This window comes from Crocodylus porosus, unplaced genomic scaffold, assembly GCF_001723895.1.
Source record: "Crocodylus porosus isolate Cpor-Errol unplaced genomic scaffold, CroPor_comp1, whole genome shotgun sequence".
Taxonomy (NCBI): Eukaryota; Metazoa; Chordata; order Crocodylia; family Crocodylidae; genus Crocodylus; species Crocodylus porosus.
The window spans coordinates 151533738-151595110 of record NW_017728886.1 but is presented as its reverse complement, the minus strand read 5'-3'; the positions used below and the strand labels follow the sequence as shown (position 1 = coordinate 151595110).

Here is a 61373-nt window from a genome sequence, read left to right as displayed (position 1 = left end):
CGCCTACATTGAACACCTTCAAGAGGAAATTGGATGCTTATCTTGCTGGGATCCTATGACCCCAGCTGACTTCCTGCCCTTTGGGCAAGGGGCTGGACTCGATGATCTCCCGAGGTCCCTTCCAGCCCTGATGCCTATGAAATCTATGAAATCTGCATATTGGATTTTGAGTATTTAAGTACATTGATGGGAGCTTAATGCTCCCAGACAACCTGGCCCTAATTCCAGGTGCTCAGCTGCTTTGAAAAGACTTGGGGCTAAGTGTTTTGTTTTATCTTCTTTCAAGTTGGTTTTGTTTTGTTTAAGAAATCTGGCCTCTCGTGTTAATGGATTCTTCATTAGATCCATGGAGCTTTTCATTCCTAAGCAGATGCTTACTATGTGGTATGTGACTATTCCGACTGAATTTAAGTATTTTTAGTGGACTGAACTCAAGTATGTCATTAAGTATTTTAGTTGACAAGTCTGTTAAGTCATCATTTTGAATTGGTCCCAATTCAGTTGTCAAAATGTGCAGTATTTCCAACAATAGATCACAAACTGAAACCACTCTGGAAGGATATTTTTGTGAATGATAGGCAAAAATTTAAAGCGTGAGTTGGCTGCAATGTTTATCTCAGCTCCTTCATCTTTCTGAAAAATAGGAAAGTCTTCAGAGTAGCTGTGCTTGAAAACTTCCTGGGGTTTCACTTCAGTTAGAAATAGCATGAGAAAATTTTCTCTGCACTGGCATAGAACAGGAAGTGCTGGGTGGTTCAATAATGACAAACAAAATTAAGCGTGTTTTTTTTTTCAAACCCACAGAAAAGATTTTTTTAATTTTGGGGGTGAACACACAAGTTGGAATTTCAGATTTCCTGAGATGAGATCAAAGAATCATTGCACTGCTGAACTGGAATGTCCCTCATGGTCATTTAGTTCAATCCCCTACAGAGATGCATAATTCATTAAACCATCTTAAACAGATAACTATCCAGTGGCTTTTGGAAACCTCCAGTGAAGAAGATCCCACAATTCTTCTGTGCAGCATACTTCACTGTTGTATTGCTTCCACAGTTCAGAAATTTTTCCTAACGAAGTTTTTTTCCTGGAAAAGGGAAGCTGGATACCTCACACTCCAAGGAAGGTAAGCGGTATACCAAACCTAGCCCAGTTGTGTTGAAGAAAATGTTAGGATGAATCAAGGAAGAGAGCATTAGGCAATAAGGAGACTGGTAATAGGGATACAGAAGGCAGGAGCACTGTTGAAGAAGTTGTAGTGGATTTAACCTGTAAAAATCACCAGCCAGGATAGCTCCATCTAACCTGACTATTTGGTCTTTATACAGGATTGCTCTCAGGGAACACATAGGCAGCCCTTTTTAATGTGCTGTATAATTGCTACTGATGTACAACAGAGAACTAGGTATAAGATATAAAATGAAGTGGTTATGTTACATTTTTATGTATTGGTCAGCAATTATCTTAAAAAATTAGGAATTAATGTCAAGTTTCAAGTTATAAAAATTGTATTGATTATATATTTATTTTGTGGATGTCAGCTGATATTGGTGATAGATCCAAACGAACAGTAGTTGGGAGCACTCTGACCTTTGAGAAAGTTCAGATTTGGATCCAGATATGGAGCACATCCTCTCTCTGCAATGAGATGATTTACAATAGTGAGTCCAAATGTGTCCGTAGTGTGGGAATCCAGATTCTTTTTTGTCTCCAAATTTTGCAAATTGGACCCTCTTCCTTCAAAACATATTTAAGTCAATGTACTGGACAAACTTTTTCTTGCTTGCTCACGATTTACAAACTGAAACTGAAACTGAAGTCAAATTGTCTTCTGTCCTACTATTCCCAAGCTGTCTCCTCCCAAAGATGGATCTACACCAAAATAATTTAGTCATACTTAAGAAAATTATTATTCAGGCACTGAAGCTTTTCCAGACAATTGTTCACATGAACACTAAAATGGGCAGCCTTCCTTGCCTTGGAAGTGTTGGTCAGAGCACTGAAGGGTAAAGTAGTATATCTTCCATTTCCTTTACAGGAATATATGTCTACTTTAGGTATCAATTCAGCTCATGAGAATAATGTAGTCATTCTTGTAAATGGCATGCCAACAAAAAGTCATCAGATCTGACAGCTCTTTGCTGACCTATGGAAAGCTACAGCAGACTTTGCTGGTGGTAAAAATGTTAAAACCTTTTTCCAGGAAAATTGAAGATGTTTGCACCAAGAAACTTCCACAGCTTACTGAAATGGAAAGTTTACATAAAAGGGGAAAGATACCAAAATGTTATTTCCCCTGACAGAACTTCAGGGTGAAAATGGAGTTGGATATTCCACCATCTCTATATGTACAAAACTCCCAAGAGGCGGGCTGTGCAACTCTCAGAGCATCATGCTGAAATGCCCTCAGTTTTAGTTGATTTCAGAATCCCTCGTTATTGTTTTCACATAGACTGAGGTCCAGATTAATTCAGAAGAACCACAGGCCAACAATGTTCATGGCTCCAGATCCTGAAACCACATGATGAATTCACCATGTATGTGTTAATTTAAAATAAATTATATTTCTAATAAAGAAAAACGGGATCAAATGAACCAAGTATAATTCATGTCTGCTTGAGTTGGCAAAGAACCTGAAAGAATAGCTCTGAGAAGTGAAAACTGCCTCATTTAGCTTTACTGTGCAACCTACTGCCACCTCATAGAGTAGTAGAACCATGGCTCAAGAGTACGGGCAGGACTTGCAGTTTCCTGCAGATTGTAAGACTCGCACATCCTTTAATTTAACACAGCACAGACCCCAGCCATGGTGCTCATAACTTTTTCAGAGAGTTCCTGTTTTTTGCCCATTCATTTATTAAAGTTCCAAGAACTGCTAGAGAGGACCCGTGCATACAGACAGTTTTGTGATGGAACAGTTCTGTGTATGCAATTGTTCAAATATTTTAACATGCTTCCATCTCAGTGGAAAACAGACCAGCGTAGAATCATTCCTTGCTTCTGTATCCTCCCCCCGCACCCCGGCTTTGTAAGGTGGGAAGTTTTTCCTACAAAAATAAGTTGCTGCGCATTCTGTAAATCTTGAACCTGTATCACCCAATGGAACAGGAGAAGTATAATGCTATCAAGCTGCCAGATCATGCAGCTATCACAAAAGCACTTCTTGGAACTCCACCAAGAAGAGATCCAGCAGAGAGCTTGTTCATTTCTGCTGAAGTTCTCTGCACTGAACCAGCACGGCAGGCTTCTGCCAGAACTTTTACTTATTTATTTATTTAGTAATTTATATCATGCCTATAGTCATAGCCAGTACAGATGCTATGCAAATTCAGACACTGTTGTTTTCAAACACATTGTTAATTATTAATGGCGTTGTCTGTCTTAGGTGCAGATGGAATGGTCTCAACAGAAAGCAAATGCAAAAAATTAACCCAGTGCAGTATTTAGTACTAATCACCCAAATCATAGAACATGTAAGCCACTGAGCAGGTACAGATAGAACTGTAGAACAACTGGGGGCAAAGGATCTTTTTCACTCTGTGCAGCATGAAGGGTGTGTCCAAGATGACTTTTAATGGGCAGCAAGGTAGAAACTGTATGGATGGTACAGAGAAGGGGGGCCATAAGTTGTACTTGTGTGTGAATCAAATAGGCCCAACTTCCTGTGCAGAGGGAGAAAAGGGGCAGAAGATAATGTTTGAGCTTATTCACTGAAATAGCACCCACTGCAGCACTGTATCTGTGGCCCAAGAGCTTGCCAAAAGATAGGAGAAAAGGCTCCAGACTTTCCTACTCTCCTTGCTTGCCCAAAGACCAGTTCATATATTCATAGATTTATAGACTGTACGGTCAGAAGGGACCTCAGAAGAACACTGGGTACAGCCCCTGCACCAAGCAGGAAAGACAACTGGGGTCAGGTGACCCCAGCAAGGTGACTGTCCAGTCTCCTCTTGAAGATTTCCAGGGTAGGAATCACCTCTGGAGGGAGCTTATTCCACAGTCTAGACACCCTGACTCTGAAGAAGTTTTTCCTAATGTTGAGTCTGAAATGTTCTTCTAGGAGTTTGTGACCATTATGCCAAGTTTTCCCCAAGGGTGCTCTGGTGAAGTTGTTCACGGAGCCCTTGATGTATGCCTGTGATGTAGCAGTAAGCTGCTACCAAGTCCCCTTCTCAGCTGTCTCTTTTTCAGGCTGAAGAGTCCCAGGTCCCTCAGCCTTTCTTCATATGGCTTGCTGTGCAAGTCTGTGATCATACAGGTGGCTCTTCTCTGGACCCTTGCAAGCTTTTCCATGTCCTTGTTGAAGTGCGGTGCCCAGAACTGGACACAGTACTCCAGCTGCAGTCTCACCAATGCCAAGTAGAGTGGGCAAATCACTTTCTTGGCTTTGCTGGAGATGCATCAATTGATGCATACCGGAGTATTGTTAGCCCTCCTGGCTACAGGATCGCACTGCCAGCTCATGTTCATACTGTGGTCCATTATTACTCTGAGGTCTCTTTCATTTGTAGTGTTGGTCAGATCAGTGTTGTGAAGCCTGTAGGTGTGTAGGGGATTGTTTATCCCCAGATGGAGCACTTTACATTTCTCAGTGCTGAATTTCATCTGGTTCCCATCTGCCCAAATTGCCAGCCTGTCTAGGTCCACCTGTATGTGCAGCCTATCTTTAAGCATGACCATGCTTCCCCATAACTTGGTGTTGTCCATGAACTTGGGCAGTGTGCTCTTCACCCCCACATCCAAATCTTTGATAAAGATGTTAAACAGTACTGGACCAAACACCGGCCCCTAAGGGACACCACTGGCCACTTCTTACCAAGGTGACAGATCCATTCAGTAGAACTCTCTGGGTCCTACCCCACAGCCAGGTTCCTACCACCTAACTGTCTTGCAGTTAAGTCCACAATCTTCCAATGTTCTCAAAAGAACATCGTGGGATATCAGATCAAAAAGTTTTTGGAAGTCAAGATATACAATGTCAACCTCTTCTCTCTAATCCAGGTGGCGAGTTACCTGATCATAAAAGGAGGTGAGGTTAGTAAGACAAGACCTGCCTGTGATGAAACTATGCTGGCTGTTGTTCAGAACCTTACCTTCTGCAAGCCTATTGCATATATACTTCTTGATGAATTTTTCCAGGATTTTTCCAGGGATAGAAGTTAGGCTAATTGGCTTATAGTTACCCAGGTCCTTCCTTCTCCCTTTCTTGAAGATGGGCACAACATTAGCCCTCTTCCAGTCCTCAGGGACCTCTCCAGAACACCACAGTTTTGGACAAGTTTCACCAGGGGTTCTACAATGACTTTAGCCAGCTTCTTTAGCACTCTCGGATGACGTTCATCCAGGCCTGCTGACCTATATGTGTCTAATTTTTTTAAATGATCACACACCAGTTCTATGACAATAGTAGGAATGCTGTCATTTCTACCTTGCTCCTTCTGTACCCTATCTGGCATGTTTTTCCCCTTGGCCCAGTGAAAGACTAAGCAAAGTAAGCATTCAGGAGTTCAGTTTTCTCCTGAGTGCCAGTAACCAGCACTCAGTTGAGTTGTTGAGCAATGGCTCCTACATTCCCATTTGTTTTCCTCCTGTTCCCTACATACCTACAAAAGGACTTCTTGTTGTCCTTGATCCCCATTGCTAATTTTAGTTCAGTTGCCACCTTAGCCCTTCTAATCTGTTCCCTACAAGTGTGGCTCATTGTTGAGTAGTCCTCCTTGCGGCTTGCCTCAAGCTTCTATTCTTTGTATGCCTCTTTCTTCTTTCGTAAGAGGACCATGATTTCCCTGTTTAGCCAAGAGGGCTTCCAGTCCTTTGCTACCTTTCCTCCATGTGGGAATAGATTTAGCTTGTGCATCAAGGATCATGTCCTTAAGGAACAACCACTCTTCATGCACACCTTTTGCCTTTGGTCCCTGGTCCCACAGCACTTTCCCTATTGGTGACCTGAGCTTGTTGAAATTTGCATTTTTGAAGTCCAAAACTTCAACCCTGCAGTCTAGTTTGTCTGCCTTGCAACAGACAGTAAATGTAATGGTTTCATGGTCGCTGTCACCCAGGCTACCCTCTATGTTTAAGTCAGTCACCAGGTTGTCTCCTTTGGCCTGGACCAACTCTAGAACAGCGTTATCTCTGGTTAGCCCTTGCACCTCATGAGTAAAAAAAAAGCTCTGTGATGCAAGTCAGGAAGGAACGTGACCAACCCAACTTGGCTGAGTGTTCCTCCCAAGAGATGTCTGGGTAATTGAAGTCACCCTTAACGACCATGTTCCAGTTACTACAGGTAGAGTAAATTGCAATCTCAGTGCTTGTACCAAATCAAAATTGCTGAATCTTCCTTTCTTGAAAATTCAAAACTTAAGGTTCCAATCCTGTAAAGACTCCCTGGGCCCATCTGCAACTCTTACTATGGAGCTCATAGGCACTGAGATTGTGGGGGCCCAAGGGCCCTGACCCCTCTTGGGAAGAATCTGACCACCTGTTGCTAATTGGGTGGGACAGTCCCAAAATGGAAACATCAAGTCCCAGTCCTGGGCTGCATGACTCTAGGGCATCACTAGTCCTGGCTTCCGAGTATCATACAGGAATCCAGCTTTTCTGTTCACCATGGAAAGACATGGGAAATGGCAGGTTTCCCCTTGCAGGCTGGGAGAGTTCCAGATTGCAAGGGGGTGCAGGGAGCAGGACACAGGGGTGCCATGTGCATGTATGCAAACACACACATCCATGTGGCTAGGAATACAGCCAGGCCATGGTGGAGAGCAGCTCCCCCAAATGCCTGCAGGAAAATTGTGTGTGCGTGGGGGTAGACTGAGGTCCCCATAGTGAGGGAGATAGTGGGACAGGGGCTTGGCCTGGGGGTGCTGCCCAGCTGGGGTGGTGCATGGGGCCTGGGGCCAAGCTAGGAAGTGGGACAGAGCCATGGGCAGCTTGTCCAGGGGATGGAGAGGGGAAAGCTCCTTGCCAGTATGCACACTCCTGAGGAGAGGGTCATGGGGCGCCACAGGTCCCCCAGATTTGCATGGGGCAGGGGCAGATGCAGGCTGCCCGCTGTGACCTCTGGGCTCATCACCCTGCTGCCTTCCCTCTGGGAGCCCTGAACTGCCATGTTGAGGTCCCCTCTGCTCAGCAGCAGTGGGGGCAGTGGCCTGGAGTTGCACCCCCCACCCGCTCCTTCCAAATGCACAGGAGGCACCTTGCCCTGGTGGCATGGGGCTCTTGCAGGGAGGGCAGCAGGGCAGGGATCCCCAAGTCTGCAGCAGGCAGCTCAGGGGGGCAGGGGTGACAATCCACCCCATCCCATCCCCGTCTCCCCCCACAGGCTCCACTGGGCTCTGCTCCAGCTGTGCTGCCAAGGGGACAGCAGCATCTTAGGCTCCAACCCGGCCAAAAATAAAAGCTGGTGCCTATGGTGGAGCTGACTAATTAGCTTTACAGTACATATCTCATGTACACCCACATTAGGGTGCAGGAAACTAATAAACTCCACAAAAGGATAGTATATGTAAATAGAAGTACTACCCTGGGGTGGAGTTTTTTCATATGCAGCAGCACCCATGTAGATGCTGACCTAGCTGGCTGGGGCACAAGGTTGCTTCAGTGTGGGGGCTGCCTACTAGCTAACCCCACACTGAAGCACCCTTGTGCCCCAGTCATCCCCTCTGCAGCATACTGAACCCAGTCAGAGCAGCCCCGGGCTAGCAGGCTGACTCCTCCAGGCCCTCTGCCAACTGGTGCTGCTCCAACTCAGTTCAGTGTGCTGCAGCCCAGGCGCAAATGTAAATGGTATGTCTGGGAGCTTCCCTGGAGCAATAAACTACACAGCAATAAGCTCTACGGTTTATGCATGCACCATAATGGCACATGTAGATGTGCCCCATGAATAATAGCTCTGGTCAACATTTTTCTAACTAAACACTTTCCATCAGAAAAAGGTGATCCAGTGAAATTGAAATATTCACAGAGATAATTATAACATAACATAACATAACATAACATAGCATAACATAACATATTCAGATCATGACACACGAGGACCTAATTGATGTGAAGTGTTTGCTTTAATAAAGTCATTGATGTTTTCTCAACAAAATAGCTCATTTTTCATGAAGTGTTGACACTTCAACTTTTCAATTTGGGATGAAAGGAAATTTGAAATCTCAGAATTCCCCTTGGAATGAAAATTCTGTGTGCAGACCAGCTCTGGTGAATACAAATCAGGTATGTAAGTACTTACTCACTTGCATAACTCCTTTCAGGATTGACATTGTGGTTTCAGTTTCATAAAGATATTTAGGAGAAAATATTTTAAATAATTTGGGTCCGATGGTTTAACTATCTTTGTGGTCCTGGCCTTAGGTTAAATTAGGTTCTCTACAGCTTTTTTTTTCCATGTACAAAGTGACAATGCTTTTTAAATGACTCTTGGAGTCTCTTTTGTGGTCATTCAATGCACTATCTAGCTATGTCTGCACAGTAAATCCCCTTCCCCTTCAGGCACATCACACTGCTCCATGCACGCTGACTCCTAAACTAAAAGCAAGGTAGTCATATATGCATGGCATTCTGGGCAGGCTAATCAGTCTCAGTGTGGGCTAACTGCCCCTATAGTAACTCAGCAGTATTAATTAGCCTGCATAAAGCATCACACAGAAGCAGCTACACTCTTTCTGGGTTAGAAGGCAGCCTGGAGCACCATAGCTCACCTGAAGGAACCACTGTTGGGGGCTATAAGTTTATTATGTAGACGTGACCTATAAATGTTCATTGAGTGGGTGCAAGTTATACACTTCCTAGCTATAGATGCCTGTCCTAAGCATCAGAGTTCCTTTCCCAACTCAGATCCCCATAATGGGATGGATTAACAGTTGTAAAAATGACAATTCTAGCTGTATCAACACTTCCATTAGAAACAAACATTTCAACTTAAAATTACTAATGTAAGGAACAGTATTTCTTACACTTCCCCCCTCCCCACTAAGGATGAAAACAAATGAACAAGATTTATCTCTTTGACAAGTCATGTGGGTATGAATCTTTAATTAGCATATAACAGGTTTAGACTCTAAGTCCCCATAGGGCGTGGGAATCACTTAAAGAAAAAAATCCCAGTTGGTAATCTCTTGCTCAAAAAGCCAAGAATGTTATTTTAAGAGATACCTGTAAAGATGCAGATAGCAATCTTCATGCATGTCAAGGTAAAAAGCAAGCTATTTCATCTCCCAGAAACTCGGTGACCATGCTTTGATGACAAGCCAGATGGCAGCTGTTCCCCAAGCCCTGTGCCAAGAAAGATGATTGGAGCTGCAATTTACCTTCCATGGTGAAGCTCGATGCTGGAGCATACCACAGCTGCGAATTTGGCTTCTGCCAGTAGGTGTGTGCACAGTTGGTTTCCTCCCAATTTGGATTCAGCAGGTAAGAGGCTGTATCAGTACCCAGCAATTATGAAATTGGCATGCACTGGATTGTTTACTCACAGTAATATTCCTACTGGACTTTATTAAAACACCATCTGTTGTCAGTGCAGACAAAGAATCAAACCAGAAATATCCACGGAGTGAGAAAGAGAGAGAGAAAGAGAGAGTGAGTGAGTGTATGTTCAACCATATTATAAGATTAGGTCACATTTCTGAGAGAATGTATTTTTTTCTTTAAAGGTAGATTTTAGTAATATGCTTATATTCCTAATTATTTTGCCCCCTAATCCAAAGGAGACAAAAATAAACTAAAGGAAGAATTGTGGCCAAAATGAAGTTGTCTTTCTCTGTGAGTCACTCTGAAATGGGAGCAAATGAGTACTTGCACATGGGTGGAACTCAACAATATTAGCTTTACTACAAATTAAAGCTGAAATGAGTGAAGGCAAAGTCATATGATGAAATGATGCTCAGTTAGAGCAAACTTCTGAGTTAATGTTTAGTATATAGGGTGAGTAATAAAGGATATCTGCCAATAATAATATCTTCGGGGCTTGAGAAAAAAGGGACTAGGTTTTATAATCAGCTGCTTTCTCTTCGTTTCTTTTTAATCCTTCTGATGGGGATCAGATATTCCTAATACACAGCTGGTCTCCAGAAATGGCCAAGTGTAATTTTTCATACACCAGCGTATAATACCAGGTGAAATTAATTAGCCAGACTTCTTCATCAGGTAACATACTAATAAAATGCAATGAAAGTAACTAAATATGCAAATACAGGGAAGAGAGCACTAAAACTCAGATATGTCATTTCAGTTCTACAAAAAGGCATCTGTCAATTTAGAACTTTAATGCACATACTCACACAAACAAAAAAGCTTTTAAAAAATAAAAATGTAAACAAGTCCCAGTTTGCATTGTAAGATTAAAGCTGTAATAAAGGGAGAGAACACAAGCCAAGAACACCCTCTGGAAGAAGAATCAAAGTGCATTAAAATGCCTGGGTTGTTTAAGAACCAAGTGTTTGGAGATCTCTCTTTGCTGAATGAGGAAGTGGTGGTATTTTAGTGGACCCAGAGGGAAGGTGTACACCTGGACAGAGAATCACTACAGTCTATTTTGAATGGTATTTCCAGACACCGGAAGGACAATATAACCCTGGTGTAAATGCCTAAAACTCCACTGACTTCAATGCATGTGCCCCTATTTCACGATTTAGCCCTTTCTTTTTGCCAAGCTTTGTTCTGCTATTTTATTGTATCTGTAAAATAGATATAGATCTCAATTCTGCTCTCAGTTAAAAAGCCATGGAGCTTTAGGATGCAAAAGTGCAACCCAGGGCACCACCATCAATAACTTAGCTCTAACTTCCTTTGTTCCCCTTTCTACCAAATGACTTAATCACAGGCTGTCCAACATGCAAGTGGATTCTTGTAATCAAATGTCTCAGTTGAGATTGATTCATGGTTTTAAAGAAATGGATATTCCAAGATGCGCTTTCACATACAGAATATCCTGCCAAAAGCCAACTACCAAACCCTTGCAAACCACTTGATAAAATCTAAAGTTAATATCTATGAGGCTTAAAGGAAAAGGTTATGTTCCTTTTAACCCTGATTTTCTTTATTATGGGAAGAAGATAACAGAACAAATTTCTGCCCTGATGTATATCCCCCACAAAACCACCATAGTCATTTTGTCCATTGTTTGCTTTGGCACAGCTAAGGTCCAGATTCATCTCCTGTGCTGTACAAAGTTCCACTGGTGCAAATAGGATGTGAGCCCTCAGGGGGATGGTAATCCTGGCAGAAATACAGGACCGCTAGCCACCTGCAAAAACCATTCTGCCATGTGGCCTGGAGCTGTGTAATGCAGCCGACAAAATGGGCAAGGCCAGCTCCACAGGAGACAGGACAGGGCTGGCCAGTGGATATGCAGATGCAATTTAACTCCTAGGCCCCTTCCACTGTAAAAATCAAACCACCCTCTCCTGGCAGAACCCCACTGAGAAGAGCAAACAAGATGAGTATGTGCTTGCACGCCTGCTAACAAAACCACAGACAGCAGCTCTAATTTAGGTCTCCCGGCCCCAAGAGTACTCCCTCCAGTAGCTTTTATCATACTTCCTTACATGCTTATACGGAGGATAAAGACCCATACTGATACTCTCCCAACTTCCCTCTGCTTTTTAGCCCTAAGATATACAAGACTTAATTAAATGACAACACCTATAGGAAATACTTATATCACAATTCTAATGAGCAGACTATTTGGCTTCTGACTGCCTCACCACAGCTCAAAATTTAAATATCTGGTTGTTTAACATATTGGATAATGTTGCTTTGGATGTAGTCCTCACAGATATATGCAAGTGACTTTCTAACCCTGATAATCACTCATTGTTGCCTAGCATTAACAGAACCTGAAGCAAATTTCAAAATGGTTTGGAGCCTCTATAATGCACCAAAGATCACAGTCTTCCTGGTAATGTCAGCCTCCTGGAAAGAGGTGAAACAAAGACCCCACTGAGAAATAAGCTTTTGTTCCCTATACCTATCAAGTCTCTCAGTCTCTGTTACAGAAGGAAAAAAAAAGCCAAAGCTGCCAACTGTTCCACAGTGGAATGGTTTTTATGATCCACAAGTCCATTAGAAATTCAGCAGAGGCAACTAATTGCAATCCCAAGCAATTCCCTCCCCAAAAGTACAGCATGCAGAAATGACCTGTTAAGAAGATGAATGCCAAATATTTTCACCATCAGCAGGGCCAGTGCCTGCCCTGTGTTGTATCTTTGTAGACACTGCTGGCACGTGTGCCACTTCACTCTCTACCTGTGCATCGACACATTCAGAATAGTCTCTCACGCTGTGCAATGCAAACATGCTGAGGCTGTATAACATCTGTGCCAGCACTTCTGCATCCTTATAAATCATTTCCCAGCTCTTGCTGGGGCAACAAGAAAGAAAATGCTTGCATATAAATGTAAATCATTGTATGTCCTCTGGAATAGAATAATAATTGAGTTGATTTACCAGCCATGCACTGTTCCCAGGGAAGGGTGAAAGTATTGGCAAAGAAAGGTCTTACTTTCAACAAAAGAAAGGATTTGCTGAACTACACAAAAGTGATTGGAATCATCAGCCAGGCTTCTGTCTGCAGTATTTGTTCCTATTACTCTGAGGATGGGGGCTTCACTTCACTGCAAGTTTCAGTGTAATTACTTTGCCTCTGATCATGTCTAAAATAAAAATGTACAGAAAGTATTGAATCAGATACATCACAAGCTTATAGGAGCAAAATATGCCCTCACATGGATATGCCAAGATTCCCCTGAGGTCGATGGCAGCCAGTCACATCTACCCAAGGACCAAAGTTATACACTCTGCAACATTTGGCAAAATAATATCTGCCAATTTAAAAACTGAGAGAATTTAACAGATTTGATTTAGAGTCACTGAATAGAAAAAGGAATTCACCAAATGGTGATTGGTTTAGTTAATGAATAGAAGCTTCCTTAAATTCTCTGATCTGTAACCAAAGGGTCAAATCTTTCAGCGTAGTTACATGTTACACTTAGATCATACTAAGAGCACTAAAAACATGATATCTGCATTTTAGAACTCATTAATTCATGCTAAATGCCTCTGAGCATCTCAGAGGTAAGCCACTTCAGGTAAAGTTAACTCTGAGTCATGTTGCCTAGTTCACGTTAGCGTAACTTCAGTCTGTTCCATGTAAATAAAATGAACAGTTTGCAGTCCTCCAGCATCCCAGGGTGCATTATTCTGAATCCCCTCCCTTCACCCAGGTGTCCTGGCTCCTAGCCATACCTCTGCTCAGCAGCCCTCTAATGGCAAGCCAGACCTATGCAGGCAAGAGATGGTATTAACCCTTAGTGTGTCAACACCCACAGCATGTTCTAACTTCAACACTGCTTAATATTCCACAGATTTAGTATGGTCTAGGTATAATATGTAACTTCACCCTTGCCTCTCTTGAGGTCAATGGCAAAATTACATTGAATTCAATGGGAACAGGATTTCATCTCAGATTTCACCATTAGGATGCATGGAAATTTCTAATTGTTTTAGCAAATTGCCCATCAAGAATGATGGGGGGGAGAGGGCGGTGGTGACAGAGCCGCACATCCAGCCCCACCCCCCACCCTTCCACTCTGGGACTGGGCCCACTCCCCCGTCTCCCACCGCTGCTCTGGGTCAGGCCCTGCTCCCTTGCCACCCTGGGCCTGGACCCACTCTCCCTGCTCCACTGGGCCCACCCCTCTCTCCCACCACACCAGTCCCAGCCCCACTACCACCACCACTCTGGGCCCAGGCTCACTCCCCCCTGGTGCTGCTCCCCCTCCTCCACTGCTCTGACCTCCACCTCACTACCCCCCTCTGCCACTTCAGGCTCCACCCCATGCCTCTTTTCCCCCCACAGCTGCCCCCTCTCCCCACCACTGCTACAGGTCCAGCCTCACTCCCCCCAGCCCCCTGCTGCACTGCGTCCCACACTGTGCACCCCTGCATCCCCTTCTGCTCCACCCTGTGCCACTGCCACTTCCTAAGAACGAGGCAGAAGGGAAGCTTGCACATGGTGGCTGCAGCTGCCGCCCAGTGCCCTATGCTGCCACTGCTCTGCATCCAGCCATATGCAACCCCCCACCCCTCCCTGTTTCCCATAGGTGGTGGAAGTGGGGGATAATGGGGATCAGCCCGCCACCCCCCACAAATACAGGGCAGCCTGGCCACTGGATGCCACAGCAGTGGGGAAGGGGCAGGAATAGTGAGATACCCTGAGCATACAGTACTGCAGCTGACCCAGCAGGCAGGTAAGTTTCTTTGAATATAGTTTCTTTTTGACCAGGCGGGGACAGATTGAGGCCAAAGCAGCAGCAGCAAAGCAGGCAGCAGAGGCTGAGCTCATCCCACAGCTGCAGCCTGCTCTTGCCCCATGCACAGACCAGGGAGCCATGCATCCCCCCCTTGGCTACCCAGCACCACACCTCTGGAGCAGCCGCCAGGTTCCAATTGTCCCATGACCTGGCTTGGCTGGGGCCCCATTCACAGTGAATGGGGCCCCGGCTGGGCTGGGCCAGGCCAGGTCGGGTCATGGGGCAATCAGAGCCCAGCAGGTCATCCAGAGGTGTGGCACAAGTGGGAGGAACATGCCCACCTTCTCCCAGCTCCCCCATGGTGCGTGCAGTGGTGGAAGCCACCCACCCAAGCCCCTGGAGGTGCTACTAGGCTCCGACTGACCCACAAGATGGCCTGGCCTGAGTGCAGCCTGCCCCCCCAACAGAAATAGCCTAACATAGCCCCAGCCCCACTACCCCGACGCCACGGCCCTTCCCCTGGTGGCAGTGGCAGCCTCTGCCTCCTCCCCTGAGCCCCAGTGCAAAGTTGTGCCTTCAGCCACCCGGGCCAGCCAATTGCTGCCTGCCCTATTGGTGGCACATGTGCTATTGGCCTAGAGTATTACAGACAGACACATGGACTAAGCCTTTTATTGTATTAGAATATGAATATATATGAGGTACTATAGATTCTTGTTCATTTTCTCTCCTTTGTGTTTGAATAAAATAAGTTTGCTATCTCACACAGCATGTAAAAGGTATGAATTCTTAATAAAAGAACACCATATTATAAAGCTTTCAGGAAAAGACATGAGCATGAACATAAAGCACACATGTGGAAAATAATATGTATCAATCTACTCAGGACTCCTAATTGTCTTTCACCATGCAATCCTCCAACTTAATTTCCCATGCAATATGGACACCAATAAAAGATGTAAAGGTAGAAATATCTTCTACAGATGTTTTGTGGTCTTATAAGGGATTCTCAGCCACTCTCTCACATATGCACAGCTATCACTTGTTATTGAAATAGCATATTTCAGAAACCAAGTAATATTCTCTTTATGTTTCCTGAGTCTTTCCACCATTATTCTTTATTTCCACATGTCTATAATGTATGTACATATAAACACACAAAATGCCATTTGAGAGTCTCACCATAGCTGAAGTTGAAAATGTTAGGTGACCATAGGCCTGTGGAGGAATTTAACTGCCAATGTACACAGAATACATACATCTACAGAACCATAAGAAGAATCAGAGGAAACTGGAATGTAATTCTGGAGTCTCTAGACACATCCATAATGCAGATAAATAACATAATGCATCTGGGAAAGGACAAATTTTGTTCTAAAATAATAGTATAGTAAGTGTCCTTCAGTGGTTTTGCACAATGCTTAGGAGTCAAGTTCAGAAACCTTTGCTCTACACACACACACTTTGATGAATTGCATTGGCCTGAGTAGTTAATCCACAAGCCATTGACAAAGGAAGGAAAATTAGGCCAATATACAAGTATTTTGTAACTCTAATGTTATGCACAAAAGTATACAGGTCCCTGATTTTGACTCATCTGAAAGATGCTACAGAACAGACTGTATTACCTACAGTTGATTGGCCTCAGTAGGAAATGCACTTAAAACAGTCTTTCTAGAAGTTAAACTTTTGGGTCCAAGAAATTTGATTATTCCATAACTGAGTTTCCCTTCCACAAACTCTTAAGAAGTGTTTACATTGTGTCGAAGTATGAGGAAGCACTGCTGTGAAAAACAGCTGCATTTTCCAAGCCCCGGGGCTGTGCTACAAGCATGTACAGGTATTCATTAATCCAGGTTAACCCAATTTAGATTAGGCTCAGACCAATCTAAAGTTAGTTCACCTCTGAGTTGTCAACCCAAAATCCATACCTGCGTGAAGTGTAACTCTTTAAAGCAATTCTCTCTCTCTCTCTCTCCTTCTCTCTCTCTCTTTCTCTCATACACACATGCATGCATGCACCCACATTCAGATATAAAACCCTATAAACTAATCATACAATTTTTGCAAAACTTTTGTAAAGAAACAATTAAAGAAAGAAAAGTTTATTTTATTGTAGTTTTGTTTCTGGTTTAAAACACTCCAGAGAAATACAAGACAATAGGATGATGGGGGACCAACTGAAAATAAAGATTGATAACGCTCTACCTTATTGGAGAATGAGAGCTACTTTATTGAAGAAATAAAAGATTTAGTGTATAAAGTTAAATTGTAATCACTGCAGTTTGTCCAAAAGATCTGCCCATAGAACCTGAATAATTTATGCCAATGTAACTTTGTATTTCTCTTGTTCTTTCTCTTGTTTCTTTGTTCACTTGTCCTTCCATTGTCAAGCACAAAAGAAAAAAGATTCTACAACCAGTTGTGAATAATAGGTAAGGAGTAAGGTTGTATTTTTTTAACAATTTAATTTTTTTTTTTTCTTGAGGAGCAAGGAATCTCACATCAGATCTAACCCTTTGACAAACTACCTACTAAACTGGTATAAAATAACTGAGTTCTATTGACTCATTAAAAATAGGCCAATTTGCATCAGTAGAAGAGCTGGTACAAAAGCCTTATATTCAGACCTGGTACATTTTCCACATTACATTCTGTTGCATCCATTGGATAAAGGTTCTGGTTGCCGTGCACTTTTAGTTCTAGGAACATAACGTGGTACATAGTAGTACCCAGCAGTAAGCAGAAAATCTGATTTAACAGTAAGCATATTCTTTTTGTTGTTGTTGTTTTTGCCTGTTTAAACCTTTGATTAATTCTAAGTGGCAAACCTGCAATAACATTACAGTTAAATGAAGACTTTTTTTCTGCAGAACTGTTCAGTTATCTCATCTTCCTACTGACCTTTGCCTATCAGTAGTATCCTACCACATACACATTCTCTCTGGGACTAGGAAAGTCTTATCCATTATATATCTGTAAAGTGCCTAGTGCAATAGGATTCTGCTCCTTGAATGGCATTTCTTGTACATAAATAATAACAGATGTAACAAGTATGGTTAAACAGTATAACTTAACAAATATTTCAGTTAAATAAGGAAGAAAATAGGATAAATGTAATTGGATTATATTATATATTCATTTATTGGTGATATATAGAATGTTTTTATGGAACTAAAATTAGACTGGAAGAAAAATGTGTTTAACTCCAGTGACGAGGGCCTTAAGTATTTCCATTATTTTAAAAAAAATCTTTTAACATGGGGGAAATCCTGGTCAGCAATCAAAAATTGCTGTTTTCCAGATGATTTATTCGACCTTCACCTCCCAGCCATCACTTTTAATTTTAAAATGCAATTGAGTTTAGCAGTACTACCAGGATTCTTTATTTTCTTCGAGGACAACAAACCACACTGAACAGAAACACAGCTACCCTACATTGCTCTTTCACATCAGGTACCCAGAATAGGCAACATAGGGTGTTTAAGTAACATTTACCTTTCCTGTTGATGCAGTGCATCAATACAGAAGTAGATTTTCACCAATCTCCAGTTAAGCGAAGACACAGGAATGAATCAAAATGGACACTGGCTGAGGTAATAGCAGGGCTGCCTGGATGCTGATGTTTAATGATATGTAGGCTGCTTTGAATAATTATCAGTCTTATATGGGTGACATCTCTTAATTCATTTGATCCTAGTGTATATAATTGGATAGAAGTGTGAACTTGATTACACTAGTGAACTTGCTTGCCAGGGGAAAAAAAGTGATAACAGGCTTCTTTGTTATCAAAGGGCAAAGAAATGTGACAATCTGGGAACCAGTTTTAGGACCCCATCTGCTAAACCAGAGAGAAATCAAGATTTTACAGTTCTATAAATATTTTAGTGTATGCCATCATTTATGAACTCTGGCAGCTATCATAAAATCTCTCTGACTTTTGTTACAACTGCATATAAGGCCAGAAAATTGCATCTCATGGTAAACCATAAAAACCTAAGTAAAAGCACCATTCCTTTCAGTATATTCTAAAAATATACAACCTCCCTGTCAGTACATGGCAGGGTAGTTACCATCCCAAGATGCCTGTTTCTCTCGCATTTTTTTTTATCTGATCTTACCCTGGTCTTTTCAAACCCTTTTGTATTTCAGTATCTTTTTATGTTCCATAAATAACAGCCATCACAATATAAGAGCTGAAATAGCTTTTACTTTGTCACAACATACTGTAAGCAAGAGACACTTGGGTGATGATAATGCTCTGGATACAGGAGGAATTTATGCTGACCTTTTGTCTAATTGCTCCTGATATGATTTTCATTCTATGGTGAGTTTCTTTAGAGCACTGAAAGATGGCTAGCCTCAGAGCAGATCCCGGGGCTTTAATCACCAATGGAAAACCCAAGACACCTGTGTAGAATAATATAAATAAAAAGTAAGTTATCCCAAGATTAACAATGCCCTGTTTAAACTTAAACCTTCTATCCAGTCCTACATTATACAGTATCTTGAAAACACCTGGGCTTTACACATCATTGGGGCCCGTAATATATTGATATTACCATTAGCATTTGCCTACAGCATGAATAATACTGATATGACACACCAGCATAAGTAATGTCTCATAATAATTAATAGTTTACATCACAAATGTTCCTCCACTGCCTGTCTGCTTTTGTGTTTTGCTTTGCTTAGTTTTTTTTGGGGGGGGGGTTGTTTTTTTAAACATAGGATGGGGCTAGAATAAAGTCAACTAAAGTAATTTTGTTTTGTGGCTCAAAGAAAATAACATTTTAGAGAACAAGTCAAAATCAAATATTTAGAAGAAGGGACACACCCATTCCACCTAATCTGCATAAAGGAAGTAGAATATTGTAGAGAAAAAAAAAGCATATATGCATCTAATTTCTACGCATATGCAAAAGACTGGCAGTCATGCAAATCAACCATTTCATTAACATACTGGATGCACAATAGACCTGAGCAAATACTTTAAAACATTCACTGTGCTAAAGAAAAAAAAAAAAAAGCATTTATTTTGGTTATATTCCCATCCCTTTTTTATCTGTTTTAAGATTTTCTGTAATGGCTGTATGCATTTTATAAATATCTTCATTATTGAGTTTCTTGACTAGAAATGATTATAGTAAGAGGTATGTTTAAAGCACAACAGATTATAGAAAGCAATTTTTTACCCAGCAAGTGTGAGCAATGGAAAGCTGGTTCTGCAGAGGTAGCCAGCAAACAGAAACAGTAATGTTTGGTTTCCTACCAAAACTAACCAAATACAGCTTTAGTTTTGAGTATTTGCAGTAAATTTTTTTCTGAACAATCTTAAGATAAAGAATTTATCACAAAATCAGTCATCAAGTAATTGCTGCAAGTTTGGATAATAATACATTTAAGGCAATCTTAAAATAGTTGGAGACAATTTATAAACAGAAAAAAAAATCACTGCAAACATTTTTAACATGTTCTTTCATTCTGTTCTAGTATACATAAAATATTGTGCCTCATATTCCCCCTTGAAAAAATATTAACTGGGAAAGAAATGAAAAACTGTACCTTGACAGACAAATTCATCTTTGATATAAGAGCTCCATTTATCACAACTAATTTACTCCAGAAATTAAATTAGCTCTTGTGTCTGGTACCCAAGTGCCTATAAGAATGACCCTTACATTCAAAGAAGAATTTCAATATTTTAAAAAAGGCATTTTGATTGACTCATATGGCACAGTTATTGCTTTACATGTTCAACATCTTGATGTTTTTTACCATGGCAGACTAGATCATCTTACTGAAATATACCTTTTAAACATATGAAATGCTGGTGCGAATTGAAAATTATACATGATAATTCTGGACTTTTAAGTGTCTATTATTTCCTCAAATTTGTTTATTTTTTACTTTAGGTTAGAAGAACTTAAGTGAAGAGATCAAATGAAATCCACATTTGCCAAACAGCACACAGTATTCAAGTGTTATCTAGTGTTGCCACATGCCATTCAACACTTTTGTCTCAGTTCACAGTCAACTACTTTGCTGTGACTGGCCTACTGGTTTCTATAAATTGTTTGCTGAATCAGGTCCTAAAGCTTTTTAAATGTGTTGGTGTTCAATCTGAATACAAGATTATTTTTCTTTTGTATGCTAGATTTGGCACATATGTTGGTCTAACATAGCAGCATATAAGCAATTGCACTAGTCCCTTGTCCTCCAGGACTTTATCCCAGAACTACCGCATCCCATTCATTCATGTATTTTCTAGAGCAACTGAATTGGATTAAAGGGGAATTGTCCTGAGCCACATTTTAAACCTCTAATCAAGTTTAGTCCTTTGGCTGTTTTTGATCAGTGCATTTAATTCTAAAACCATTTAAATAACCATCAGTTAATGCCTGTTTTCTTCAAAATTAATTATTTTCCATGGCAGTTAATAGTAATCCCAGGACATATTGCTCCATGCCAACCCTTGGTATGAATACTTTCAACATTTTAAAAACATCTTTGAAAAAATGCAGTATACATTTTTGCCAGAATCTTAATTCTCCTTGCACACCCCAACATACTGGCCCGATTAGCCAGCTGACCTCCTTTACAATAAAATAGTTGGCCCTTAAACATAGTCCATATGGGATAAGTAACTGAAGTCTTACTTATATTATGGTCTTCTAGATGTTGCATCTTCAAACAAGTATACTCTCTTTCTTCCACTTGTGGCTTCAAGGTTGTTTCTGTCTGAAAAACACCACTTTCTTAGATTCAGTCAAACTGGCTTTCCTATCAGTTTACCTCAGTGTTTATTTTTCTCATGGCTCCCCCTCAGAAAAAAAATCTACAACCCAATTCTCTTATTTCCCTAAATGCACCCCCACTGATGATAATGATCCAGTTCCTGATTTATAGAAAGAGGATAATCAAGACAAGATTATAAGAGGATAATCAAGATTCCTTATTAGTCCTCACAAAACATAATGAGTATTTAACTGATGATGGAGAACCAACAACAGCTAGCAAGATGAAGGAGAGGCTGGTCAGCAATGTGGAAGAAACAGCCTGGTGTATGGATGCCTTGGATTTGCTCAGATAAATGCAGTAGGCGAAAACATGGCTTTAGTGAATTCAACAGCGGAACTCTCCTTGAAGCCATCCACAAATAGACAGCCTAAAATTCACTTACTACAAACATTTGTATAAATAAAATTCAGTCACTCAAATGTACACATAAAACAAATATAAGAATGTCCAAAGTACAGTTATTTTAAAAATTCTAAGTAAATAAGTGTACTATTTGTTTTTAAATATCCTTCAACTATATGTGGTACTAAAAGGGAAAAATTTAACAAGGGATTATATGGAACAAACTAAAAGTAAAGAGATGAGCCTAGAGAACTGCTAGCATCTATGTTTTCTATATAAGCCAGAGCTATCTAACTGGCAGCTCTGAAGGGTTAAGATGCAACTCCTGGACTCCTGCCCGGGTATCACTCCTCCCACTGGACCAGCTGCAACATCAACCAGAGTCCCCAGGCTCCCCCCCACCTTTGGCTTTCTCTGCCTGCCCCTGCCCAACGGGGTGGGGAAGTGCAGTACGGCATGGCTGTAGAAGAAGAGGGTGATCCTGGGGCCTTGCTGGCATGCAGTGGGGTGACTGGGAAGGTGGCCATGCATGTGAGCACACAGTGCAGCAGCCAGGAGTGGGGCATAGGCATGTGGTGCAGGAGAGATCTGAATGCATGGTGCAAGGGTTAGGAGGGCTTCTGTGTAGTGCAGTGGTAGGAGACATCCACATGAGTGGAGCACTGGAAAGGTCATGGTTTGTTCTGGTGTGGCCTGCGGGTACTCCACTCCTGGCCACTTATGGGTTAGACAGCCCTGATTAAGTCATGTAGCTGTAAGGGGTACAGGTTATAGCCATATTGGTCTACAGGCAAAAGGAATCAGAACTCATAGTAGAGGTGCTATCTTTTATTAGACCAACTAGATAGTTGCAAAAAAAAATTCTCTATTTCCAAGCTGTCAGGTACATTCATCCTTCATTTAAATAGTAACATTTCTCCTAGGTGGAAATGAAAAATCATATTTCTCTCCTGTGAAATATAAATTTTCATTTCCACCTAGGAGAAATTTTACAATCTTTGCATTCTCCTATGCCTGAAGAAGGGTGAGTACACCCAAAAGCTTGCAAATAAAGATTTTTTTCTTTGGCAAATAACTAGTTGGTCTAATAAAGGATATCACCTCTATCACGAGTTCTGATTCCACGTAGCTATAAGGACTTCTATCCTGCAGGAGCCCCACTCACTCTCTCCATCAAAATGGAGTCCTCTCTACAGGGAAATGCCACAACCATAATGTACCAGTAACAGCAATGATGCCGAGAATGGTGATGATAATGATGATTTTTTTTTCCTTTTTATTTTCAAAACCTTTTAGTTATATGAATTAAGAAATATCAACATCATATGTTTAAATTGAATAATTTATAGAAAAAAACCCCCTGCAAGCCAGCAGATTTTTTTTTCTATTGGAAAACTTTAAATCAAAATTAGAAGTTTTTGGTAATATATATTCTAATTCAAACAAACATTAAAATAAGAAGTTCTCTAACCTACATTATACAAGAAACTAGATGAGATGGTTCATTTTAAGTTTATGGATTTTCTGATAGAATGGTTTCAGACTGTATGTCATGCTTGTTCTTAATCCTCTCAAAAGATTTTTTTTCCTGCTCCTCCAGAGATGCTCACAACAGTTTAAAATTTTAAAGTAAGGAAGCCATACATGGTTAGCCTACCCTGTATAACTTTGCCATGTACGCTCATTACTTCTTCAGTTTTGGTTACTGTTTTTTTTTGTCCTGCAGTTAGTGTATTGACTGCTTGGCCTATGGAACAGTGTATACATGAATTCCTTCAGCAGTCCATGTGGGATAGTGTCCTCAGCAGTTATATGAGACAGGAGGTCTAACTGCTAGTCAACAGTGAAATGCTTTGTACAAAAACTCTGTCAAATGCATAATAGAAAAGAGCAAGACAATAAAAAAGAGCAGGACAATACCAAACATATCTCTGATATTATTCAGTTGGAGAAGCCTTTGAACCTGCAACAAAAAAAGGCATGAAGCTTTCGGATGGAAATAGACTTCATAAGGTTGTGGTATCCCTGTAACTTAATACTTATACCTTTTAAAGCATGTTTAGAAGTTAAAATGAAAGAGTAGAATGTCTCATAACATGCTTCAAGGTGGATTTTATTTTTGCCTATTTGTTGATTTTTCAATGATTGGGAATGGTTAAAGAGTTGGTTGTATGAGTATTCTGGGGGAAAACAATCATGGGAGCTTCCTAATACTCTGAGGTATTTGTTCATCTCCAACTAAGAAGGAAGGACAATTACTAACACTATTTCCTACAGTATCTGAAGATCTATGATGTATACACAGCACACGTTCAATCTCAGTTTATAGCAACCAGTATGATTTCTAAGGCTCATATGTGTATTTAAATGTGTCAGAGCCTGTTTACAGGTTGGCAAGGTACTTTCTTTTGTCTCTGACCATTTCAGGAAAGCATCTTTATTCAGAACAGCGCTGAAACAGGCTTAACTTTCAGCATATGCTTAAGTCTTGATAGAGTCACTTAAACAAGGCTTTAACATTAAGCAAATGCTTTAGTGCTTTTCTGAATTCAGTACTTTTTTGTTGGCATAATGTTATATTATTTAAGTGTGGGAGCAACCTTGTCTATTATATTTTGAAAGTTGTTGGCAGTCAGGAGGGAATAGTATAATGGAAGGTGCCCCCTGTCTGCAGGTTTCAGACAGGTTCACTGTACCCATATTTATCAAACCATGGATTTCCCACTCTGTAACTTCTCATTTCAACAGGTAGCAATGTGAATAATAAAGGAAACAAGCACTATAGAAGTTAATCCCCAAGCAGGAACTGCAACTTGGAGGAATCATACCAAAGCTGAGGGATGTTATCATAAATACATGTACAACTGTATTTAATAAAAGGGTTCTTGTGAGTCATAAGCCATGAGAGCACAGCTCACAACACTGGTAATCAGCAGCAGAATCCCACATCAAAATGTAGCTTCAGCTTTTGACTTCCTGTGGTCTATTTTTACGTAGACATTCAGAAACAAATGGAGGACTCCACTGTATTACATATTTTATAAATTTACTACTCAACTAAAAGATATGAAAGTATATCTTACAAAAAGATATATGATAATATTATACACTATAATATATATGTAACACTTGTATATTATCAAGAGGATAAAATGATAAAAGAGACGACAGTCTTATTGTTCAGGCATGGGTCTGGAACTCAGATGATCATGCTCCTCTACCTGGTCTACCTGATTCTACTAGAAATTTCCTAAATCACTCTAGACATAAATCCAAATCCTAAAGGTGTATAGATTCTAACACCCACTGAAGCCATTGAAGATGTGAATCTTAGTCATGCTCCTTAGAGGATTGCCAGGATACATGTAACACTTACAAAAATGGTCAGAATCCCTCCCTGTGCTTGCTTTCCTCTAAAAGAAGGTCATGCTTGTGTAGACAAAATAGGGGCCCTAAATTAAATTGCGGGGGGGAGGATTAAAAAACACTGCTTCAATTTAGGGCTGATTAAACCCCCATGTCATGCACACACCCCACTGACTTACCTGCCTCTCCAGCGGGGAGGGGAGGGCGAGCTGCTGATGGGCGGAGCAGTCCCTGGGCTGTGGGGGTGGGGTTGGTGCTTCCCTCCATAGGAACAGCAGGTCCTCCCCAAGATGGCACCCAGCCACAGGCACCAGACTTGGGCAGTCCTGGGGGGCACCACAGCCATGGAGGGAAGCACCGGACCCCTGCACAGTTCAGGCAGGCAAGCAGGCTCCAGATGGGGGTGCAGAGATGAGGCTCACCACTTTTCTTGGGCGGAGCCTGCTCCATGGCTGTAGGGCAGCAAACTAAAACTCCTCGAAGGAGTTTTAGTTTGCTGCACCCCAAGTCATTTAAGGTGCATTACGCTACTGTATTTCCTACACCAGCTGGAATTACTGTGTAATATACTGCTGATGCATGCAAACACCGACACGATTAAAGCAGTGCAAAAGCATTCAGCCTGCTTTAAAATGTTGTGCACACACGCCTCTTGTTTCATCTACACATGGCCGAAGAAAACAGTATATTGCACTTAACCAGATATTGGGATCAGGTTTCCTTGAGAAGTTGACTGTGCATACCTGCAGGACCCAGAACTGATAAGTGTAGTAATATATAGCTTATTACTGATACCAGTGCCATGCTGAGAGTGGGTATCTCAGAATACCATGTGCACTGTGCCATTTCGCACAGCCCTAGTAGATTTGCATCTTATAGATGAACCAAAGTGCATGCACACATGTGCACATGCGTGCATGCACACACACACATACAGCTGTCATAGTACCTGATGAAATGAGCGTCAGCTTACAAAAGCTTGGGCTATATATATATGTGTGTGTGTATATATCTATATATATATATAGCACAAAAATGTTATATATACACACACACATATATATATAGCCCAAGCTTTTGTAAGCTGACGCTCATTTCATCAGGTACTATGACAGCTGTATGTGTGTGTGTGCATATATATATATATAGCACAAAAATGTTATATATACACACACACACTTTGGTTAGTCTATAAGGTGCAAATCTACCCTGCCTTCTACTAGACTTCAGACTAAAACATCCAAATACATCTTTCAATCCAATGAAGAAAAATTCAACCCAAATACTTCTTTCAATCCAATCACATTCCCATTGATTTCAGTGGGCATTTGATCAGTCTCTTACTTAATCCAGTTTATTCCCTGATCTGCATTTGCAAAGTTTCTTAGCAGTTAATCAATGGCAGAGATATTATTATTAATGTCACTGAGAACTCTGCTTTATTTCTGGAATATATGCCTACATACATATCCCTCCAACTGTATTTAAATATGTGTACATTTGTGTTTCTATACATAAAGTAGGGAAAATCATAGAAAAATAAAGGTAATCAAAATAAAGTCTTTGTTTATATTGGAAGACTGTAAATACCATTGACCAATAAAAAACCAAGATACATGATAAAAACTGAACATGTTCAGTAATTAGATAACTGTCCCCACCCTCATCAGTTTAACTGCTTTGACATAGCAGTTATTAACATACTAAACATAGCTAGAAAACATCATTCAAAGCAATATCCAGGAGTAGGGGATATGACACAGTTTTGGATTCTAAATAGGCAGATATCATCCAATCAAGGACAGAGATCCAGCTGAGTCAAGAAGGAGCACATTTTATTATCTACAGAACCTACTTCTAATGTAACATCCTGTTTTTCAGAAGGGAAAAACGTGACACACAATACAGTACCAGTGAAATATTCACTTGTATTTTTCCAAACAATCTCTTTTTTAATTTTCTTTTTTGCATTTCTAACCGTTCTTGATTCTGTGTGACTTTGCAATCTGAATGCCAGTACCTCCCCATTTAGTAACATCAGCTTATTGAATTAACATACTGTTTAGTCATTCTTGAAGACCACTAGTAAATAATGTTAAGTAAAACTAGGACTGATGCTGATCTTTCCTCACTTCTGAAACACACTGTCATTTATTATTCTTCCCTTACAAACGTTTAGTCACCTTTAATCCAGGTAATAGGATTTACATCGAAGCCAATTTGAAGTAAGTTTTTTAAATCCCAGTTGTAAAGCAGTATATCAAATGTTTCTAATGTCCAGAAATATTACATTCACTGCACATTCTCACTGACTCATTTTGTAATTATGCTCCCCCCCCCACAGTAAAAGCTGTAGTATCAAGGACACCTGGAACGGCTTGTTATAAAGCCATACTGCTTCATGGGTGGGAAACCAATCTTCTCAATAAATTTACAGATTTTTCATCTTCCTTATATTACCATTATTTTACTAGAAAATTTGTTTACATTTACTGGAGAGCAATCAACAGGGTTTTTCTTTCTTGCATTTTCCACCCTTTCCCTCTACTTAACTTTTAGATGTTGTATTCCAATACTCAGTGCCCAGAGCTCTGACTTTTCAAAAATAATAGCCTATGATGCAGTAAGTTCAGAAGCTAATTCCCTTAAGGCAGTGGAATTTATATCACTACATGCTGCTGCTTTGGGTATCTAATTTTTTCAAGTACTTACTTATTTGTATTTCATCAACAATCATATGGACTAAGATCTCTACTGCTTCCTAATTGTCCATACCCTTTTATTTTCTTTGTAAATGACAGACTGAAAAAAGCAGCTTAGTAGTTCATATTAAAATCATAATTGATTTTGCCTCACTCCTCATTTATTAATGGACCTACAGTACCTTGTCACTAATAAACCTCCCTATAATGAGTTTAGTCCACAGAGGATAAGTTTCCACCTCAGCAAACCACCAAGCAATTTAGGACAGTTGGTAGTCTCTGCTTAAGGGAGTCCAGGAACTGGAATAGAAATTTATGCAGGCCATAATTAAAGTACTTTTACAGAGCTGTGTGGGGAGTTCATACAGACACTCTTTGCCCTGTGCCCATCTGTGGTCAGTGTAATTAATCTTTCACTCTCAAACTAGTGAAACCTAATTTTCATTGATAGTTTTGGAAAAGAAGCTGCTGCAAAAGATGGTGCTGTAATCAGATATTTTATTTTACATATTTTATTCTGTTTAGATCTACTCTGTGCTGGAGAAAGTGGGTGACTATAGACAAGCCATTTGAGCCTGAAACTATTAAACCAGGTGTGCAGAAACATCAGCACATGGCCAGAAAAATTGGCAGGAAGAAGTTATTGTACACTACGTAAAAAGAAAGATCAAGTTGTTGAGATCATATATAACCCAATGTATTTTTTTTCAGTTGGAATGATTCAATTGGAGGATTGGTTATGTTTTGGCAAGGCAGGAAGCAGGGTTATCACAACCTATAAAATGTTTAGATTCCTTGCTCCTTGGGGCAGATTTTGTCATTTTGCTCTGTTTGTACAGAGCCTAGCACAGCAGGACCTTGGTACAGGACTAGACTCCTAAGGTAACATCACAGTATTAAAACAATATAATCTGTTTCTTAAAATAAAGCAAAACCCAAAAGTGAGAACATGAGGGAGTCTTCTCAGTGGGTGTGTTTACACAAGATGCTTTACTGCATACTAGACTAATCTGCTGCACAGTAAAGCGTAACTGTCTAGATGTGTGCACATTTACTGCACAGTAAATTAATCTATGAGGCAGTTAGTTACTACCCATAAATACAGGTAGTAAACTAACTACACAGTAGATACTGCGCAGTAGTATCTTTGGTTAGGGGCTCAGTATTTTCACTGAGATCTAGGATGGGTAAACTGTATTTCTCTTCATTCCCCTACTTGAAAGTAACCTACAAGGTTTTCTATCGTGCTGATTTGCCATTAATAAGTAATTAACCGAAATACAGTTCCCCTCCTGTGGGTTTTCATTTATTACATTAATGCCGCATGGCCATAAGAAGTACCCAAACCTACAACAGTAACAATCTATATGCACTTTGCCCAGGTGTAAATCCTTTCATAAGACACAGGACAACAACAAATCTAGAACTGCAATGCTGTTAAATGCAGAGGAAACAAAGAAAATCTCAAAAAGATTTGCTTTCCTAATAGCATTTTTAGTTGTCATTACACACAGCTAGGGTTTTGAATGATAAAATACATGTTAACACATTCCAAAACACTTCTATTAAAATATTTTTTCAGTCTTTCAGTACGGTAAATGATGCAAAGCCTAAATTCCCCAGACAATGTACAGAACATTAGAGAATTAGTTTAACATTGTGACAACCCTGCAATTGTATTTAAACAAGTTCTTCCCTACCAGTTCCCCACAGAGAAGTATTGTGCCCTTTTGTTGATTATAGTGGACATATTGCAGAGCTCCAATTACCTTCCCAATGGACCACCCACTACAAGAAGTTTTTGTGTTGCTGGTGCTACTTAGCTCTTTCCTTTCTGCTGCCTCCTTTTTTCTTTCTCTTCTTTTTTTCCTGGTGTTCTCAGATGCTGCAGATGAGCTGACACACTAGCCAACCATCTGTTCTTTCACGACACGGCACAACCTAATCAATTATCCCCAAACCACTTCGGAGTAAATAAAATGTCTACAATAATAATAATTAGGCCGTTAAAAAGAAAACAACATAATGCAACTCCTGATGGGAATAAGACAGATTTCAGAATGAAGCAGAGGTAGAACATTTATTAACTGGAAGATTATTTGCCTTCAGAAAGCCAAATGGATGAATTATTGAGAAAACACAGGATGCCTTTGGCTATTTATTCTGGGAAGGGAGGAAGGAAGAAAGAAAGGAAGGAAGGAAGGAAGGAATGCAGGCAGACAGGCAGGCCCAAATTTCAGACTTTGTGACCAATTGCCTCAAAGGATTTTATTGATAAGAATGCCAATATTTTTGAGAATTTATAATTTCAGTGCTTATGATTACAACTGTTGAGCTATTGAGCAGCTATTGAGTTGCTAGTAAGCACAAAATTTAGGGGTACAACCTCTAAGCATGGGAGTTAGAACTGTAGCTGCAAGTGAGAGAGGAACAGCGGAAAAAATCATGGTCATACCATGTTCCCTTTCCCTTTCTGCATCCACCTTCTGCCACTGTGTGACACAGGATACTGGGCAAGATGGATGTATGGTCTGACCCAGTAAATGGCAGTTCTTATGTTTTTATGTGTATTATATAATAATAAGTATTACTGTTATAAAAAAGCTGTGGTTAACTCCACTTACAAATCCTGTACCAAGGTACAATCCCTTCACTGCACATATATGAGGCCCAGTACTTCTTTACAACAACACCTGTACTCTGGCATTGTAAAGGGGCCTGAAAATAGACTACGTTAAACTACAAAACCAAGTTATGCTTCCAGAGTAGTGTGAAGAAGTCTTAATGTAAACAGAAATCAGACTTGCCATTTCTATTAATATTGACGTGGTACCCAAAGTTACATGCTCCATTTGATTATGATGTCCACTGTATGCAAGACCAAAAATCATATGTTTACAGTCCAAATTTTCAATTAGAGTGGTTCCCTGACAGTCGCTCTAATTAAAACAGCTCACTATCCCATGTATTAAGCCCCCCTGCATTTTAAAATGGGCGTGGGGATGCTTTAACTAAAACTCATTTGACAAGCTTTAGTTCAAGTGCCCGCCCCCATGGACATTTTGAAATGTGGGGGGTAGGGCTCAGTACACGTGACAGTGAGGCAATGCTGGATTCATTGAGTCTGCTCTGACACATTCAAATTAGAACATGAATCAGTACATCTATAGGCATCCATAGATCCCAGCATATTGTAAATCAGGGCTGTCCAACGTCTAAGTGGACAAGGGCCACGCCACACCACCAGAGGCTACACACCACAAGGGCCATAACAGTGAAAGCTGCATGGGCCAGCCCTCCCTGGCTACACCTTGCATGCAGGCGATTTCCTGCCACAACTGTACCACATGCACAGGTGGCTTCCCCCTGGCTCCTCCCCATTGCTGCACCACACATGTGGGTTCCCTACTAGCTCCTTACCTGCAGTTTCCTCTGGTGCACCGTGCAGTGGGCTCCCCCAGCACTGCAGGCTGCACTATGCTATGCTGGCCCCTGGGGCAGGTGCAGGAACTGGAAACTGAAGGGGAAGCATGGAGACCCTGGCTGCTGGGATAGCAACTGGGTGAGAGCCTCAGGATCACAGATTAGTCCTTTGTGGGGGCCACGAGGCCTGTGGACCACCGGTAGGATGGCCTTGCTTTAAATCATACCTGCGCATTTGCATGACATTTTTGACTATTGGTAAAAGGCAGGGTAGAGATGCACCTTATAGATTAACTGAAACCAGAGATGCATAAGCTTTCTGAAGCAAGAATACTACATCAGATGCTATGAGAAGACATGCACAGAGCAGGCAATCAGTGATTTTTAACTGTTTTTACCCCTTTTGAGTCAGTGAAGCAAAGAATAAATCAAGTAGGTTCTCTGCTCTGGTTAGATCATCTGCTGAATTGCTTAATAAAATTCCAGTCAGTGACACTTGGACAACCTCACAGCATAGATTACAGAGATCGAACAGAGGGCAGAATTTTTACTTTGATAACTTTTGTTACTACTATATAAAAAGGAATATCCTGTACACCCGGTAGATGATACCTTTAAAGAGAAGGAAATCGCTTATAGCTTTGCAATAAGGTGCTATATTTTAAGATATTCCCAGTAGTCATATTTTAAAAAAACCCCAAACCTTCCTTTCTGCATATTTCTAAATATATAGACCATTTTAATAAATACTGTAAATTGATGTGGCTGCCAACTTATCTGATATGGCTGCCATTCTTATCTCCCAGCCCTGGCTCTGCAATTGCGGAACAGGGACTGGGAGCTCCTTGCTGCCAGGCCAGGGGAACATTGTCCTGCCCAGGCTCCGGTGGCGGAGCCCACCCCAGCAACAGGCAGCTCCTGGAGGCAGGGAGCAACCTCCCGCCCCCTGCTGTCTGTCTGACACATTTGCTCCTAATCAGCCATCTACATGTGCCATATTGCACAGTAATTACTCCCGAGTAAATTTGCTACTTATATTTACAGGTAGCAAATTGTCTCAGGATTACAGCAAATTACTGTGCAGAAAGCATCTTTATGTCTAGACAATGATGTTTTCTGTGCAGTAATTTGCTCTAATCTTGAGTAAAGATCTCATGTAGATGCACCCTCTGTGTATACAGGTTCCCTCTGTTTCCCCCTCTCTCTGAAAAGAGGAGGCTCAAATCCCTGTATTGGATTGATAAAATGTATCTGTCCCTATATTCGTATGTAACTTCTTTGTGCATTTTTGTATGGTTTTAACACTTCAGTATAGCATGATCAGAAAGAGGAAACCTGAATTCTTAATGCAGGGTTTCCCACAGCCCTGAACAATTCAGTTGGCTTTGTCTGTTTCATTACTGCAAGGAGAACAAAACAATTATCTTTGAAGTGTTTTGTGCACTTTGAGTTGCCATTTTAATGAAAAGTGCCATAAATACATTGCAGGAATAAATGAGGTATTTTGTGATGCTGCTAATTTAGGGCCAGACTGTGCCTGTTCCTAATGCATCCATGACAAGTCATTAGACAAACTAAAACTTATTCCCCAGTGGCCTCGCATCAAATTTTCTGAAGAATACAAGAAAGCCATTTATGCACATGCTACACTTTTCTGGATATGTAAAGACTGAACAAAGACAAATTACTCCTCCCAACATGCTGGTCAGTGAAGATATGCTAGGACAGGATAGGTTCATAACCTACCCCTACATGCTCTTATTGCCCACCTACACAAGGATTTCCACTATATGTCTATTTTTTCTATCATACCCATCAGTATAATACTGACATGCTGATAATATGCTTGCATAACAATTATCCAGGTGCTTCAGAGGAAACAGTCACCTTCCCATTTCAGTCCTTCACCTCTAGCTTTTCCATTTATTAGAACCCCAGTCAAGAAAAGGCTAGCCAATTATTTTCTTGTATACTTCCATAATTTTGACCACCTTGAAATCTGATTTTGTGATTTTTGTTGAAAAGTAGGACATGGATCCCTTGCAGGCTTTTACAAACAAGAGAGTTCCCATGTGCCAATGACACTGATGAATTACTAGAACACTGCAGAAGTACTTGGAAATGGCAACACTGTTGGCTCCACTGGAGTTAACTTGTGCTCCTGAGAGGGACCAGAGGGGCTTTAGCTGCTTTTTCTTACATGATATCAATTAAGCATTTAATAAGTTACAATGGAAGGCAACTTTCCAATGGAATTTTTAACACAGTGGAAACAAATTACCTTTGAGATGCTTATCATTTGGAATCTGGACTATAATGAAAACAAAGCAAAACCCAACATGTATTTATTCAGAGCACTGACCACCACTAGAAACACATTGCTAGGCATCCCTGTTTTGAATCAAATGAGTCTGTGTGGCTTTTTCTTTGACAGCAACACGAAACCTCATATGAAAAGCATTGTGAGACAGAACTGAAGTAAAATGCAAGCAGAAGACATCACATCAAGCAGCTGTTGTTTGAACTGGGTACCTCTGTTCTGTGATTATTTCAAAGAAATAAACACACAGCAGATACGAACTCAGAAAATAGTACCAGATTTATGCATAACATTTTCACAACAGTTTTTTTTTTTTTACAGTTCTGGCATGGCACAGGTACTGTATTTGCATCATCAAGTTGATGTGAAAGTCTAGATAGGGCGTGATCGATGGAGCAGTTGTGTCTACCAAAAGAGAAATAGTTGAACATGTTGAACGGTCAGTAGAGCAAATATATATTATTTGCTATTTGCTTGTTATGTAACTATAGTGAATAAATATAAATACCGATATAATGCTCTGTGTACTGCCTAGCTAAAGGTATTTCATACAGTTACATCATTTAAGGTTATGGGTCAGATCATCAGTGCATTGACCCTGTTATATTAAAGTCAGTACATCAGTTTGCACTTGGCTGAGGATCTGGCCTATATTGTCTTCCATATGACCAAGGGGGAAGAACTGATGTTGCACAGATGACCTTGGTGCCAGCATTTCCTGACTTCTGAGCACTTCATTTTGTAATAAAGACCTAAAATTGTGACTACCTTTTGTACAGTTGCTATGAGGGAAGAATGGTAGCCCTCTCTCATGTAGCCGCTTCCTTGAGTGTGTCATGCAAAAGCCAGTTAAAAACATAATCCCAGAATTTTGAGGTGTATCAGGTCTGTTTTTTCCCCATGTACATGAGGCATGTGGTAGACAAAAGATAGACATAATCACCCCAAGGAACAGCGCATGTTTAACAGGCCACCTGCACAGAGGGGAGCTATTAGGGCTGTGCAAAGCTTCAGTCCATGATTCAATTCAGCAAACATTTGGCCCAATTCGGTGACCGAATCTCCAAATATGAATCAAATCAGGAGACCCTTTAATCTCTCTGAATTGAATCAGAACCCTCTGAATTGATTCATAGAGTTTCGGAAAGATTCGGCAATTTGGATGTAGACGCAGCTTAAATGTTTTTTCTGCATACCTCAAGGTACCATGTGGTTCGTGAATGCTGTGATGGTGGGGCAAATGGAGCATCCCACAGGAGCATGGGGGGGCTCCCCATGCCTCCCTGGCTCAGTGACTGGTGCTTCCTGGGTCTCAGTGGAGCACCCAGTGTCCCCCCAAGGTCAACCGCCAAGCCGGCGGAGCAAAGTAGGGGGGGTCCCTGCACGCTGCCTGGCAGACCCAGAGGTGGGCCAGAAGTACTTCCAGTCCACTTCCAGGTTCCCCACCAAGCATACGACCCCCCCCGCCCCCCCCCCCACCTGTGGGATGCTCTATCTGCCCCACCATAGCAGCATTCACGAGCTGCACCTGGTACCTCAAGGTATGTAAAGAAAACATTTAAAGCTGTGTCAATGGCCAAATCACTGATTCTCTGTATCAGCATCAAGTCTTCAGATTCGGCCAAATGAATCAGGGACAGTGATCTCAATCAACGAATTGAATCACTGTCCCTGATTCGGGCTGAATCCAAATCCGAATCAAATACAGTCTGTTTCACTCACTCCTAGGAGCTAGTGTTTTTCTGCAAGCCCCTGCATAAATAGAGGCATCTTCCCTTGCTCAACTCGTTTTGAGTGATGTAACTTTTTTTTCTCTGTCTGGCATGCATTTTCTTATCAAGGCATAGACCAGCTGCTCAGCAATGATAGTAACATTTTTATCCAAACAGAAGTAAGGGAGTCAATTGATTTTATAGCTCATTATAATCTACGTGATTCCTTTGAAACTCTTCATACCATGAGTATTAACAACCCTCTCTATCCTTAATATTGGCCTTGATATTGTACTAATTGATCTGTATTTGCTACTGCAATTCTGATGTAAGTTAGCTGCTCCTGGTAATATAGCTCCTATTTCACAGCCCTGTAGACTGTTTTTAACTCTAGCTAAAAACATTGGCTCAGATATGGTAAAGTTAAGTCAGGTGAACATTAACTCAGGCACAGAAATCTCTTTTATTTGTTTCCTATTTGTTGTGGGTTTTTTATACATGATATATGATATAGGAAATTAATGCAGATTCCAATAAAGATATATTTGTTTTTGCTTTGATCGTAAACTGAATAATACAGGCCTAGACCCCTACCATATTAAAAAAGCTTCTACTTTCTTTCTAACTGGAGAAAAATATGTGTTGTGTTTATATGTGATGATGGAGCATGTCATCTCCTCCCCTTCTCACAATCCTAGATCTGCCTATGGGCATAGATATGGGGTGGGGAGCAAAACATAATTCTTCTAGGCCACCGTTTGCTCAGAAGCCCCTAACACAACTACAAGAGGCATTCCACAGGACACATCACAACCTGTAAGAGCCCACCAAAGGGCACACATACCTCCATGGCATGATGCTCCTGCACTCTCCTAGAAAGTCCCTCAAAAGGGCAAGAGCTCCTCAGGATTTTGCCCCATCTTTATAAGGGCCTATCTCTACCCTATCTCTGACATTCCCTAAGCCATGATGGCTATGACGCTTCAACCATACTATCTATACCCTGGCAATTCATCCTCCAAAACTTTTACTATATTTTAAAAATATTATGGTATTCCCATCCCACCCCCACAAGATTAGCCTCTGAATTCACTAAGGCATGTGTTATAGTCATGTGCTGAGTCACTTATTCCTCACCTGATTTTCAATCAGCATGTGGGTTTTGGCATGTTTTTTGCAATAGAATCTTGGGAACAGCAACTTTAGCAATCTAGTGGCAAGAGCCATCTAAATATTGGGAACTTTGTCATTTACCCAGTACCTAACTTGCTCCCCTGTTTCTTTAGTTTTATCCTACAAACTGAAAGCAGACTTGAATGCTTAGTTTACAACTTTCAAATTAAAAAAGAAAAACTAAACTGCAATTTTCCCCAAACTATAGCCTATAGCAGTTCAAACATTCCCCTGATATTTTAATGTTACAAACTATTTTGGAATCTCCACAAAAGATACAAAAATCTCATGATGATGCACAGTGGTTTCTCTCTCTCTCTCTCTCTCTCTATATATATATGTATGTGTGTGTGTATAGATAGATATCAATATCTACATCTACATCTATATAGATATAGATTATATATAGATATGGATATATAGCTATATATATCCATGAACTTTCCTTTGAATCTTAACCAACTTCAGTTTTATTCTCTTAAGCCTTCGATCCTCTATAATAAGAAGAAGGAAGTCAGCTGGGGAAGGAGGATATAAGCTTCCTTTCATGCTTATTCCATTTGTTGGCTCCAATAACTAGGACAGCACACAGATATTTGAGGAATTACTTGTATAATAATCAAAGAAATGGCTGTAGGGTCTAAACCCTGCAGGCTTTTTTGAGCTTTACTAGTAATGTATGCTTCTAAGTCTTAAAGGAGGTGGGTTTGTCTGTTAACTTGGTTTAAAGTCTTCCCTCTCCCCCCCTCCCCAACACCAATTCATTCATATCCTTTTTAGCTTTTTCACCCTACAGAGTAAGCTCATCGATTACAAGAGCTAACACAAAGCAACCTAATGATGGGTCAGTCTTAATGAGAAATGCGGCTGCTCTTGAAGTGGTGTTGCTCAGGCCTGCACTGCATGGAGCCCTGGCATGTACTGCTTAGCCTCCTTTTAGAGAGCAGAGCCATGGAAAATCAACAGTGAGCAGCCTGGTGCCTCTGAATAGAATGGACCATGTGCATGGCTATTTAGTGCTGTAAAAGAGAGAGCATTTGCACAAATGGGAGTGAACATAAGGAGTCCTTCAGAGAAGAATGGGGCCTTGGCAAATTTATAGACTCCCCTGAAAGAAAGTGATTACAGATCATTATCCAATTGAAGCAGATTGATGGGTTAGGGTCAAAGTAATATTGCAGAGCTCGCTAAAGGGACAATGCCTGCTTGTCAGTTTTGTCCAAGAAAAAAAAGAGAAGGGAAACTACCACAGATAGAGGAAAAAAGACTTAAACTTTTCCAGCCTCTACCAGAAAGATTGCTCCTTATCTTTAGCTCTCATGTTTCAAAACATGAATTCAAAAGTAAAATTATAGAAACAGTAATTCACACTGGGCAAACATTCTAAAGCAACTCCATATTGTACAAATAATACATGCAAGCAGCCATGGCCATTATTATAAAAAATTCAAATGAGTTATATTATTGGTAATTAATTTATGTATTACATTTATCTTTCAGAAAAAAAAAACCCTCAGAAAATCAAAGCCCTCTTGTAAATAATATAAGCTTCTTTGTCTTTGTTTTTGGTGAAAGAAGAAAGGTTTTGCTAACAGAGATGGCTGAACAGATTTGAAATTCTGCAACATCTGGTCAAGCAAAGCTCAGCAACACTGACATTGAATAATACAAGAATAAATGTGCTTCCATTGTTTCTTCTGTATTGATTTTTGGAATGTTTAAAAGTGCTTTGTATTTATGTACTTTTCAAGCAGTGATAGAAACCATAACAGCATGGCCTGAAAAGTAGCCCACAGTATTACTGTGCATTTGCTTTCCATGCTACAATATCATTTTGGAATTTAAAGAGTTTGAGGCAATAGAGAAGATGTTTTATTTAGTCATGAGACAGAAATTGTTTTTAAATGTAATTTATTAATTGCCTTTTGTGCATCGTCCATCACCTTATTATAGCAGCATTGTATCTACGTGACAGTGCATACAATCGAGAGCAACATTGTATGCCTTGTGGGTAGGAGATTAGCATGATCTCTTTACTATAGAGAAAGTATTGAAAGGTGGAGGGATAAGTAGCTGGATCCAAAACCCATTAAAATCAATAATGCAAATGAGTCTAATAGACTTTGTATATGATCTAAGTGTCTAGCCTAAAGTCACATTGGAAGTCTATGGAAGATGGTCCATTGGCCTGATGCCATAGTGAAAAAAACTTTTCTGCACTGCCTTGATCACCAACATTAAGGTCTCAGTCCTGCAAATAATTATGCATCATCTTCACACTACTTTTGTGTGTATTTCTGTTAAATACACTTTGTTATTTAATAGATGGAATCTTTTCAAATAGCAGTATTAGCAAAGGAAGTATAAATGTCCTAGTTTCTCAGAACCATACTTATCTCCAATTTCAGAAGACATTTAGAGTATGAGTAGAGAATCCAGAATACTCTTTGCCAGATACCTGTTCTGCTCAGCACATAAATTCTACTACTTTTCATTTTGTAACCTCCAGGCAACAGAATTATGATATGCACTATGCAGCATAGTTCAGAGACAACTATAAAATATGTATCTGATAAACTCTGCTGGAGGGAGAGAAATGGATTTTTGGGGACCTATACTCTCTTCAGCCACCACAGTCTTAAAATTCTTTTTTTAATTATATATATTTTTTCCAATTCTCAGTACCTTTTAGAATCTTAATAGACAGACTGTCAGTCTAACCTATCATTTTAATGCAACTCAGTTTTGGGTATTGCTGATAAAGTCTCTTTCCTCTTTTTACTGCTGTAGGGTTATCACATTGGTCCCCCTGCGCTTCATGGAAAGGACCAAAACTACATGAATCCCTTGGAAATGATTTGAGTGAACTGTGCTTAAAGGCTGGAATCTGATACTCATTCCACACAATGCATCTATCAACCTCACAGGAGCTGATGAAATGAAGGGCATATATCTTGGCAAAGGGAGGGGAGTCGCTGACAGTCTATTTACATGTTTCTCTTTGCAGAATAGGGGTTTTAATTTATACATATCTTAATTTCACTCTACCCACCTGGCACTCTTCATCTTTCCATCAGTGAATGTGGCATGGATTCTTTATATGCCTCAGCCTTTCCTGGATCTTGTAGCAAATACAATTGTCTACCCTGACTGAGAGAGGACACAGAGTTTGCACAAATGTACTACAATGGGATTCTTACTTTTTGCCTGTTCCTTGCCTTGACCTAATTCCATTCTTTTGTATTATTCTGAAATGACTAGAATTAGACCTTACTCTTATGGGCCCTCTACACATGCAGGTGAAGGTGCAATTGGATCTAATGCATGATCTATACAATCTCTCCTCCTGCTATGCCACAGGTGCATGGCAAGAGGCACGACTGTGGGATCATGCATTAGATCCAAATTCACCTTACCGGTAGTGTATGGGCAGCCCAATCCTGAGCTCCCCCTGCATCACCAAGAAGCCAATTTCCACTTTGCTGAGAGGGCTCTCAGCCATGGGGACCACATGCCATGGGGATCACTGAGGACTCTCAGTCCTGTTGTGCTTATAGGCCTGGGGGCTTCATGTACCCTTGAGCCTTGGGAATCATGGCAGGTATGATCCCCAGGGCTCAGGGGTTTCAGACACCCCTGAGCTTTGGGGATTACACCAGCCACAGTCTCCCAGGCTTGGGGGTTTCACGCACTCCTGAACCTTGGGGATCATGACAGCCATGATCCCCTGGGCCTGGTTTCATACTCGGCATGGTGCACCCCGGGACCCCTATCAGCTGACAGGCCTCCTAGCTGAAAAGGAGACCCTGCTACATATACAAATTAAACCTCAAAAGCAACCAGCTATAAATTAGTACACACTTTTGAGATCTAACTTCATAGATTGTTAGAGCTTTTTATTGTGTGATAAGTACTTTGCACATGTAGCTGGTCTTAAGGTAATTGTACAATTAACCAGTTAAGTGCACAATACCTGTCATGTGTAGAAGGGGCCTTAGTTTCTCTTTGGCTGGACTACTCTTTGCACATTCACCACTTGACAATCCTGCAGAAGATGTGCATGTGTGCAACACTCCATATGCTTTCAAAGTTGATCTGCATTTTACTACCAGTAAGGATAAGCTTGAATACATAGTGCACTGTCACAACATATTTTCTATATGAATCAGAAAGTAAAACTGGTGTACTGAAAAAAAAATTGCACATATTTTTACTAAGCAAATTCATAAACCATGTCTTTATGAACAAAGCACTTAGGGCAGGTGATAGGAAAACAGATGTATGATTATGTTCCAGACTTTGCTCCAGCATCATCATATTATGCCTGGTCATTCAACAGAGAGCAGTCCCTCTAAACGGGGCAGAGTTGATGGGGCAAATGCTGCATCGACTAATAATCCATATTATCCTTGTGAAGTCAATATGATTGTTTAGAATGGAAATCATCAGGTAATTTAGGTCCAGTGAATACCTGTGACAGCCCTTCTTTCCTTCCCTTCAGAAAAAAGTAGGGTATGTAGCAAATTAGGTATTTAAAATTCTAAAAGAATACAAACTTAATAGAAAAAGCCCCCAGCTGGGAACACGGGAAGATAAGAATACTACTATTTGGGACTTGCCTGGTGCTTCCTTCAGTGATTGCTGAATGATTTTAGGAGTTGCTCAGAGGGTTCAAAGGCAATCTGGTATGTAAATAGACATATTTTAGGATTTATGTATTCAAGTAAGCAAAATACAAGAGAGATACAGAACATGTTTACACAAGATGCTAACTGAGCAGTAGCCTAATAACACTGCACAGTAGCACATTGCAACATGGACAATGCTAATATGCTACTGCGCAGTAGCATTATTAAAAAGGCATTCACTAGTGCTACTGCACAGTAACCCTGGTTACTAAGCATTTATTTAGTACTTGATTATACAAGTACTAAATTCAATGTGCAGTAACCACTGCATATTAATGAACATGTAGACACACCCACAGAGTACTACAAGCCTTCTTAATTCAAGGAACAAATGCCAAATCTTTACTTAGCCTATATTCTGGCATAGTGAATTTCAGCCATGCTTTTGTTTAAGTAAAAACTGCAGGGAAGTCTTGGTGTCATAGACTTCAAGGAAGCCAGGATTTCACCCTGAGGAGGCTCTAGGTTAGAGGGCAGGGGTTACTTCCATTTTAAGGGCTGTGGCAAAATACTGACAACTTTTCTTGTAGCTGAATTCTGTCCTCACATACTTTCAGGTATACCATTCCCAACTAGAGCAGTGAAAACCTCTTTTAGGTACATACTGGACTATAGAATTGTCTGGAAGTCCTAAGGCCCTGGAGGATTTTAGCTTCCTGTAGTTTTTTACCAAAAGGAGAGAAACTTCTTTCTTCTTGCTATTTAATTCAATATTTTTTAAGCAACCTTTTCTTAAAAAGATGGAAGAACTTTTGACTACCTAGATCACTGAGGGCCAATCTTTGTGGTAGGTATGTCATGGATCATGCCGCTTTCATGGGAGCTCTGCCTCAGGACTCCCCAAGACGAGGCCATATTCAATCTTCCTCTCTTGATGGATCCTCTGAAGCCAGTCCTGGCCTGGATACACAAAGGGAAAGCATCTGGCTTTGAGACCTTGCTTTGTCTCTGTCCCTGGTTTCCCAAGCATTCTAGTATCCCCACCTCAGAGAGCACTTTTTGGAGTCAACTGCCAAACTGGTGTCTTCTTCTTCAGAGGTGCGGGAGAAAGAAGGGTGGAGGTCAGAGGGCTGATGTCTCAAACAACACAGTATACTGCTTTGCTCTAAACAGTTTTTACCATGCCAATGCAGTTCCCTTGGTTCTTCTTCAGACTCTACTCTGTCCTTCTTTGGACTAATCCCTTCTCTGTTCTGCTCACTCAGAGCCTCCCTCTCTCTCCTCCAGCACGGCCTGCCACATTCACAACAAACCTGTTGCAGTTCTATGGTATTAACCCAGGCACTAATACTCACCCAGTCAAATTAGCAATCAGGTCATGGGGAACCAATCAGGGAGCAGTTGTTGTGGCCTGCTGCCATGCCCAGACTCCTATCTCTGCTTGGGTTGAACAGGACGTGTAGATGTCCCACTTGTGAAACTATTTACTATTTCTGTCAACACGTAATCACACTGAGCCCCCTAAAACGGTTCCCACCAGAATGGCAAGCTAGAACTCAGCCCACTTAGCCTCCTTCACCACAGCATGCCACAAGGTGAGTCCCATGCCCTTCCTGAGTGCCACTTTAATCCCCTTCCCCAGCCTAATCTGTTGCTCTGCTTTCTGCTTCCTCCTGGGTTTTTCACATGCCACACACACAAGCTACCCATGCCATTTGTGGCACCTATGCTGCAGGTTGCCCATTCCCTGCTCCCCACCACAGATTAATTCCTCTTATTAAAGCACATATTTGCTTGTTACACCTTATCTTCATAATCAGAAGTGTTTTCTGCCTGGCACAACATCTATTGTTCAGAGTAATACAAACAAATTCAAATATGATTTAATTAATGAAAATATGCCAACATTGGTTGTGAATATTATTTATAATATTTTTTTTCAGTTCTGTCTGTAAACACCTTGAGTGTCTGCATGCTATTTTCTGCCAGATCTCTATTTAATGAGTTTTTATAGGAGGGAACCTATGTCCCTGCCTCTGGACCAGGGGTGGACAAAATGTGGTCCATGGGTCAGATGTGGCCCTCCAGGCCATTCTATCTGGCCTGCAGGGCCCCTAAAAATGTAGAAAATTATTATTTATCTGCCCCTGGCTGCCTGTCATGTGGTCCTTGATTGTTTGCCAAAACTCAGCAAGCAGCCCTCCACCCGAAATAATTGCCTGCTCCTGCTCTAGGCCAACACAGCTACAACCAATATCTCTGAAACATGGAAGATACCATAGTTAGCCATTTTGAAATGAAAACTTCCCAATGTAAGAAGAAAATAGCAAAATTAAGCATCCTGTCTGCCATAGGTCACCTTGAGATAAACAACCAGCTCCAGCCTTTGTTTGAGCCCAGTTTGCAGACTCACAGAGCAGCTTTTTTACCAATGAACTTTACTACACAGGAGAACCATACCAGCTTCTAGTTCTCCTGTACAACAAGAACAACTTAACAAAAAAGATGCAACATTCAGCAATCTTCATGCCATTGGACACCTGAGGTAAATAACAGGGTGTGCTTTGTTACTTCTAGGGGTGTGGGCAGCAGGAAAGCAGTTTCCAGCTGGCTATTCTCCCAATCAAGCCCAATTGGGAACAAGGCCCAGCTGTTCACTTAAAGAGCAGGGCCCTGAGCACCAAAGCCAGCAGTCTACTGCTAGCAGCTGGGATTACACCACCTGGCTGGAGCTGCTGCTCACAACATCTGGTAGGTAAAGGCAGGAGCTGTGGGGATGGCTGAAGGCTCCTGGTCCTGGGGCATGACCTAAAATGACACCTTGCTGGGACTGGTTGGTGTGGTGCAACTGCCAGTGGCAGGGCAGTATCCAGGAAATGCCGTACCTGGGGTCTGCACAATAAAGGGTGAGTATGGGATGCCAGAAAGCCTCAGCCCCTTCTGCCTTGGTGGGTGACTCTGTGGAGGGGAAAGGCTAGGGGAACACACCCCAAAGAACAAAGCAAGAGCCTAGGCTCACTGTAAGCTCTGAGGCAGGGTCCTGACCAAGTAAAGGGGCCTGAGACATCACCCAAATGCACTGTGTGTTTTGAGGCTGCATTAAGGAGCTGAGTGTGTGCCTCCAGTTGGGTGGGACCCTGAACCTGTGAGCAGCTATGCATGAAGCTCCTGGGGAGAAGGGAACTGTAGCCCAGTGTGAGGCAGGGGAGGGCTTGGAGCCCTGAGCAATGGACAGGAGGAGAGCCTAGTGTGAGGCAGTGGAGGAATATGGATGCCATCTGTGAGGCATGGGACATAGTATAGGGAAGGTCAGAGACATGTGTATAAAAGCCCCTGGCATCAGGGCAAGATAGCCTCCCACCTTATTGACATCTTCTAATTGTATCATCTAAGGTGTGGCAGGTGAAGTAGGCAGGCAGTTTACCCAGAGACAAGTGGGTGGGCCAACAATTGGACTGGCCCTGGGATGCCCACTTGTTACACCTGCTCCAGACTTTGTTTGAGCCTAATTTACATAATCACAGTGCAGCTTTTTTACAAATGAACTTTCCTACCCAGGAGAACCACACTATCTTTTAGTTTTCCTGTGCAATATGAAGTTTTGTTTCTACCTGGGAGAAATTTTACAAACTTTGAATTTTCCATGGCTGATGAAGAGAGTTTGGGCCCCAAATCTTGCAAACAAACAAACATATATATATGCAACTATCTAGTTGGTCTAATAAAAGATATTGCCTCTACCCCAAGAGTTTTGTCTGCTTATAGGAGGGAGCAGCACTTGAATAGATGTGATTCTTTATGTGCCCGTTGTTCGCTCTGGGGGTGGACATAGCAGAATGGGTTATGCCTTCTGCTTCTGTGGCTCATTCTATGTAAATCTGCACCTGCCTTAAACATACGATACAGCTCAACAGGCTTCCCTTTTATCTGCAGCACCTTTTCCCATTGTCAACATGGCCTTTACTCAGGAATTTCAAGGGAGGTTAATATAGCAGCTAACTATTTTGGTTCTGTATAAGCTTGGGACCTATGTCTTCTGGCAAAAGTCCTAAATATATAATTCAGCCCTGCTTTTTCCTATGTCCAGCTATGCTATTTTGGTCACATCAGGTGACCTCTTATGATAACAAATGGTACAGTAGATAAAAGAATATTAGATTTTGCCAGAGAAGACAGTCTCAGAGCTCCACAGAGAGAAAAAGGGAAATGGAGAGGGGGAGGGAGTAAGAGACTCATTTACATTCTCTTCTCTGCACATTTACTGGTGTACCCCTGTGATAATGGAATTGTAAGTGGCAATAGGTTAGACAATTTTTTACCTCCAGACTACTGGTTCAGTTGACACCCAGGCCACAATTTTCAGGGGATTATAGGAATGCCTTAGTTTAGTGACTGGGAAAATTCAGCAGAGAGGCAAAACTATATTTGTTATCCCTAAATTGATCTCTGAAGGAAGATAGATGGAACAGCAAACATGTGCTTTTCATACCTGTGTTATGGGTAGAAATAGGAGTTCTCTCTTCACGGCTCTTCACTGACAGAAACACCAGGCCAAAAGCCATATTAGTTTCTGTGTACAATGATTCATGTACAAGGGAAAGGGGCAGATTGGGGAAAGGGCAGGGGGAGCTGAGGAGTTGCAGTCATACCCCCTTTCACTATGTAGTGCATGCACAAGAACTCTGTGCAGCCAAGGGCTCCGGTCTTCGTTTCTGCTCTCCGCCACATATCACACTTCCATGGCAGTGATCATTCTGCCCCAACCCCTTTTCAAAACCTTAGCTCTGCTCCTGGAATTACCTAACAGCCCTAAACTAGATGATCAGACCCACAACCTATAAAGCCTACTCAAAACAGACACATAACAAGCAGTTGAGCAGAACAGTCGCAAATTCAAGTAAGACCAAAACCAGCCCAAAAACCAGGTGCTGCAGATAAAAGGCTGGGCGGACAAAAGTATGACCCAACAGGCCTATGGGAAACCTCACACCAGCAGATAGTCTATAAGGTCATGAATCCCAGGCATAGCAGAAAAATCCATTCCAAACAGAGCACCAATTCATGCTCTGTGATTTAGAGGTCAATAGATCTTAATCACATGGTTTCCCTGTACTTGTCTCCCAGTATACTCATCTAATCATGAATACCACATGGCAACATGTGACAAAACTTGGTCACAAATCATAACTGATAGAGTGGGAAAATGAAAAATGTCATGATTCTTTTTTAAAATCAAGAGTAGTTGTTTAATTTAGCCACAATTTTGATTGAATGTTCATCAATCTTGAGAAATGTTAAAGGACTCCACGTATTTTTATGAAATATTGCTGAAATCGTTCATTTTCTTTGAAGCACTACTTTATGATGAAACTGCACTCTTCATCTGAAAATGTTCAACCAGCTCAATCTCTTAATATGTTTTCTATGCATTTCTATGCATTTTTTCTTAGGTACAGGGCAATCAAATCTTGTATTTCAAGGCATAAACTGATCAGCAGGAAAGTAAAAAAAAATCTCTTCATTTTGCAGCATTATACATTTGGCTGGATTCATTATGCTATTTGTTTTTCTAGTTTCTGAAGCATCTGCTATTCAGTATTGCCAGAAATAGGATAATGGCCAGAATAAACCAATAGCCTGAACTAGTGAATCCAATGTTCCAGGCTTCATACAAAACAAGTAAAAGTCAGTGTTTACATGAACACAGAGCCATGTGTCACTACTAAACCAAACCTGTGGCCTACTCCTTCTCCTACTGAGGTCAATGGAAATTTCTCCCCAAATTTCCATGGGAGCAGGACCAGGGCAAGATACAGGATATCAGAATACCATGAAATGCTAAGAATGGGATGGGAGCCAGACCAGAAGTTTTCCAATAAATAAGAGCATTATGCATTCTTAGCATTTTTCTCAATTGCCTTTTTCAGACTTAAATTAAACCATTTGACTTACCAGTAAGTTTAGGTCAACAGGTTACTTGTAAGTTCTGTCCTCAGAGCTTCTGGACAAGCCCACTGTGACTATCCCTTAGGCTTCTCCTGAAGGGCTGCACTGAAAAATGAGAGTAACAAGGTATGCTCCTCTGCCTTCAGGCTACTAAAGCAGCACACAACACTGTAGCAATATAATGTTATGTTTAGGAAATCTGTATGGTGGGTCATGAATAAGATTGTTTCTTTTTCTCCCCTGCCTTCCTTCTAGTGTGTGGGGAATGCCTGGCACCAAGAGACAAAACAAGGAGATTGAGAGGAGGGGGAATGGCAGCATGACTCAGTTTTAGGTGGAAGGATTTTCTTATTAGTTTTCTCTCTCCTGAGATATCTGGAAGGAGAATGAATTAAATCCCCAAATAACTGTCCTAAGGACCTTATTTTCTGACAAGCATATCTGGAGGCAAAAAAGAATAAGCAAGGGCATGAACCAAGTTTTGATATGATCGCAAAGGATGTGTGATCCTTTGTGGGGAAAAAAGTAAAAACCAAGAAACCTGGAAGCTGTAAGGCTTGTTTGTCAGACCTTTACAAGCCCCAAGCCATGGATGACACTGTCAGATCTACCTGTTCGATCTCTGAAATAGGAACAGACCACTTTTCCAAATCTCAGGTTCAGCAAAATCCCAGAAACAAAGAAAAGACTCAGATCCACCTCTCTTTCTGGCTTGGGAGTGTTCTCTACAGTTGTGGAAGTGTGCAAGACTCTCATAGCTCTTAATATACACAATCAGGAAACAGCTAATATTAAGTTACCAGCAGCAGCCTTCCTGTTACATATTGTTGGACTGTGTTTCTGACGTGACATTTTTCTAAATCATGTTAGGGATAATTCATCATGTAAGCGTCTTTTGGTTTATACTTTAATATCAGGATCTTTTAGCAAAACACAAATATGTTTCAGATTATGATGTTAAGAATATGATCAGCATACTTTCCAGGGGAAATATTACTAGAGAATCAGCTGTATTCTACAGCCTAGCACAAGGTACAAGGAATTAACAAATCCAGCCCAGAGATCTGAATATAGAGTCAGCTACTGCCTGAACATTTTGCTATTCAACAGTTTGTGTTCAAGAAGTGCCTTTCTGTGACCCTTCGTGATCCACAGGTCTGATCATGTATATTTGTGTATATTTTTCTATGGAAAAGCAATGCCCAGTAGCATTCATCATGCCCAACAGGCCCCATAAAATATTTGTATAAGATAATATTTTTTCATGCCCTCTGAAAAAGGATGTTATAGAATTATGGTAGTGGTCCTATAGTTGGGGGGAGCGATCAATTTGAAGCCTGCTACCTATGCCCCTCTAAAACAGACCACTCTTCCTTGAATTTTGCATGTTACCATCTGAAGGTACAGATTTTCTTTGAGATCTGTTAAAAGTTAAAGTGATTTTTTAAAGATAAGGTAATTTGAAAATGTTTTTGTAGCTTCCTTACTTGCAGTGACTTCATTTACTTTACATATATGGTTCATTTTACCTCCAAAGGGTCTTGGCCTAACCCAATATGTATTGCTTTGTTGGGCATGCTAAGAAAAACGGCTTTTGAATTCTTGAGAGAAGCTTAGTGGGATAGAGGGAGTTTAATATAAAGAGAGATTTTAAGTATATCTACATTTACACAAATTAATACATATAAACAAACTGCTTCTGGACTGGATTTAGTTCATATGACAGAATGGGAGAACAATGGAAATCTTGTGAGATCATAGGGGATCCAGACAGGCAACAGACCAGAAGGAGCATGGAGTGGGAATAGAGGATTATAGAGCCCGCAGTGGACTTTCAGTCACAGTCTTAGAATCAGGATGAGTTCTCTTGGGAGACACAGAAGGATGGTTTGGACTCTGGTGAGGATGTCAAAACATTGGCAGCATGAAGAAGCATAGAGAGGATGTCAGAAAGTTAGCTGAACAGAAAGGGGTTGTCAAAGCAGTGCTGAGAACTGAATAAGGGGCTTGTTACACATTGCACTTTGAGTGCTCAAAAGTTGATCTGTGTTAGAGCCAGCTTGAGTTTGAAGCAGTCACACCTTAAAGCTAAAAAACCTTCTCTGACTGTCCCCTAACTGCACAGGTGGACTTGTCACTAAAGGGCTGGTGAGCAGTGGCCTGACTAGGAGCTACAGCTGTGAGTTGCCACTCCAGGGCTGGTGAACCAGGAGAGGCTCCTATCCCTGCTCTAAGTAGGAGTGTATGAAAGATGAGTTGGCTAAGAGAGGAGAGGCAGGAACATGAAGCTGTGAGGTGGAGAGGTAATGGGAAGTGGAAAGGAAATGGGGGAAGGGTGGTAAAATGAAAGAAATCAGCCATTGAAGGATAAAATAAAAGGCAGTAAAAAAAAAGTATTTAAAAAGAAAAAAGAGGAAGCAAATTAAAGAAGGTTGCATGTTTTAATGAACTAAGTTTTGGAACTGGGGTGTGGGGGTGGTGGTCATGCTTCCTGGGATGAGTAGGAAGTGAAAGCAGTGCGGAAAGTGCTTTTGGCAGAGCTACTGCCCCTGCCCTGGGAGAGAAGCCCCAGCTCATAGGGACCTTGTCTAGCCCCCTATCTTGTCTCCCCTGTGCCTCGCCCAGACCCCACTCCTGGACCCATGCATGCCCTGCGGCCTGGCTATCTGGCCTGTGCTCTGTAGGCTGTTTGCACAGGGTTTCACCCCTGCGGGTGTGAAGGTTATGCCACTGGAGGGGGCAGAAGGGGGAGTTGGCTTGCTGCCAGAACCACCCCCTAAGCAGTAGAGCTCAAGGGGTAGAAAGTTTGTCCACACAGACCAGGAGGGTGGGCGAGTAAATACTGCATACTGGAATGCTGGAGGACTGCATCTGGGTCAACTCATCCGTGGGAAGTGGCCACACATTAATGGAGCACAAGTTGAATAACACAGTTCAGAGAAAAACCTGCCCTGGAGTGGCTTAACTTTAAGCCACCTAAAGTATGCATAAAACGAGTCTCTGGCATTAATGTGTGGACAATCCAGCGATTCCAAGCTCCAGAAGCTGCCTAAAATCAATTTATAACAAGGCCTGAAGGCAAACTACCTGGTTGGTCTGCTTAGCCCAAATTAGCCAACATAGCTCAAATAGTAAAAACCAAAGAGCCCATGGAAAAGTATCAAAAGGTGGCAAATTATAAATGATATGTTTATGGCAAGGACAAGTAATATATTATTTAACTCTTGTCCATATCTACAGGAGGCAAAGCTAAATGCATTGACTTCAAGGGGATCAGCAGCAGCAGATCAGAGAAAAGACATCAGTCCATAATTATAGGTGAAAATATGTTGTACATAAGTAAGCCAGGGCTGGACAAGCCTGGTTTCCTGGTTGTTTAATTAGGAAAATAAGTGAAAGGCATCCTGCTGTAGGGAGACAACGGGGCTGCAGACTGTGACATTGCCATAGCCCTAGCTCAGTGTCTCTTTTGCCTTAAGCTAAATTGATCCTGGGCATTTTGACCTTAACTAATTGCATACTGTTTCCTGTGATGCTGAGGAGCTACTTCTACTCATTACTGCAGTTCAGCTTCCCACAAAATTAAGCACAAGATTGCTAAACTTTATCTCCACCTTCCCTCTCTCCCCTCCATTACAAAAAGGCTGGCTGGATGCTTTGTCATTTGGGTATTTTGTTCCTAGGCATGGGTGTCTTATCACCTTTCAGAAGAATAGGAATACACTAAATTGTGAGGAAAATATCAGGACACTAGACAGCAAAGAGAACCTCAATATAAGATCCTTTCTGGAGAAAAGCACTTCCATCAGGCAGGCTATGCAAATGTCACCACCAGATCTGAGAAGCCAAGACAGCACACGAGCAGCAATATATTTTTAAATTGTGAGCAAAAAATGAATATAAGGAGTCATTTGCAGATAATTATATGCAAACAAATTTAAATTGTATAGGTAAACCAAATTAAAACCAACTTCTCTAGTTAGTATCTTGACACTGATTACTATAAAAATATAATGTTGCACAGACAAAAGGATTTGTGTTTTAGGTACCTAAAAACTGTGAGGGGAATGAGATATTTTTATTATCCTAATGGAAAGGTCAACTAAATCCTTCACCAAAATTGTATCAAGTATAATGGCTTCATTGGGCCATTTTATTAGTTTATTAAGTGAAATTAAACCAAAAAAGAGACCCTCAATGAATTATAACCAGCTTGCTGAATAACAAATATACTGTGCATGAGAAAATTAGCTCCATCTGACATGCACAGCCACCATATGTAAAATGCCCATTATTTGTCTGTCCCTTTGAAAATCATTTTATTGGAATGTATCAGTTAAACTAAAACACATGACCCTCCTTCTTGTGACATGAAAGAAACCACTGAAGAGAAGTTTCTTTTTTTGCCTTACTTATGTGAACTTTCTGGGAAAATAGCAGCTTCAAGGATTTTTATCAGTGTCTGTGTAATGACAAGTGCATCACATGCATCCTGAGCCATTAGCTGTCTACATCCGAAAGAATTTGGTCAACATTTAGGAATTCACTTAATGAAAAGCTTGTCTATTAAAGGCCTGCTTGCTTTGGAAGTTGATTGAGCCTTTCTTTCCAGCTTCCTGCATCATTGTAAATGATGCTATGCAGTACACTCATGTGATACAGCCTACATAACAGGCTAGCATTGTAACACCAAAACATCCAAACACCAGGTGATACATTTCTACTCTTAGTAGGGTTACAATTGGCTCTGAACTCTGCTGCATAGTGCACAATTCTCTGCAAATTCCTTCATAAAATAATTTTTTAATGAAATGTTTTCTTTTCTTTTTTTTTTAAGAAAGGGACAAAATTACATTCATGTATCTACATAATGCTTTAGCTAAAGATTAAATCAATCAAAAGCAAAGAGTTAACTGACCAAATTTCCTCTGTTCTTTCTGTACAACTCTACTGAAATCAACTGAGACCAGAATTAGGCCCATTAACTCCTAGCTTTTAATTTTTAGCTGAAGCATGATTTTTATTATGACTCAACACTCCTGATATTTCTATTATGGATCAGCATGAAGTAGACGGCAATAGCAAAGGACTCTGTGTTATGTAGGCATTGATGCTTTATGACACCTGTTGATTAATGTCAAAGGTTATTTCCTCAAAGCCTGCATTTAATGAATACAAAGCATTACAACATTAAAGAAAAAGGAGCTAGTGAAGGAAGAACATGCCAGAAGGGGGAAGATCAATGGCTGATATAATGTTTGAGCAAAATGGATGCCCTGAATCCAAATCCCTTTTACATCATCAAGCCAATTCAGTGACTGACACATGTTTTCAAACTTGTATAAATGGATTTCCCATTGAACTTATTGCATTTTCTCTTTATTATTTTAGTGAGATTAATACTGAAGAGAACACTAGATTGATGGGTCTGATCTTGCTTTCATTGAAGTCAATGCCAATGTTTCTATAAATGAGAATAGGGTACTATAGTCCTTGGAGAGCCATAGCACAGGCAGCAGCTATGTAAGCAGTTTTTTCATTTCCAAGTTGTGGGAAGAGAGCTCTGTCACACATGCTTGGCACAATGTCCCTAAATGACACATCTAATGAATAGCTTATGAAATTACCTTTGTGATATTAAATTTAGTTTGAGAATAAAACTACAGACAACGTTCATTCCAACAAATATTTCTTTAGGCTCCAAGGAGTGAGATTTTTGCTTTTCAAACTGATTACCTACTTAACTCTCCACATAATTGCCTTTGTTGACTTTAAACCACAGTTACTCATTGAATAACTTCTCCCTATAGTAGGGCAAGGTGCCAACTTCTTTAAAATGAAAAGGACGAAGCTCATGAAGTCATTTCTTGGTGATCTCACCAATTATTTTTCTGTCTCTGAGTTAGGTTACTAGGAAAGCTGGAGAAGGTAATTATAGTTCTTTCTGGAAACTCAGGCCAGATTCCCTGGATAGATTGTAGTCCGACTTTTAAGTAAGGGCACGGCCTGGAAATTGTACTAAACTTCCATTGGTGGTAATAGCCACATAGTGACCCATAAGAGATAATTGTCCAAGTGCATTCTTTAAAATTGGCAATCAACAAGTTCCAGTAATTATTAGATCTTTTTTCTAACTTCTCTGAGTCTCTTGGATGAGGTAAATGGGACTATTCTTGATTAGTTATGTGTTTCTTTGTCAGAGAAGCTGTAGGGAATGGTCCTGAAATTTCAAACTTGTTGGGGGCTCTGATATGCAAAGTTATGACCCTTGAAACCTTCCTGTTCTAGGTCAAAGAAAAGATATTCAGCTGATTCGTACATGACAGTATCACCATGCTGATCATCTTATGCTTTTCTTTACTAGTGGCTAGTGTAGATATAGATACAGAGAAGAGGAAGCCATTCTTTATCCGTATTCCTTGAGGTTGTCAGCCCAGAAATACAAAGTGCTGGAAACCTTCATCTAGAAGTAGCACAGGCTGCTACAATTGCTGAAATCACCGTTGGAGGGAGATACAATCCTACATGCCGACCCAGTTGCTCACTCTCTTGCTACTCTCTTATTGTGTGTGTATTCAGTATGCATATTGCCTTCAATGAAAGGACCCTCTTTAATCTGTCAACACTCCCTGTTCTTCTCTCCCCAAAGCCATTCCCTTTAGTGAAGAGTGAAAGGGAGAAAAGAAGGGATTGGCCAGTTAATGAATCATAAAGTCCTACACTTTACTGATGGTGGGGGGAGAGGGGGAAGTGTGGAATGCACTTTTTCTGAATAAAGCCTGCAGAAACCCAGCAGCAATGGTGTGGAACTGTTTTTTGAATCGAGCCCTAAGAACTCATTGTGATTTGCATTCATGTAAACACCTACTTTTTTTCGTTAACTGAACTGATTTAACTGCTAATTAAAACTAGTCAGTAAGCACAATGCAAAATTAATTAAACCATTTAGTGAAGAGATGCAAATGAGGCAAAGCTATGGCTTGGACATGACCAAAGTAAGTGCAAGTACAACTCATCATCTGGCAAAATTGTTCTGGAGGTAAATGTTCTCCCCCGGGATGAAGTAAAGCTATAAAAACAAACAAAAAAAATCATCTGACTGACTGCATATAATCTTTTATTGATAAAATGTTTTGGAATCCAGCTTCCCCTCTTGGAAAAAGTGGCAAATTGGACCCCAGTGGATTTTAAAAACACTCTCCTCTAAGAGACATCTTTCCAAATATGGCCCAGTCTTGACTAGCTGTACCCAGACATGACTGCTCTGCTATCTGTCTAAATACTGGTACCAGTTCTGCTGCAATCTGGGTCTTATATTCTTGAGAAAGTGTAAATCCTTGAAAATCATTCTCAAAGGTAGGATATAGAATTTGCTCTGAAAACTATATTGTCTGGAGTGAAGTAAGAATAGTTTTGCCTGACAGCAAAGGCAAAGAGTACATTCCAGTACTAACTTGAGTGTTTACATGGCAATCATTACCATAGTTCCTAAGCACCTCGAAGTTTTTATTGTACTCATTCACATAACATCCCTGGCAGGAAGAAAAGTATTATTATCCCTATTTTAAAGATTGGCAATGGAAGCCAGATACAAATATTTTAAAAAGACATAGAAGCCTAAAATTAGACAAAGTAACTTTTAAGTTAAGGATCTGGTTCACACATTGGAATCTAGAACCCAATGGAAGGGGCTTGGCTTTCCTCTATAGAGCACGGGGACAATTTTACACTTCAGAATATGAAATAAAACCAGTAAACAGGCTGAGGGAAGCTGTGTTAAGACAGCAGGCTCAGTAGGCAGCTGCCTAGAGCTAGCTGACAAGAAACACATGGAGCAGAGGTGTGTATTAAATCTGCCCCTTTCCACAGGGCTGAGGGAAAGGACTCCCTCCACTTGGGCTCAATGGCTTCCTGAAGGCAGATGCTTCACTTGAAGCCAAGCACCTAACCACATTTCATTCACAAGCAGATGTTACGATGGTGTTGCTGCCCCTCTCTTTTGCAGTATCCCGGTTCTTAGAATACTCACCCAATGTATAAGAGACGTTGCTTTAATTCTGTCCTCTGTAGAGATTCAAACCCACATCTCTTACTTGTTCTCACCCAGGCTACAAGTGGTTCTAGGATGGTGGAGTATTTTTCCACACAGCTGTCTTAAGGCTGTGCTGCAAAGTAGAAAAGAATTCAAGATTAGCTCAGCCACTGCCAGCAAGTCTGAGTGGTTTAGGCACTCACCTGGGAAGAAGGAGACCTGGTTTCAACTCCTGCTCCAAAAACTTTTTACACATTTTATCCAGTGACTGTTTCATATAGGCCTACTGGATCATCATATGAATAGGAGCCACCAGTGTGAGACGGTGGTCTGCAGGGCAAACAATACGCTGGCATGCATCAACCAATGCATCTCGTGTAAAACTAAGAAAGTGATACTCCCGCTGGACTCGGCACTGGTAAGACTGCACTTGCAGTACTGCATCCAGTTCTGGGCATTGCAGTTCCACAAGGACATGGAAAAACTCGAGAGGGTCCAGAAAAGAGCCACCCATATGATCAGGGACTTCCAAGGCAAGCCATACGAGGAAAGGCTGAGGGACTGGGGCCTCTTTAGCCTAAAGGAGAGAAGGTTGAGAGGGAACTTGATAGCAGCTTACCGCTATATCAGAAGAGTGCATCAGGAGCTCAGTGAACAACTGTTCACTGGGGCACCCCTGGGGAAGCCCAGGACCAACGGATACAAACTCCTGGAAGACCGCTTCAGGCTTAATACCAGGAAATACTCCTTCACAGCCAGGGTGTCCAGACTGTGGAATAAACTCCCTCCAGAGATGGTGCAGTCACCTTCCATCTAGGTTTTCAACACACAACTAGACAGTCACCTCGCTGGGGTCACCTAAACCCAGTTGTCTTCCTGCCTAGAGCAGGGAGGCTGGACCCGATGATCTGTAAAGTCCCTTCCAGCCCCTAACAATCTATGAATCTATGAGGGGATTCATATGGAACAATGCCTTATTTTCCAGATCCCATTCAGGCATGAACGATGCATGCCCCCCAGAGGCTGGGGGGGCACAACAACCACCTAAGGCTGCGGTGGCAGTGGTGGTGGCAGGGGTGTGGTGGCAGCAAGCAGGGACTGCCCGCAGGTGGATGCAGTGACATTGGCGTTGAGGGCAGGCAGAGCAGGAACCACCTGCAGGTGGCTGCAGTGGTCTTGGCTCTGGGGTGGAGCTGCCATCCACACTGTTGCCAGTGGCGAGCACGGACTGCCTGCAGCCACTGGCAGCTACGTTGGCAGCAAGGGGAGGCAGCGGTGACCACCCATAGAAGCTGGCAGCAACTTTGGCAGTGGCCAATCTCAGGGGGGCACATGTCCCCCCATGCCTCCCTACACATCACCTATGCATTCAGGGTTCGGTACAAGTTGCTTAGCCCTGTGAAGATGGAGTTAATTTTGGACATCTGAACGGGCAGAACTCAAGACAACTGGGGAACTGTTGGGACAAAACAGAATTTACCTTTTCAGTTTAGACACCAACAGAACAGGGGTTTTCAGGATTGCAGTCTTGGACTCTGAGCATGGGAATGCCAGCTGGTTATTATGATGCAAACCAAGCCATGGATTAACTGTACGTCAGTTACATTGAAGTCATTGCTCATGCATCCACTCTTACTCTATTGTCAAGGAAAGCACAATGGATTACTTTTTTTTTTTAATGAACACAAGCTATATTTCTTTAACCATAGGATAAGAGCATGCACATGCACAATTACCACAGAGTAACCGGTGTGCTGCATCTCCCTGCCCTCCTTTGTCTCACAGTGGGCACATCTACATGAGATGTTTACTATATCATTGACTAATTAGCTGGGCAGTAAATAACATGGCATCTACATGTGCACCCCTATTAGACTGGAGTAAACTAATTTACTTTGTAGCAAGGCAGTAAATACAATTATTATCCTGCTATGAAGTAAAGAACTCTGCAGCGGTGCAGACGTAGACGCTTCCCAGCTGGCTGGGGCATGAAGGTGCTTCACTGCAGGGGCTGCTGCACTGAAGCTCCCTTGGAGCCCAGACAGCCCCTCCTCAGCACACTGAGCTGGGGGAGCAGCTCCAGGCTGGCAGAGTGACCACTGGGGCCCTCTGCCAGCCAGAGTTCCTCCACCCAGGCTATACATGATGTGCCAGAATAAACTGCCAAGTTTATTGCTTTGGAGTTAATTGCTCCCAGGCTCATGTTCAAATGGCACACTAGGAGCAATTAACTCCGGAGCAGTATGCTCCACAGTTTATTCAAACGCCATAATGCATGTGTGCTGCTCATAAAACCAGGGCATTGCTCCTGTGCCAATGATCTTAGGCACCTCAGCCCTTTAATGGATCTAAGTTATCTGTATGAAGCCACAAAAGATAGCTATTGTGAAGGAGCAAATTTCAGAAAGGTCTCCCAAGGTTCCACATCACACCCAAACCTTTGAGCAATCTTCTATGCTGCAGATTTACACTCGACTCATCCCTGGTTCCTTCTGATACAGCCAATTTCTGGGGTTACACATATCACACTTCCAAAAAGAGTGGGTAGGCATTACTTTGGAATATGCTCCCTTTCCCTTAGAGCCATGGGAAGCTTTCGGCTTCACCATGTCTTCTACAAACAGAAGGATAGTCTCTGGGAAATGTCACAGATGTAACAGTGTTATTCTCACATGCCTTCCTGCACATCAGCACCTCTCAAAGCATCATCTACTTGACAAAGCAATACTTCATTTTTTTACGCTGGGCTACATTATTTTATTTTGGTAGGGGGAAAAAAGAGAACTGTCTGGTTATTTTTAGCAAAGCAAAATAGTCTTCCACCCCCACACCTGATTGCTGCCTGGTTTGCATTTAACAATAGTCTTCTGTTCAAGAGGTTACCACATCCTCTCTCATTAACATTATTGTTATGACACTCTAGGAAGTCTTTGTTTTCTTAACATTTTCTCCACTGGCTTTGGATTATATTCTCCTCTTAGCTGCTGCCATAATAACATAGAGAAAATGTGTGTGTCAGGAAAGAAATGAACAATTTGTGCTTTACTGCTCAGAACCTCATGTGTGTGGAAGGGGCAAATATCATTCATTTTTCCTTTATGAATGCTGCCAATTGTAGCTGCACACATTCCTCAAATGTCACAGTCCCAGAATGGTATAGTATTCATCCTGCTCTTCCCCTCCCTCAGTTCACATGGTCTGCTATGAGCTATCTGCAACAAGACACTGAATAGTATGTGAAACAAGCTAGAACAGCACGTCTTATGCAAGGCACCTGTTATGGCTGTTGCACACTGGGCTTGTTGAGTATTAGCTTTGAGGCAAACCTAATGCAGTTAGGCTGTCAAAGGTATGGTACTTATCTACATACTGCAAAGATGGAACTAATGCAAGCCAAAATCATTTTCCTTTTCTTTCTTTAACTACCATTACTAATATATTTCACATGGTTAAAAATGCATTATAACTAGGGCTCCTTCTTTAAATGTGTGTGCATAAATTTAGATTGGATTCTGTTAAATATAATTTAGAGCTGCAGAAACAAAATGGACATTTTGTAAAAAGAATTTAAGTATAAACAAATGTGTTATGGTTAGTTTCATGAACACCAGATAGGATCTCTAAGTAAAGCTGTCAGATACAAAAAAATAGAAATTAAAAAATAAAAAACCCTTCAAAGACTTCCTATACTCTGGCTAAGGCAGTGCAGGGGAGGGGCAGCTTCAGCCTTTACATTGCACTATGAATGGGATGCTTACCAACAACGGTACCATTATCAGCCAGGTCCACCACACAGAGCTATACTCAGGAACTCAGGGAGCTGAAGAAATATAGAGCTTGCCCTATCCTTTAAGAAAGCCTCCTTCCAATAGCACAGTGAGCACTTTTTGTGAACTACTGTAAGTGAAGCATGGCTCTGGCCCTTCTTTCTTTTGCTTTTGGAGTGCCATATGCCCTTAGGAGCACACTGGGTAGATATGCATCCCACAATGCAATGATGGGTAGATATACTTAGTTACATCAGGTACCAGAAGTATTAGAGCTACACTGGTGGGGCATTCCACTGAAACTACTTAGCTATGCTGAGGAGTTGGAGTAGGAAAATACAGTCACAATTCTAACCACATATGCTCTATGTATCTTTAAGCCATTTGCAGGTTGGAATTTATGTAACTCTCCATTAAGCTTTCTGCTCCTTGACGAAGGTAGTGAGAAAAATCCCCACAATAACCAGTGTATTTTTTTAAATTCCCATTGAATGTCTGTCTGCTTGCTAATATCCATAAGTTATTCTACTGAACATTAACTGAATATTGTAATGGGACAAAATCTGGCAATATTTTACCCTGAAATTAAGTATGTTGCATACACTTCCTGGACCTCCATTTTTAAAAAGTTCTCTTCAGAGGGCCTTGTTACATGTTGCACTTTAAGCTTCTCAGATATTGATTGGTGTTAATGTCAGTTCAAGTTTAGAGTACTTAGTTACATGTTCAGGCTAAAAATCTTCTCTGACTGTTCCTGACCTGCACTGCTGTGACTTGCCACTAGAGGGCTGGTGAGCAGGGGCCTGACTAGATGCTACAGCTGTGAGTTGTCTGCACAGAACAGGGGGTGAGGGGAGGGGGCACTGCATCCTGGGATGCTGGATGACTGAAATGTGGGCAGCTTATTTCTAGGGAGTGGCCACATATTTGTGGAAGAACACAAAATAAATCTTGAGTGGTATAACTTTAAGATGCCTAAAGGGTACTTCAAACTAGTTTATATTCCTTAATGTGTGGACAATCCAGGGGCTAACGAGCTGCCTAAAATCAGCGTGTCACAAACCCCATAGTTAATGTTCATACAGTAAAAAAACAGACTGTTTCGTCTGATTCCAGTATCTTTATTAGAAGGATGCTAAACTGCACCAAAAATATTTAACTACCTATAAAAGGAGATAGAGTTTTCTCTCTTGTACTGTCATAACAGGATCCATTCTTCCTTTCCTTATTTTCTTACATAGAAGGGGTGAAATCCTGGTAGTCTGATGACAATGGTGCTGGAGTTTCATCTAAAGCATGCCAGCTTCATGACAGAAGTACTGTATTAAAAATGATTTAACTCATTAAAATTTGGGGCACAAGGCCCTTCCAGTTAGACCATTTTTGTTTCAGATAAATTCACATTAAAATAATAAATATATTCCCATAAACATTTATTTTTTGTTGATCATAAACATGGTGGCTAGGGACAGACATTACACATAAACCAGTTTAAGTCGTCAGAAACTGGTTGAAACCTGTAACAGAACAGATGTTCAATGTACAGTCTGAGAATGGCTGAAACCAGTTTGAGATAAACCTGGCTGAATGTAGACTTAACTGTTTTTTGGCTCAAACTGGTTTGCAATGTCTGTCCCTCTACCCAGTTTAACATCTCTTTTTAAGCTTATTTAGCCAATCCATGTACATAGTGACAAAGTTTGCATCAAATCCTGCCAGGTGCACCCTCAGAAGTGTTGAACAAGCTCACTCCCCAACACAGTCAGTGAAAGGGAAGCAACAGTTGTGAACAGGGAAGACCCTTTCCCTTCTTGAAGCTTCCAGTCACAGAAATAGATGTCATCCTTGAGGGTTGTGTCATACATGCCATGTGGTGCTCAACAGAGAAGCAGCTGTGGCTTAAATATCCAAAAGTGCTCATTTTGTATCAGTGCTTCAGTTTCCAGACAATGGGTACTGACTCTTTTATAAAAATCAACCTCCCTTTAAACTGGACACAAACAGGCACAAGTGATTTTTGAAATTGTGGGCTATGGATCACTACTACAAATTATCTCAGTAGTTTGCAACAATCTGCACAAAAGGATTTTGAATTTCACTCCGTTTAATATAATTTTGGTTGTACTCAGTTGATCTCCATACTCATTATTAGGGGTGTGCGAAATGGGCCCTATTCACTTCAGATTTGGATTCAACCCAATCAGGGACAGTGATTCGATTCGTTGATTCAGATCACTGTCCCCGATTTGATTTGTCCAAATACGAATCTGAAGATTTGATGCTGATTCAGCAAATCAGCAATTCGGCCATAGACACAGCTTTAAGTGTTTTTTTCTACATACCTTGAAGAAACAGACATGGCTCATGAACGCTGCAATGCTGGGGTGGATGTAGCATGCCACAGGAGTCTCCCCCATGTGCTCAGCAGCAAACCCAGAAGTGGACTGGGTTCTTGATAACAGTGTTTATCATCCAATTAAGTACTTTGCACTTCTGGGTCTGCTGGGGAGCATGCAGGGGGTCCCCCCATGCTCTCCCAACTTGGTGATCAGCCACAGAGGGGCCCTGGCTGCCCCCCCAAATCCAGGAGGCACCAGTTGCTGAGCCAGGGAGGCATGGGGCGGGTCCATGCTCTCCCCATCGAACCCAAAAGTGAACGGATGTGCTTCTGGTCCACTTTCAGGTCTGCTGCTGAGCATGCTGGGGAGTGCCCCAGTGTGGGACACTCCATGCACCCCAGCATCACAGCATTCACGAGCTGCCTGCTACCTAGAGAAAAGGCATGTATGTAAAAAAATCATTTAAAGCTGTTTCATAGTTTCATAGTTTGTAGGGTCAGAAGGGACCTGAGCAGATCATCTAGTCTGACCCCCTGCCATGGCAGGAAAGAATACTGGGGTCAA

At 41.3% G+C, this 61373-nt stretch overlaps 1 long non-coding RNA gene across 1 annotated transcript; it reads right to left on the bottom strand.

The window, feature by feature from the left end:
* Positions 1-18364: 18364 nt before the first annotated feature.
* On the bottom strand, positions 18365-46855 carry LOC109324665. The gene is made up of 3 exons (XR_002104982.1): positions 46678-46855; positions 20918-20999; positions 18365-18668 (listed from the first exon to the last, which is right to left on the bottom strand). It is a non-coding gene; the product is annotated as an uncharacterized LOC109324665 (long non-coding RNA).
* Positions 46856-61373: the final 14518 nt, after the last annotated feature.